This window comes from Teleopsis dalmanni, chromosome X (assembly GCF_002237135.1).
Source record: "Teleopsis dalmanni isolate 2A chromosome X, ASM223713v2, whole genome shotgun sequence".
NCBI lineage: Eukaryota > Metazoa > Arthropoda > Insecta > Diptera > Diopsidae > Teleopsis > Teleopsis dalmanni.
The window spans coordinates 77,309,593-77,381,681 of record NC_051848.1 but is presented as its reverse complement, the minus strand read 5'-3'; the positions used below and the strand labels follow the sequence as shown (position 1 = coordinate 77,381,681).

At 29.8% G+C, this 72,089-nt stretch overlaps 4 protein-coding genes and 1 long non-coding RNA gene across 7 annotated transcripts; 1 reads left to right on the top strand and 4 right to left on the bottom strand.

Annotated features, from left to right (window-relative positions):
• Positions 1–11,254: 11,254 nt before the first annotated feature.
• On the bottom strand, positions 11,255–12,179 carry LOC119690078. The gene is made up of 2 exons (XM_038105068.1): positions 12,105–12,179; positions 11,255–12,050 (listed from the first exon to the last, which is right to left on the bottom strand). Exons 1-2 carry the CDS (start codon positions 12,117–12,119, stop codon positions 11,598–11,600), a joined length of 468 nt encoding a protein of 155 aa, XP_037960996.1. The 5' UTR covers positions 12,120–12,179; the 3' UTR covers positions 11,255–11,597.
• Positions 12,180–12,979: 800 nt separating this feature from the next.
• Positions 12,980–61,078, bottom strand: LOC119687436. 3 transcript variants are annotated; one of them, XR_005253165.1, is made up of 4 exons: positions 60,962–61,078; positions 59,537–60,627; positions 43,257–43,286; positions 12,980–13,042 (listed from the first exon to the last, which is right to left on the bottom strand). It is a non-coding gene; the product is annotated as an uncharacterized LOC119687436 (long non-coding RNA). The 3 variants fall into 3 exon arrangements; XR_005253164.1 differs by lacking the exon at positions 60,962–61,078 and adding an exon at positions 60,781–60,871; XR_005253166.1 differs by lacking the exon at positions 60,962–61,078 and adding an exon at positions 60,781–60,823 and having other exon boundaries at positions 59,537–60,265.
• A 2,731-nt stretch (positions 61,079–63,809) lies between these two features.
• On the bottom strand, positions 63,810–64,923 carry LOC119687435. The gene is made up of 2 exons (XM_038101748.1): positions 64,244–64,923; positions 63,810–64,158 (listed from the first exon to the last, which is right to left on the bottom strand). Exons 1-2 carry the CDS (start codon positions 64,397–64,399, stop codon positions 63,844–63,846), a joined length of 471 nt encoding a protein of 156 aa, XP_037957676.1. The 5' UTR covers positions 64,400–64,923; the 3' UTR covers positions 63,810–63,843.
• Positions 64,924–65,494: 571 nt separating this feature from the next.
• On the top strand, positions 65,495–66,262 carry LOC119687434. Its single transcript, XM_038101747.1, has 2 exons — positions 65,495–65,825; positions 65,912–66,262. The coding sequence occupies exons 1-2, from the start codon at positions 65,670–65,672 to the stop codon at positions 66,224–66,226; spliced, it is 471 nt and encodes a 156-aa protein (XP_037957675.1). The 5' UTR covers positions 65,495–65,669; the 3' UTR covers positions 66,227–66,262.
• Positions 66,263–66,931: 669 nt separating this feature from the next.
• On the bottom strand, positions 66,932–67,874 carry LOC119687433. The gene is made up of 2 exons (XM_038101746.1): positions 67,804–67,874; positions 66,932–67,749 (listed from the first exon to the last, which is right to left on the bottom strand). The coding sequence occupies exons 1-2, from the start codon at positions 67,816–67,818 to the stop codon at positions 67,297–67,299; spliced, it is 468 nt and encodes a 155-aa protein (XP_037957674.1). The 5' UTR covers positions 67,819–67,874; the 3' UTR covers positions 66,932–67,296.
• Between the last annotated feature and the right edge of the window lie 4,215 nt (positions 67,875–72,089).

Here is a 72,089-nt window from a genome sequence, read left to right as displayed (position 1 = left end):
ATCTATTCTAAGGTCTCTTAACATGTCATTCGTGCAAATGTACCATGGCACATTGAAGAGTCTTCGGAGAGCCTGACTTTTATTGTAGAGTTGGCAGCTTCGCGGCACACCTGTAGATCAGCCTAAACAAAAAATTGCTGTAGGGAGAAAAGTAGCGAGGAAAAATCTTTATATCTTGTAGGAGGAATTGCCTTTAACCCTGTAATGCCAGATTTATTATTTGCAAAAATATTTATTTTACTCCAAATGCAGTGAATTTTCAACTCACACAATTATAAATATGGATAAGAGCAGAGTATTGCAATACTTTCAATGCTGCAAAGATATATGCCCCTTTATCTAGCTTTTGACATCAAAAAAATATTAAAACACAACCAAATAAGCGTTCGATAACCGTTAATACATATAAAGTCCGTCTTAAGGCGGGACTTGACATTAAAGGGTTAATACACTTCTTCTATAATTTCTCACTGTTAAAGTGGTCGATTATAACGATGTTAAAGCAAGCAGCTTGATTAAGCTTGAATTTGAATTGGGTTTGGACACTCTTAAATTGATTAAAAGTATATAAGCTTTTCGACGATGTTGATTTGATTAATGTTTCATCCACTTTTACAGAAAAAAGAATAACTGCCAATGCATAAATGCCATTTTTTAACATTTTTGGGCAGCTGAACATGTTCGAAGCTTCAAACATTTTGAATATTAGTAGCTCTCTTCTATACCTATTAACATATATATAAGTCATCTTTTGAAAAAGTTGTGGATTTTTATTATATAAAAAAGGAATTATACTGATATTGATAATAATATAACATATTGTTGTGAATATGTATACAATTTAAGTAAACTTTGATAATTTCATAGAATGTCAGTTTAGTTAGAAAATAAGTTTTTAATAGATATATGTTATATATGCTTATTAGAAAATATTGTGTTAACGGTTATACTAAGCTTAAGTCAACTATTTATATTACTTATATGAACCCAGTGATCGCGAACGACCGTGTAAATAGGGTGGAACGCAACAATATATTTCTCTATTTTAAGCATTAGTATTATGTCGTTACCCTGAAGATGACTATAAGCTATAGTCGAAATATTGGTGACAATTTACCACCTATAACGCGGTAAATTGGTTCAGTGTTAAAGGAAAACGCGTTATAGGGGTATTCCGGTATTGTACAAATCCCCGCGTTTTTAGGGAGGAATGCCCGTGTTATACGGGGGATTGAAATCATGTAATATGAGAACGCGTTTAAAGGGGGATTACTGTATTAATTTATTCAACTAATTGTATTATTTAAATAATTGACCAATTAGTCCGCTCAAAAAATTATAAAAATTATCCTTACAAAACCTATTTATTGCGCAATGGTCTCAGATATTTTGTAGATAAAAATTATACATTAATATTTTAAGAAAAAAAATTTTTATTTTACGCTTTTTATACAAATAAATTATAATTGTGTTTTTGAAAGGTATTACAAAAGACAAATTGTCATATAAGGCGGCACACTTCTTCATATTTTTTCTTCTTGGTCATAAAAAAATTACTTTTAAACCTTTTCAACAAATCTTAACACAAAACACAAAAAACAAAAAAGTATGTACATATGTATGTATGCGACTTGTGCTGAAGTCTTGAAAGCTTATGCCAGAGCTCATTATATTCTCAATGTCATTTGAAGTATTTTAACGCTCAACAAAAACAAAGAAAAACAAAAAACACAAAAACGTGTTGCATTAGTTGTCTTTGCTGCAGTTGTTTTGGTTTTTCTGGGTGCTTCTGCACAAGAGCATTACCAACAACAACTTTTCAGTTTTTGTTTTTATGAACCATTGATGACAATAACAATTGCGCGTAGTAAGGCATATTTGACCACAACATATTTTTGTTTGAATGCTTAGAGTACAACAATTATATTATGATTTTTTGTTCTTGCTTTGTTGTTGCTATAGCTGTTTAATTGTTTTGCTACAAACAACATAACAACATAAAAAAGCACAATGCACTGACTTCACAAAAACTCACCACCCAGCAAAAGCAAAAGCAAAGCAACAAATAACACCTTCCTTCGGTGGTAGCCACACTTCCACTTCTGCTGGTTTAACTAGTCATTGTAGCAACATTAATATTACATATGAAAAGAACAGAAAAAGTAATAATAACAACAACAACTGCAGCAGTTTTTTATGTGTTGTAACTTTATTTCTTGTTTTTGTTTCATTGTTTAAGCTCAGCCACAATGCAAGTATTTTATAAAAAGAATAAATATTTTCTTTTTTTAAAGAGTGCATAAAAGCATTTGCAAGTGTGTGTATGTGTGTGTTGAGTTTGAGCTGGTTGCATACGTATTATTAGCTCAACGCTAAGTTAGCAACAGCATCCACACATTGCAAAATGTTAGTAATTCATGTTAATTATATGCGCATACAAAATAATTACGATTCCTAACAATTATTATGTATAAATAATTGTTTTTTTCATTTGTTGTTTTTTTATTTCCACTTCTAGTTTATTTATAGAAATGAATTACATTTATATGTATATATGTATGTATATTTATGTATGCAGCAGACAATGGAGGTAATAGATTTTTTCTTTTGGTTTCAACACAAAAAAGTGGGCGTGTTGTACTATTCCAGATTTATGCAAGTCAACTAAGTGTCAGAAATGATCGTTAATTATTATTTAAAATAAAAAAGAAATAAAAATTAATATAATTTAGCAGTAAATAAATAACGTGAGATGGATTTATATGCAGCAGCTGGCAAAGGTTTGTGTAGCTGCTACTGTTGTCTTAACTGTTAGTTGGCAGGTTGTACGCTGTTGTTGACAGTTAGTCAGCAGTTATGTGCCAAGAAGCTGTTGCAAGGTTGATTTGAGATCAGATGAGAAAATGAGAAATACATCCATTTAACAACGATAGACAATAACATATTTATAACAATAATATTGTACAATATTTTGGAACAATATTTATAAGAGAAACGAACAGATTTGGATGCCCAGCGAGTCCTTTTATGAGGATCTTAGGAATAGGAATAAACGAGGTCCTAGCTCCCAACGCAGCGGAGCACTGCGACCATGATTGATCTTTTGTGTTTCTATAGATCCTAACCGAACAGAAGACATTCCGCCTTCCGAATAAAGGCTAGAATGTGACTCGAAGTCTCGTCTGTTTCTAAGCAAAGTCGATAATCTATCTCGTCGGACAGGATCTTAGTCAAATCCAGAATTTCTTTTTAAAGAGCTCTAAATTTCTTATATGGTAATAAAATATGCTAATTGGCGTAGAAGTATCATTAGGATCCGTTGACCGCCTGTCTTGCAATTGCCGAAAATATCTCTTTGACCTAAAACCCATAGTAAACATATGTTAAACTGCGCCGAAGAGATCTCAAATGAGGAGAGATGTGTAGCAATTAAAAATCGTCTTGCATGTAAATTGAACTGGATTCAAGAACTTTATAGCAGTTTGACTGTCTGATAGTCGTTTAATGATCGTGTCAAATTTTGTGCTGAAAATGAGTGGAATTAGGTATTAGGCACTCTTGAAGCCCGACAAATGATTAATTTCTATCATGTATTAATCGAAACACTACTGAATTTCGCCAGAAGGTTTGGCAAAATGCTACCTCATACAGCAAATCAAGTGAAAAACGCTTTGAAATCACTTAGATTGGACATTCTTCTGCGCCCGCCGAACTCTCCAGATCTGGCGCTAGCTGACTATCACCTCATCGCATAAATAGGCTTGACGAATGATAAATCGCAAAAAAATTTGTATAAACCGATGATCACTATTTTGAATGTTTTTGGAAAATATTTTTATCAAAGAAAACCGGAAAAAAATTATGCATACACATGGTAATATTGCTAATAAATATATTACCCACTGCCAGACGAACATAAGCTTTTCTAATAGCGATCACCTTTGCCCGAAAAAAATTTTGAGAGCCTATAATAAATAGATTTTTTCAATCTATTTGAGAAAACTCAACTGCTTAGACCACTAACTATTTCAGACCTCAGTAAACAAAACTTTAAAAAAACATTTTTGTTATTAGAAATCTTTAGACGGAAAGCTCTCAAAAACTCAAAAATATTCATTACATATTCAATACATAACTTAAATCAGATACCAATTTATAGTTTATTAAATATTCTAATAAATATAGTAAATATCAATACTTCAACTAAGGAATCATCATGAAAAACGAATATCGCACGACTAAAAAAGATGTCTGTCTGTGAGAGCATCAATTGAACAGAGAGCTTTTAATGTATAAAGATTATTTTCATTATCTATTTTCCATCAAAACATCAAAGCTTTTGGACTCTGATTTAAACTAGTGTAGACATATGGTACCGATAATTATGGGTTGAATTCTAATAGAAGTTATAAAAATTTTCTTTATCTCAGAGTACATTCAAGTATTAATTTGTTATCACAGATCTATGACATTGTTTTTCATTCCTACAAGGTTTTTTTATTGACAATTATTATCACTCTTTCCACTTTTTTAAAATACCAACCTATGGCTAAGACGAATTATATTGACTGAGCTAAGACGAGCTATATTTCGCATACTAAATGAGCAAATATAAGAAAGGAAATGTTATGATAAATAACCATTTTCCTGTATATCTGCACAAGTGTGTGAGGGTACCTGGTAAACAGATGTCTATCTATAAAGCTATAAAGTAGAAATGTAGACAGCGTAAGGAAGAATGTTAAATGTGTTTTGAAGATGTTAAATTAGTGTTACGGCTAGAATTTTAATCAGGCAATGCCAGACGAAGCTAGACAGTAGCGGGACTACCGCAGAAGACTAGAACTCAGTACACTGTAAAATTGTTTGTTGAATATATGAATATATAATGTTTCGTAGTTTTTAGGAGTATACATATTAGGAATTACTTTTAATATATGTCATGTGTGTTGAAATATCTTTAGCACTTAATATGCACAGCATAAAGTGGAGTGTATAAATATTATTGTATTTAATTTAATTGACAATAATCTTTAAATGTGCAAAAATGTAAAAATAATAATAAAACTAAACACTTCAGCATGCATTGATACTGAAAGGAAGAGTTTTTAATGATAAGTGTTTATTTTGTTGTTTTTTGACAGCACACATAATATATAAAAATGTTCAACTGATAGACATCCAATGGAATCGATTATAAGACAGATGTATGCTCATGCACAGACGACGGATAGCAAGATAGCTGGACATATATACAGATTAGCGGACAGACGACTTGGCATTTGCTGGTTATTAAAGTGTCTGTCAGGAAAGTAACGTCTTTGTTAGACACAAAAAAAAATTAAATTTATTCAGGAGAATAAAAGTTTTAATGTCTTTATTAAAAGTTTTGCTTTCTTTTTTAGAATGATTGAATAACACATTAAAATAGCGTATATAATAATATAGATTTGTCACACTAAAATTATGTCTGTACCAATACGTAATACGTATACCAATACATTAAAATGCTTAATGGGTTTTGAAAATCAATTGTTTTGTTATAATGCTAACACGTAAATCTTGTAATGATAGCACAGAACTCACATCCATAATATGTCCAAAAAGTAAAAACTTTCAAGCCAATTCAAATGCAACTCTGCGTTTGAAACTTATTTAAAATGTAAACCACTTTCATTTCGTTTATTATTAATGTATGTATGTTGATCCTTTTTTCGAGTCAGCGCAACTGGGCACTTTTACTCCTTGATAGCTGGGGGTACTACTGGGTCCCACCCATCTCATTGACTAATTTATGTATTCCTTATAAGCTTTATGATTATTCAGTGATTGATCTAAGATCTGCGTACCTCCCCGTAAGGAGAGTGATTACTCTAAGATTAGATAGTGCTAAGTAGGATAGTCAATAATTGACGTAAAATCGCCCAACAGCCGGTACTGCGGCCAGAAGAGTTCTATTGTACCAATTTCACTATTGATCACATAAAGCCCCGTAAAGCTTTGTGAACAAAGTCCAGAAGTAAATGTGGAGAAGAGCTCTTAATCTGTTCTGCTGACAAAAATTCCATATGAAATAAGTCTCTTCTGTGCATTGTTAAAGCTGAACAGTCTGCATATTCTGCATTAGCAGATAATCGTACTTTTACGAAGAGGGCCTTTAAAAGCAGATAATGATGCGTTCTGGCTAGCTTATCAACTTGTTCATTTCCCGAAATTACTTTGTGACCTGAAACCTAGTTAAGACTTAAGGTGAGTCTTCCTAGTTGCAATCATTTCGTTTATTAAAACCCATTAAAATTGGGTTTTATATGGAAACTCAAAAATTTGTTGATGTAAGACTTGTTAAGTTTTTTTGTTGGTAAAGTTTTGACCGCTATATATTTGAGGAAACCAAGACACCCCAACTTTGTCACTTTATAGAACTTCTTAGTAAAGTTAAATATATGTAAAAAAAATTTTATATAAGGTTCTGTTTCGTTGTACTTTAGAAATACTATGAATTATTGTATGTTCATCATATGTTTTAATACGAAAGCAGAATTACGTAGTAAAAATATACATATTCTTGTGGTCAACGTGCAAAAGTTCAAGGAGCCCATAAACATGCCAATAAACAACTTTTCTTATTAGAAAAAAATTAATTTTGAACGACTTTTGCATGAATTTAAATAAAAACGACATACATTACTGCAATGACTAATCAGTAATTGGTCCAAAGCCACACCTGAGAGCTCGTAAAACAAGAAACCACAATTTAATCAGATAACTGAATTGAAAGCTATCAAAAGACAAAGCCGACTGGACTACTAGAAATCAAAGTTTAAATATTGTATAAGATAAAAGATATATAAAATTTTCATACTATTTGAAAGTGTTTCATTTTAAAAAGAACTAAGTCCATTTACTGAGAGAAAAATCTTCTAGCACAATTCAATACACTCAGTGTTTCAATTGAATATTGCAGTTTTATATAAACATTTAATATGAATGCATTCATTCAACATGAAACCGATACATTATTACAACACACTGAGCGATTCTCTAGAAATGTAGTACTGTATTAAACCGTTGGTCCGCGGAGTTGGTTAAAAATGGTCCATTAATAAAATTTAACAGGTATATGGTAGCTTGTAGTTTGTCTACTGAGAATTAATTTATTAAAAACCGAGCATAAAAAATTTCTAAATAATTATATACCTATTTTTTTAGCCTATATAATATGCCTATACACTTATACTTACTATCCAATTCATTATACATTATACCAGAGATGCATAAAGCATGTTATAAATATTATTATACAGTTCATTATTCTTAAACTTTGTGGACCGTACGTATTAAAAACAAAAATATCATAGTGGTGCTTGGTCAAAATAAGATTGGGCACCACAGCTCTAGAATCTAGCTACTGTCTTAGTAATATTTAATATTTGTTTTGTTCACTGGTCATCTTTAAAACTAAGTTTGGAGAAATATGGAGACATAAGAATCGCTTTATGATTGAAAAATATGATTTTAAAAATATTAGATAGTTAAAAATTAAATTTAAAGTGAAATGAGAATCTGCGTCATTGTATGCAATAATATCAATGCAAGTGGTTAGCTTCCAAGGTGATCGTACCAGTTAATGAGAGCCATTCTGGATGGCCAAATACTGTCAAAATTTCCACCGTATAAAATGAAATATCTCTTCTTATTCTATTCGATTTTTTTTTGTTGTTGTTTGGATCAAGCAGTCATCTCTAAACTTTAAGGATGACGCTGTGTAGGATAAAATTAAGATTAAGTTGTTTTTGGGACATATTTTCTACCCCTAAAATTTTTTAGTTTTTTGGATCAAGCATCATCTCCGACATTTCTAGGTAAAAGCTATAACATCAAAGCCGTTAGGTTTATAATCTTTCTAGGGCAAAAATAATATATTATGAGTAAAATGTTATTGAGTAAAAAGATAAAGGCTTGTTTTATAGGAAATAGTTTCTTCGTTACAGTAAATATTGCTGCAACAGCAATAGATAATTATATTTATAATTATCATTTTTAAATTATGATTTGTAAATTATAATTATCTTTAAAAAATAATAACATATAATAAATTCAACTAACAAAAGACAAAATTTTATGTGAAGAATATAAAACTTAAGCAATAAATTACTCAACACACTCATACTCAGATACTCACATACTCACCACATTTTTATCAAAATCGCACTGATTTTTGCTCGTTTCATTTCAATTGCAGATGATAAATGTGTGTGAAATTAGTCTTGTACATTTTTATTGAAAAACAAATAGCAAAATAATCAATATTTGCCAATAAAAGCTATTCATACTCTGTGTGTGTGTGTGTATTTAAGAATAACAATCAAAGGTAATAACACAGTAGGTTACTTCCAACACCCACCAAAAAATACTTTCAAGTGTCACAGTGCTTAGCGCTGCAGCACTGCTGCCAACAAGGAATGGTAGTAGTAGGAACTTCGGTGCGAGCGAGGCATAAACAAACCCTGAAAAGTATGTAAAAGACGCATCCAGTATGAGCAGCAGCAGTGCCTGCTGGCAGAATCTGCAGATGCAGGCAATGCTGCTGCTCGTACATCAGCATTCGCAAGAATAGTGCTAAAAGTAACAACGAAACTAAAAGCGCCATTATTCATGGGCGCAGAACAATAATGTAACAAAAATAAATACATTGCATATGTATTTGCTTGAATGCATATTGTGAACTGATATTAAATGCTTATAATTGTGTGTTTGTGTGTGCGTATAATATGTGCTTACTGTGTGTACAAGACTTTTGCAGTGCAATGTACAATAGTTTTGTTGGTGCGTTGGTGCCTTGGTGTTGGTGTTGGCGTTTGCAATAATGCTGTTATTTATGGCAGCTATCGTTATTGTTGGAGCTAAAGCTAAAGCTGAAGCTGAATGTGAAGCTGCAGTTGTTGGTGCAATTCTAATAAATGTGCTGCTAAATTTGTGACTTCTCTTATTGTTATTGTTATTGTAGTTGTAGTTGCTATTGTTATCATTGTTGCTGATAAATGAATGCAAAATTGTGAATTGTGAGCTGTTTGCATATGAAACACTTACGTGCATTAAACGATTTTGTTAATTGGATTTTATGATTTTTAAGAGATATTTTTATTTTGTATTAAGTTGCTGTCTTTTTTGTTTTTGTTGTTTTGGACGGTCTTTGTTTTTTTTTTGAATTTTTATTACACTTGAAGATTTACGTCCATTATGTTCTTGGCTTTTTGTTTTTGTTGTATTAAATGCAGTTTATTTGCGTTTGTGCATATGAAAAAGTGTTTTGTGTTTTTGTATTTTTGTATTTTTTGAGTGTTTTTGTTTGTGGCATTTTGACATACATTTCAGTGTACTTAAGAGGGAAATGTGTGGAAAGTGAATGTGGATGTTATTTTATTCTATTTACTTTAGTTAAATGCACGTGCAGCTTTAATGGATTGTTAGGCTTGCAGCAGCATGTGTTTGTGTAAGTGTATGTATATGTATGTGTGTGTATGCACGTTGTATTTATTTTAAGCGAATTTTTTATTTTTATAAGCTTTTAAAAACGACTTTGGCAATCTAAATTTTAAAATCGTTATTTTGCACAAATGTTTTCATTGTTTTTCAAAAAAACATAAAAAGTACATAAAACTAAAAGGTTATATATATATGTATATATAATAGTACAAAAAATAAACTTTTATTATTGCAGTTTTTATTAGAAAAAAAAATTTTTTTAGCTAACATATTTGCGAATTACACATAATGCTTTAATGGGTCAGATTGTCGATTTAATTTCACAGTACTATTTTTTTCCAATCACCAGCAACGCATATAGAGAATATGAAGCGAACATATGTTGACGACTGATCCCGAAATGCTGGTCAGACCAACGCATAGAGTGGTAGAATCTAAATAAGACGATGATCGAATTTCGATATTTTCTGAACCCGTAGAGATATTTCAATGAAAGTTTACTTAAATATAGTTTTTAAATTGGGTTTCGTATCGGTTTAAATCCGATCGGTTTGCTGAAACCTATTCAAAATTGGTTCCAAACATGGTTAACTTTTTCATTTTCTTAATTTTCTCAAAAACTTTAATAAGTAGAAAAATTAAAATGACTGTACTGAATACTTATACCATATTACTTAAGTTCAACAAGGTTCTCGAGATTCCCCCTAATGCAATACTTACCACCCACATAAAATTTTTATAAAATAAATATTTATTTTTAAAAATTTTTTCTATTTCTTTTCAACTATATATATTTTATATATATATATATATATATATAAAACAAATTCATACAAAGAATTGAAGTAACCAGACCATTGATTTTTAAGTTATTTGCACTTTTATGAAATTTTAGCGAAATTGAATTCTCCTAAGAATTTGGTCAACTTTAAGCCCTTAAAATTTTCCCACTACTAATCAAAAAATGATTTTCTATATTTTTTAAGCCTTCAGATATACTTACTCATTGCGTGGAAGAACATTTTAAATTTCAATAAATAATAAAATTTATTAAGTGAAAATGTATAAAATATTAGCCATTTTTTATAGACCTTTTCAGTTTTATCTTTGATATCCCAAAAATAAAAAGCGGACACATTTTCCAAATGTTTTTCAAAAATTTCTTGATTTTAAAGTTGTGCTATATATTTGGTAGGTGGTACACATCTAGGTGTTTGGTAGGTGTTATCTATTCTGAGTTGCTTTTATCAAATCAAACCATCATTATCTGCACCGAACGCAATTAATGCGTTTGAACTAGAAGATGAGTTTTATCGAAACGGAATCATATACTAGTATAGAAATATGAATAAGTACTGGCTCTGATGGACAATACCTCGAACACAAACTTCTATATAATTTTTTCACAATAGGGATTTAAATTAAAAAAAAATTCAAGGTTTTCAATATATAAACATAATACTGATATATCTACATAACTATATTTAAATAAAGAACTTGTAGCATTTGTCGTAAAGACTATTGAAAAGATCGATAAACCACTTTAGAAGTTAAAAAGAATATGTTCCACGGTAAAAACAAATTGGAAATATCAACTTCATGTTATAAATTGTATTGCTATTTCTCACATTTAATTTTCTAGAAGGTTACAAGATACTTATTTAAAATCTTAAATAAACTAAAACTTCTCGAAATAAATATCGGCTGAAAATATTCCAACTTATATTTTTAAAAATTTCACTAAAAACATTCCTCTTAAAATATAATATGAAATCTTTTTAAATTGTAAATAAGAACTTTTAATTTTTAATAATAATTAAGAGTTTTGAGTACACCAACAGCGACAAAAGATTTCTAAAAGTTTCTAATTTCTAAAATAGCTTCACTCCTTTGCGTTTTTAGTGTACATCAATAAAAAAGAAACCTCAAATGCTTTAACTCCGGTAGGCGAAGATACTGTGATTGTTATCAAGTTTAATTTTATAAGACTTCTATTTTTTTTTATCCATATTTCGAAAATATGTTCCCACTTAAAAACGTTTTTCAATAGTTTTTTTGAAGTTTAAATGAAATAAGAATCTTCAAACTTCAGCTGTAGATCCTTAACTGAACTACTCCCATAAAATGTTACCAATTGTCGTCTCCTCGAAACACTCCGCAACTGACCCTTTTAAACACAGACCGGATGACCTCCTCTTTGTTTTTGGTAAACTCTTCTGTGCACATCCTCCCTGGTTCTTTCCTGCAACTGGTTGGACTTCTTGATCAGTGTGAAATAAAAGATCTAAATTCAAATCATCATCTAAAACGTCACGCGACTGTTGAGTTCCTTCCGCCGGTATCGAATTTGTTACTGATTTCGGCTTACCTACCGCCTTTGAGGCAGGTGGGCCATAGCAAAATGACCTTGAATCAAGCACAAAATCAGATTCATAATCTTTTAAATTCACAACGAATGCCGTATCAGGCAAGGTTTCATCCATTTCCGGTGATGAGTACTCAAGAACAGTTGATATGTCTCCCTTGGCTAGGGCTTCTATTATTTTTCTGAAATTCTTAGTTTTCTGAAATTTATATTTAGTTTTTATGTATTTTTTAAGAGAACTTTGAAAATTTACCTTAGGTGTGTCCATCTTACAATTCAAAAATTTTGGTATGTTTTCTGGACAAGATTTAAGAAATATATATTCTAAATTAATTTTTGTTTTTTAAATTTGATAATTTATGTTAGATGAAATTTAATTTGAAATATAATAAAAGTTATTTAAGCTACTAAGTTTTTTCCCAAGACTATTTGAATATTCATGCATAAACGATGGCTGTGTGATAAGTCGGTAATAATTATTAATGTATCTTATTTGCAAAATTCTTTCAATACTTAAGAGCTTCACTCCAGACTACTTCTCCGGTACAAGAGTTTTCTTTGATCGCAAAAATTGAGGAAAAAGAATTTCTATGACATACCTCATACGAGTACATATTACAAAAGAATATTACAATCAAATTCAATAGATGCAACGACTTATTAATAGGCATTTGTGAATTATTGAGGTATCTAAATTATACGAGTTTAAACTAAAAACGAAGGAAGAATAGCGAGTAATTCTATTTGACCCACTCTATTTATCGACATCAAAATTAGTGTTGAAGGCAGCATTTTATTTAAATCAAAGCTGATGATATGCGTACTTTCACATTATTTTTGCAGAAAGCTTCCAAAAAATCTACGTTCACAAAACTAAATGACTAAGATAACTGGATATATAATATTAGTCGGATGCGTAAATAATAGTTATGAATTATGAAAATAAAATTACAAAAAAAAGTTAAAGAGATTTGTGTCCGGATTATAAAGGTCCGAATTAAAGAGATTAAAAAGAAAATAACTGCGAGTTTGGACTATCGTCAGATCTGCATTATTGAATGACTGGATTATATGGAGTATACTAAATTTCCAAAACAATGTTTCGAGTATTAGAAGGACTTACCTTGGGAAAGTTGATAATTCAAATCGATACGTGTGCAAACTTACAATTGGCTAAATACAGTATTCAATCTGGAATATAAGAAAAAGTATATTAAGTTAATAGTTTATAACCATTAATAATTAATAATTAATAAATTGTATTAAAAATGTATAAGTTTTAAACTTTGTATATTTTATAAATTGTGGTTCGCAGTTATAAGTGGGCCAAAAGAAAGAAAGAACTCAAAACCAGAAGTAGGCATATGGGTGAGAAGATGCGGGTTTATATTTTTGAAAGTTACTTTTATTTGCTAAAATACTCTTGTGTTTCAGTTCTAGCTACTAATCTTCGTTATAAAATTTTATTAATGTGTTATTATATATTAACTTTATTCTACTGCTTTCTTTTCTTGAAACATTTTAAGCCCATTCGTATGCCTTTCTAGCACACACTCTATCTCTCGCCCTCCACTTCTGTTTTTCTCCGTCTATACCGTCTTTATCTTTTTTCTTCTCTCTCTCTCTCTCTCTCTTTCTCCCTCTGGAGGTTACCAATAAAAAAGTGGGTTTGTCACAATAATCCTTCAAGAATGCAGTGATATGGTGATATAGTTTCCAACCCTTTCTAAATTTAATATAATCTAGTATTTTCTCATATTTTCTTTTCGTTTTTTCTAATTGCCATCTATATTTTTTTTTTATTCTTTTTCTCAACTTATTTTTATACATTCATTATGCGTATTCTTGAGGATAAACTTGAGGGTAACAGCCTACAGGTACAGACTGAACATTCGACATCTCTTACAGTCTGCCTTGAAAATAATATCAGGTTTTAACTCGCATCATATCTGTTATCATATCCTGTTTTCCGTATATAAGAATATATGAAGTATTTTTTCTGACTATTTTTTTCAATACTCTCTTTTTAATTATTTGTCTACATTCTTTTATTCTTATTTTTATTTTCATTTTATTTTTTTAATTTCATCACAGCCTTTACTGTGTTTTGCTACAGATCTCAAGTTTCCATTTCTTTAAATTTTTCGTGGATCTTTTTAGGAACAAAAAGTTGTGTGAGTGAACTCTACAATACAGTTCAGAGACCTATACGCACAATTCATTTTGGATCAGATTTTGTTCCTTACTTATACAATACATACCTATGTATATCGATGACCTCTGAAGACACGCATGAATTATTCGAATATTAAAACTGAAGAAGAATAGCGATATTGAGTGTTATTCAAATCTATAAAGAACATCATTAGACCTGTTTAATTAGCGAAATGTATCTTTTATTGATTAATAAGTATTTTGATATGTTCTGTTTTGTTGATATTTTTGGAAATATTCAATATGATTAACAACTTAAGCCGTTTAACAAACAAAAAGCAGACATTAATCATGATATTTTATGTAATGTTGCTTAATTTCTATGTCGACAGCTTAATCAATCATTAGCACATGAAATGTTAAGACAAAAATACGATAACGATACGATAGATACATAGATAGATAGATAGATTTGTATATTTATATGAAATGTAAGCAGTTATTTAACTATAATTCATATACACATATCCATGGCCTCCGAAAGTAAGTAAACTATTTGCATGTATGTATCTCTGCTGTGTGAGTTCATAGGTGTAGAACTCGAATATCTATTAAATGTGTATATGGACAAATCAATGATACAAAAAAACTCAGCATTCATCGATAAATAGTGAAATCGACATGCAGATAAAAATGCTTTGAGGCCAGTAAAGTCAAAAATAAGATTTTGTAATAATAATTCTTTGGATAATGTAGGCATTAGTAATGAAAATTTGATTGATTTTAAATGTTAAACAAACATTACAAAATATTTACACTTAAGTTAGATACAAAAGAGGCATTTTTATAAAATTAATATATGTAAATGTTAAATAAGTGACTTTTTGATATTAGTAATATTCCGAGTAAAAGTGGGTCACTTCATTGCTGATTAGAAATAAATTTAGTAGAATTTAGATAAAGCTAAAGTGCACACAGTTGCATTTAAATAATTAGACTTATCATTCTAGCTGGTCGGGGTCTTATCAGTTAAGTCAGAACATATACACCATATGTGCATACAAAACTTAAATTTAGTACAAAGATAAGTTTGATTAATAATACTAAAGTAATTTTGATTTATTTTATAAAAATATGGAACAACTAGCAGAGCTACATAGCAGCAGCGTAGTTAATGGGGAACAGTCCGTCCAGCTATTGGGTAGATAAATTCCATAGTGGATTATATAAGAATAGGTACAATGAAACACAAATTATTACAAATCTGATCTGAACCACAGATTAAAACAAAATTGTCAATATGCGTTTAATCATTTGGAAGAAAAAAATTAAATATTCTCACACTTCAAATCTCAATCTTTGACTTTTTAATCTAAAATATTTATGACCCGATTATATATAATGGTAGTTTCATTTTAAACATGAATACCACAAGATTTTTTCTACCACAAAAAATTATAAACGAATTGAAATTGAAAGAGTGACTCACACGCCCACTTTGCCATTATCACTATCATTATAATAATAATAATATATATTATTTTCGTTGGAAAACACCGCAAGAGGCGCCAGGGTGGTGCCTATTGAATTATATGTGCCCAAGAAGTCAACAGCAATTTGTCAAGTTCTGCTAATCAGTTAATGACTGATTGACTGACTGGCTGACTGACTGATTGACTGAGTGAACGCACGACTGGAAAGGCGACAATATGGGTGAATGTGTTTCACTGATAAGGAATAACAAAAATTTCGTAATATTTTTAGTATTTGAAATTTTTTTTGTTGCTTAATATGTGATTATTAAACAAAAAAAATGTTTTGTTTGATTATTGCAAATCGCATTTCTTAAGACTGACTTTCTCAAGCAAACATGGGCAATTGTTTATTTAATTAAATGTATCATATATTTAAGTGATAAAAAAAAATTTCTATATATATACAGTGAAATATACAGTGAAATTTATCAACAAAGGGGAGTTCTACGTAGTTATAAAATAAGTCTAATTACGTCTGACTAAAAGAAAACAATGGAATGACCGGAAATTTGAGGTAATCATTAATGATAATTGTTTAATAAAAAAAAGAATTTTAAAAAATTCTTTATGAAACATCCAACTAAAGCCACAATTTTTTTCTTTCAGAGTAGCAAAATACATGCAACTTACGAAAGTAAACACGTGAAGCAACAACAATGCTCTTAAAATCTTCAGAGTTGGGTCTTAAGTTTCAGTGCAGTCAAATTCAAAACTCAATCTATTGTGAATATTCACTGAAAATATGTTCATTTCATTTACATTTATTTACTAATAAATTCAAGTACATAAATAAATAAATTAATTTAAATATATAAGGTGGAAATGCTGACCACTGCCCTTCTAATATTCATTTTGTTTTCTTTTATTTAAATTAATTAATTTTTTTGTTTACAATTTCTTCATACTGTACACAATACAACAAAAAACAAAAACAAGCATTTGAAATATTTTAAAAGTTGGCAACCAGACTTAATGCTGTTTTTTAACAACTCTGAAAGAAAAAAATACAGCCTAAGTAGAACCAAAGAGTATACACAAAAAGGTATACTCTGTAATAAAATCTAAGAAATACATTAATAAATACGGTAAGTATCAACATCAACCGTGTGAAATCTTATTCCCTTAAACCATTTCTTCAGACTGAACAACACGGTTTCCAGTCATTACAACACCTGTCATGAGAAGCCCAGATCAGTAATATCATCTTTTTTGACAATACAAAAGATCTTTTTTTCTCAGTTTGTTTGTGTCAATTGTATTCATTTCATATTCTACACAGTTCACAACATTTGATAAGTTGAACAGCAAAAAAATCAAACATCACTCATTTATTATTCAATCATTCGATTTCTATTCACAAATATTTACATGCAGCAAATGTAAAAGAAGCTAAACCTGAATAAGAAGAGTTATGTCTAAAACATTGCTTGCTTTTAGATCGACAAGAATATTGTATACCCCGATCGCAGCTGGATTGACTCTATAAATTAAGATATACTATAGCGCTCTTTAAACATTTAAAATATCTGAAATGAACGCAGCCGTCAAAGAGCACTTCAAGCCCACAGAATAAAATAGGTTATAGTATTGAAAACAAAAGGTTTGGAGTAACTGAACTTAGTCCATAAGCTTTAACCACATACTAGTTAAATTGACCTGATAATTTCGTTGGAAAAATATCGGCTCATGAGATATAGAAGATATGAAAACCCCCAAGTAGTATGGTTGAACCCACATGATGCGTTGAGTAAGAATATTTTAATCTGAGATTTAGTTAAAAACTGGTTAAATCAAAAAAATTATTTTTTTGGTATGTATGAATATTATCATATAATATTATGATATATTATGACGTTGATTCCTGCTTTCATGAAAACCTCTGCATTTAAATCAATATATATTATTAGTTAATTATTATCGTTTAGATTAGTTACATGATTGTATTAGGTCAAGTACAGGATGTTTTTTTTTTAAATTCAAGCGCCTCACAGTTGGGATCGCCTATAATTTATGTGTTGAAGTACAACATTTGGGTGATAGTTATATGGTATATGATACAAGCATACGATACAGTAGTATGTTTAGTTCTTTGTTAATATTTATGTTTTTAATATACCACATTGCCTGGGTTACCATTTTCAGTATCTTTACATATGTAATATACATATATATATGCAATTTTCTTTTATAAAGACTTCAACTCACCGGTGAAAGATGTCCACCGTTTTGGTGTTTCATCAAAAAGTGGACCATAACACGAAGCTCAACTCTCTATTTTAACGTTATTTAGTTAATTTACTACATTTTGTCACCTCTGTGTTTCTTTTGTTAGCATTGGACCTATAACTGCTGTGTTATATTATGTGAGATATGTTGTAAGGATCAAGTACCCTCCGTAATTGTAAATTGAGTACTTGTTTTTTTTTTCAAATATTCTCCTAGGCAACGCAATTGTGATAACGCTTTGCCCTTCTCTTTTAAGATTTGAAGCCTTCACAAAACTTGAGCTTCGAACGTTCTTTTGCATTCCAGTTAACACTACTTAAACACATTTCTTTCGTGACGATGTTTCTATTCTCACTCTGTTATAGGAATGTTATAACGTTACATGAGTTGTTTGCATTCTTATCTTGTTTTCCACTGGGCGTCTTCAAGTCATAGCCAACTTATCGGGGTACTTGAAACGGGGAAGAGCTTTTGTTGATTAAATCGTGTGGTCTTAAATTGTCATTTCTTAACAACACCTGACCTTTTCAACTTCTAACTAAACTGTTGAGCAGCATCTCAACCCATAAGTGTGTATTTTTTATAAATAATAATTATTAATTATGCACTTCATAAGGGTGCATAGGTTTGTTGTTTTTTATATATACTATATTGTTGATTCCATATTTTTACAAATATAGGGCATATAGATAATTTTTAAAATTGCTTAAAAATCCATAAGTTTATTTCTTTATTTAATAAATTTATTTGAAAACCTTTTTAATTCATTTTTGAGTACAAAACAAATTAGCCCACGTGTGCAAAATTATTGCAAATATATATAAATAAATGCAAAAAAAATGAAATGAATTATAAAAAATAATAATAAAAAGAAGTGGTAAACACTTTATGTACTTTCTTTCTGGATGTAAAGCAATGAAGTTCATTTTTTCCCTGCGTAACTTTATTAACGTTGTTTTGTTGGAGTGACTTAGCCAATTTCTTGCCGCCTTTTCAATTGGCCATAAATTCACCGCCAAACTGCGGTATCAGTTCAATATGAAGAAGTGCTATTTTCGATACAATTGCAAAATATAATAAAAATCACAACAATAATGCCAAGAAGTACTTTTGTAGCCTCACAAGCAGATACAAATTTTAAATCCCACACAAAAGTCAATAAAAATCGCGAATAAAGAAAATATTAAGGTGTCGAGAAAATAATAAATAATAAAAACATCAGAGAGAAGTGAGTTGAAGTGAAAGCGTTCGATATGAACAAATAACATATAAAAATTATTATATTTTTTTGTTATTATTGCCAAATCATAATAAAAGTCGAAAATGAGAAAAATATGATGTGTCTATGATTTATAACCAACGCAAAGATGCCAGATCGAGCTTTGCACTTGAGTCATAGCTTAAGCAGAAGTTATTACAAAATTAGTTAGATTTTGGTTCAAACTAAACGATATTCAATATATAGATTCCATATGGTAAGAGATAAAGTTTCTGCTCTATAAACTCTTACTAGCTAATACCGAATGTATAAAAGATTTCAAAAAACACTAACGAAGCTATTGGTCAGAAATGAAAGACGAGAATTTCTTAACACTCACTTCACAGCACTAGCTAGAAAGTAATTATATGAACTCCAGACTTGAATTTTTTTTATCAATTTCAATGACACTCCCACTGTAGATAATAAAAACCTACTTATTTAAACAAACGATGGAATAGTGTCCTAGAATATTTTACCAAAAAAATGACTTCAGTCATCTGGTGTAGATTAAAACTTCCACTGCGATATCACAATGAGCCTACTTTTTAGAGTCTGAGTCGACTAAGTTTGCTATCAGATGATAAGTCGAACACTAACCTTATAGATAATTTTCTACATATGAAAAGCATTTTAAGTATACACACTATTGCAGAAAACCCTTTTTGGAGTCTGAGTCGACTAAGTTTGCTATCAGATGATAAGTCGAACACTAACCTTGTAGATAATTTTCTATATATGAAAAGCATTTTAAGTATACACACTATTGCAGAAAACCCTTTTTGGAGTCTGAGTCGACTAAGTTTGCTATCAGATGATAAGTCGAACACTAACCTTGTAGATAATTTTCTACATATGAAAAGCATTTTAAGTATACACACTATTGCAGAAAACCCCTTTTTGGAGTCTGAGTCGACTAAGTTTGCTATCAGATGATAAGTCGAACACTAACCTTGTAGATAATTTTCTATACATGAAAAGCATTTTAAGTATACACACTATTGTAGAAAACCCTTTTTGGAGTCTAATTGAACTACGTGTGCTATCAGATGATAAGTCGAACACTAACCTTATAGATAATTTTCTACATATGAAAAGTATTTCAAGTATATCGGTCATTCTTTTACAACTCGGACACCTTTTTGACCTCATGATCTCCGATTTGGCCGTATCTCGGGAAAAAATTTTGTGATTTTTTTCCTAGGAGATATGGACCCATGGGGTTTTGAGAATTGGCATAGTAGACACATTTTCAAATGGCTATATCCCAAGTTCTATAAAAGGTAGAAACTTGAAGTTTACAGCGTTTTAAAGATAATTGATTGAGCTTTTATAAAATTGTTCAAACAATTAAAATTTTTAATATTTACTAATATTAACCGTTAAATTTCAAAAAAAAAATTTTCTCAAAAGTAGTTTTTAAATTTTCATTTTTTATATTTTATTTAAATTCAGTTTTAAATTTTACTACGAAATAAAATTTTTCACGAAACCGTTATTTTTTTAAATATTTTAATATTTTTTTTTCTCCCGCAAAAGTTTCTACCCTTTATAGAACTTGACATATAGCCATTTGAAAATGTGTCTACTATGCCAATTCTCAAAACCCCATGGGTCCATATCTCCTAGGAAAAAAATCACAAAATTTTTTCCCGAGATACGGGTCTTCTTATTTTATGAAAGGAACTCATAAAAAAAATTTCAGCCAAATCGGAGATCATGAGGTCATTTTTTGCCAAAATCCGTCCGGTTTGTTAAAGAATGACCCATACACACTATTACGGAGAACCCCGAAAAAAAATTGGAACCAATATTTTTAATTATAACAGAAATGGGTGAAAAGAAATAAGTTGTAGTTTTTGAAATACTTTTTTACAGACAGTATTTTAAGATACTTAACCAACTAAGTATAATAGATATACAAACTGAAACTAGTATATCCGAAGACAATTTTCATACGAACTCTTTTTTAGGCACATACGATTTTACACCCAGATAATTTATTTTCTTAATTGCAGTTGCATATTTTGACAGTTGTTGCATTATAGTTAAAGTTACAAGATACACTAAGTATCTGAATGTTGAGTATTGACAAGTATTCGTAGGTTTATTACAGGAAAACCTAAACGAAATGAAAATCAATTTATGTAGAGTCTACAACTTTATTTAGTTTTATATTTTATTTTCCAATTTGTTGCAAACGTAAAGATGTGGGATAATCCTATAAATCAATACCACCTGCATCCTGTTGTTAACTAAACTTTAAGGCAAAATCATTTTAAATGCTTGGAAATGCTACAATGGAGCAGAAAATTGAAAACTGCTGTATATGTTAACTATTTTTCAACTAAATGATGAGAATATTTATCCATGGGGTACTGGCTTTCAACGTAATTGAACATTAAACCCATTGGAGACAAAGCAACCTTCAGAACTTTAACAGAAGAGTTTCAGCAATCCATATAAAAGTCAAAGTGTCTTTTAAAGTCTAAGAATTTAAACATTTTTGCTATCAGATGACAGCTGAACACTGTCTCTGAAAATTAATATGAATAATCTTCTCCTATGCCAAGTACAGCCAATATTTTGTCATCTCAGCAGAATCAGTTTTTTTGAGGTAGTGAACTGTTAGATCATCTGTTAAAAGAGACAGTTTGTTTTATTAAGAAGAAATAATTGAGTAATATCAAGGTTACGCAGAAAGCAAAAAATATATCGGTTCGGTTTCGGTTTTCGTTTCTGCAAAAATATCAGTTTATCGAAGCCCTAATCGAAACGGAATTTTTACCGTTCCGATTTTCATTGCGATTCAGAAGAAAAAAAGAAAAAAATATTTCGGTTCGGTTTTAGTTTTCGTGCTTGCAAAAATATCGGTTTTTGATTCGGTTCCGTTTCGAAGCCCTGAGTACTATTGTCTTAAGTATCCAAATGTGACTAACTCTATATTACGATATAAAGTAACATATGCTACTTAATAACATAAAGTTTATTAAAACATTAAAAATATATTTAAAACTGAAACAGTGCTGAGTAATCCTTGCAGTGTACAAAACCAACGTTTTATTGATTTAGATAAGTCAATCAGAAAGTGTTTTGATATATCTTACAATAATATATTATATATAACATACTTTTGATGTGTCTCGGCATTTAATATAGATTCATCATCAATAATAAAGATACCTGATAATAAATATTTTACACCATATCAGTAATAAATATTATGTATTCATATGTAGTTTAAAAATATTTCAGTGACATTTCTTTATTTTTCATGTGTACAGTGCCGTTCTTTTTAACGACTTGATAAAGAATTCATTTCTCAAATTCAAAGTAAGTTGTAGACTTTGCATGTACCTAATCAGTAGAAGTCAACAAAATTTTTATTACGCCACCAAAAGTTGCCATACACGAGTACAGGTTAGTCAGAAAATGTATTCATAGGTCAACTACCTGCCTTTTATTTATTTGAACTTTCCTCACCTGCACGGTAAACATACGTAATGCATTTGGTTACTTTAACATTTAATGGCAATTATGTTGATTACTGAGTCCATGGATTATACACATTTAAATTATTTCTATAATTATATGCCAAAAATAATAGATAAAAATTTATTATATATGCAAGACTGTGAAAAATTTGCAATGTTAAATTTCAAAACTTAATTTTAATTAAAAAATAAAATCAACAAACATTTCAAACACCAAAACAGGAAAAGATTAGAACAGTTTTATTTTGTCTAAAACCCTAATTTTATATATAATATGTATTAAAAAGACATAACTAAGTGGACTTACTTTCTTCTTGACACATCCTTTGCACAAATAAAGATGCAAAGAACTAACTATTTCTAATTAAAAAAGAACTAAACAATATTCATTAATTAATTTTCAACAGTTGACTTATTATTTCACACGCTCCACTTATGAAGAAATGCCTATAGCACAAAAGACAACATCGTTGTTGTTGCAAAATAGTTTGTTTTTGTTGCATAAATTTCATATTTGTATGGAACAACTTATTGGTACTTCTGTACGGATAATGCAGTTATATATCAATACAAAACAAAAAGACGAAAATAAGAAATCCGATAAAGGCGAATAAAAGTGCCGAAGCTCTTAGAAAACTAGCGTACTCTGTACAAGCATTTCTAATGTGAAAATAACTAGTTACTTTTAATGATTAATTCTTGTTAAACGTAGTTTAATAGTTGGCAGGACTAGTTGCTTTTTGTGTGACATCTATTTTAAAAATATATCTGATATTTGAAGAACTTAGCGAAACTGATACCAAGCATTGCAGAAAAATTGTAAACTTTGCAGAAATCAGTCATAAAATTTTGGCGCATAGAAAACCGAAATCCGATACAAAAAAATTAGTTTTTACGTACCTTACTATGAACTTACGAGTACTAAAATCTTCTTGACAAGTTTAGTGATAAAAATTAAAGTTTTTCGTCGAAATAGAAAGTAATATTTTTTCAAACTCTTATCTCTTTAAGTATTCTGAGTAGTTAATTACATGAAAATATTCAAAACATCCATTTATGGTGTATGTCATTTCTTCATCTGGCGTAAACTATCCTGGAAGCTAAAATTATATTTTTAAAACAAAAAGAAAATTAAAACCCCAGTACGGTGGATCTGATGGATAGTGAGGAAGATCAGTAAGTTTGAAAGATAATTTATGAGTTTTACCTATGCTGACTGCTGTAGTAATACTTGCAATATTATTCATCTGGCGATCCTGTGATGCTTTCACAAATTATAATCGATAATAATCGATAACAGTTTAGAAGAAATATGCGCTTTAAGAAAAATATAAATTCATAACAATAAAGAATTGTTAAAGAACGATTCGCATTAGGAATCTTCAAAATCCTGCCTAATAGCTTAAAGAGCATTGAGACCAAAATCAGTTTCTTCAGCATTAAACTAATCCAGTTCAGCAGCAAATGAAAATTAACTCCTTTCTTGTGAACAGGCTTAAAAACAAAATATGAAAACGTTCTTTAATTAATTTTTCTTTTGTATTCTAAGTTTACAGTTAGACAGAGTGGTGAAAAATGAATAGTCCTTATAAGCAAAATTCGGTACAAAGCAATAAAGAAAAAAATTCTTGAAGAATAAGATCGAAAACCATTGAAGTCAGACAGTGATGAAGTCTTTAGCCTCTCTGGTCTAATAAAGAAATATTAAAAAACAAAATTAAACTGAAGTGATTAAGAATATGACAATGGAGCCGTTTTGGGACGTATCAAAAAAATTGACTTGGTGAATATTAAGAGAAAAAATATGGGAATAACAAAAAGAAAATAAAACGTATGACAAAAAGCATAAATGTTCAATTTCGGGCTCGTTCCCTTAATAAAGCAGATATGGGTATAACAATAACAGCTGTTCTTATCCGAAACTGGTTCGCATTTAATTGATTTTTTGTTATTTTTTTCTTTCTTACTCCTCTTTATTTCTCATTCACAGTCTTCAAAATATTTTGTGCCTCCACAAACTCTAAGACTTTGATTTCCTTTGTGGTACACACACACTCAGAAGTGTGGTTTTGATAATTCTTTAGCCTCGTCTACAGGAGTTTGATGTATATATACTTTATAGCAAATAAGCAAGAAAAGACCATAGAAGGAAAGATAAAGATAAAATAAAAGCAAAATAACAAGTACGCAAATCCAAACAATATTCCAGTCATTCAAACCCAAAGCACATCAAATAGACGAGTCTAGAGTCGGAAAGACGACCAACTTAGGTTAACTTGTTGCCTTCAGCGTAAACACTTTTTTATTGTCTCCGTTTTCCTTTTAGTTGCCTACACTGTCCGTTGTCTGCATAGCCTTCTTGCCTTTTTCTGTTTTTGCTTTGTTTCAGTTTCTGAATCTGTATCTGAATCTGGTTTAGATTTTCAGCCTTACAACCTTGTGCTACGTACCATTTTTTTGTTGTGGCTTGGAACACTGGCACTTGTGCAGATTCGGCCTGCTTCCAGACTGCTGAACTGCCAGCCTGGTAGGCTGCAACACGTTTTAACATTTAAATTTAGCCAGACTAACTGCCAGCCTGTTTCTTGTTTATTATTGTTGCAAACTTAATAATAATACTATTCGTTTGTAGTTTTAGACAACAGCACGTAACATAAAATAGTTTACTGGCATTATTTCCCCCTGTTAGCTGGTTCTATCCAAACCGGCTCACAGTGGAGATACAAAAAAAAAGAAAAATAAAATGATGACTCTTAACAGCATTTGTTCTTCAGACTTTGAATACTTCTTACGTCCATGCAAAACTCATTGTTCTCTAAAGAACAACTTCGGGATGGTGCAAGTAGCAGCACTACCGCAACCACTACCAACTACAAGCGTTGACGAAAACAACCGTATCTACGGCTGCTGTTGCAGTTGGCGATACACGTAATCTTATATGCAAAGTCATTGCCCAAAGTTGTAGGTACTTTTGTCATGACTCGTAAGTTAAATTTCTTACTCCCAAAGTTTTTGTAATTCTTTGCACTTTGTCTGAAAGAAAATTCGTTACTTGCAGAGGATGATGTACATTTTTGCCAACCTATAGAAGTACACAGTTCGCTTGTCTTGCAAAAGTTGTTTTAAGTCGCGAAAAAATCATAAAAAAAAACAAACTGGTTCAAAAAACAGTTTTTAAGTTATTGCTATCTCACACTACTTTCTGAGCGCAGTCATTCAGTTCTTGACTACATACGTTCATATATACCATACACATGCATATTTTATTACATAAATTTCTTAATACTCATTTTCATGAATTTAGAAAGACTTTCTGGTACCGTTATGAGAAACGGGTCTGGGACGTTTAGGTAGATAAAGAGATCTCCACAAAAATCACTTCTATGAATAATCGAAAAAAAAACAAGCGCACCACTTCTATGAATAATCAACGTCAAAAGTAGTATATGGTAGGCAAGTAAGCGAAATCTTCCTGACTCTGGCGACAGTTCAGCAAGGATGCGTCCTAAATCAGTGGCACATTTTGCCTTTGTATTTTGCTCTAGGATAAAAAAAGGCTAAACTATATTTTATAATACTGCAACAGAAAGTATTGGATTATATATATTGGATCATATGGAGAAGAAAAAGCTTAAGTAATCAATACTTATACTTTAAAAAGGTTCATTACAAGCATGGGCGCTACAATAAACGAAATCCGATGTTTCCAGTAAGTCATACAGTAGAGTATTAGTAGGTTTCCATCATGAAGAAAGATGTATACAATATATAGATGTATATATAGAACTGAACGCTGGCTTTTTTAAAAACCACAAAATTTTACTGAAAGATATTTGCGAATTAGGTGGATAAAATGAATAAGCAATGAAAATTAATTCCGAGTAATTTAGAAAAAAGGAAGCGTAAGTGGGTTCCGGATACACAAGTCTAAATAAGTGATATGCCGCGCAATTTTCGAATAGAACTTGCAAGGGAATATAATAAAAATCTGGAAAAATGTGGATTTATTTAGATTATTATTTATTTTTATTTATTATTATTTATTTTTATTTATTATTATTTATTTAGATTCTCATAAGAGAGAGACTAAGGGACGTTTTGTTAACACCTCTGAAGTAAATTTAAAAAGTTTATATCTTACTCTTTCATCTTTTCATTCCATTCTTTCTCTAGAGTGGACAGCTTATGTGGGACCAAAATCTATTGTTCAACAACATTTCATTTTCTCCTGTATTTAGTTTTGATTTGTTAATTCCAGTATTGTAAGCAATAAATATAATTCATCCTCTGAATATCCATTGATTCAACTTCTGGTCTTATGCATTTTCGTTAAGTTGGGTGAGCAATTTCTGTTCTACGGCAATAAGGGGTTCTTTTTCAAATTCCATAAAAATGAAATAAAGTGGAAACTAACTTATCATGTTTAAAGAAGTTGTCTCTCTAAGCGTATTCCGATCATAAAATCTGATCGTATTTATTAATTATATGTATATATTGCATAAATTGCAATCCATTCGCTCAAAGTTCTCAGTCCTTTTTTTTTTAGCAAATTTTTAAAAATTATGTAGCGCTATTTTTTGTGCCACCTCAGTTGCACCAAATCTACTGAATATTTGTAAAATAAATATAATGTTTAGTAGATTTCTATTCCTTTTGTAGTAACTCTTCTGTGTAACTACTTACACCTACTCACTCCCCAATACAGTCTGTTTATAGCAATGCTTATGGGCCTATAATGCTGTATATACTAATATATGTTAAAAAATTTTATTATAAAAGTCACAGTCGTGCATTTAAGACACTCAAGCATAAATTGCCTTATATCTGAAATTTTTTATGGTGTATGACTTTAGAATTACAGTACACAGAAGAAGTCATTAAGGACGGCTCGTTTTCTCCGCTTGAAATATAAGAAATTGCCAAGGAAATGGTTAAAGCTTCTTAGAAATATAGTAAAATTTAAGTAGATGTTATGGTTAGAATATAATACTCAAAGAAGGAAAATAATAATGGATTTTTAGTTAAAGATTGTTTTTATGAAAGAGTACGTCTAAATGGATTTATATCTAACTACATCAAAATTCAATTGAAAAATTTTAAATGTATAAAATTTTTCTTAGTTATTCGAATAAATACAAATTGTGAGAAAGTGGATCTTAGTCTTTGTATGACCAAAAGTTGTATATTGATAAGGGAAGAAGAAGATTTGGATAGTTACATTAAGGAAACAAAACGGGGATTTATAAATATGGTAGTTCATATGTAAACAGAAAGGTATATATTGAACAAAGTCTCATCAGGCTTAAAAAGTTCCATAAGAATAGTAAATGGAAATTAAATAGATGAAAGTATATGAATGCAATATGGAAATTATTTTAGCAAGTATGGGACTATCGTGTACAGTTATTTATGCTTCAAATCACAATAGAATGCTTAAATCTGAAGGACATAAATATATTATGTCGGTTTTCTACCTATCATTTTATCTTATCTTCATATATAATACAAATATATTTAGTACTTTATCGTCTTTACTTTATCTGGTAACGATCGATAGCTTTTACAATCCGAAACATCTACCATAAATAAAATAGTGTTTTATAGTGTTTTTAAGTGTTTTTAAATAGTGTTTTTAAGTTTTAACCATAAAATTGTATTCCTCATTTATTAATTGAATTTTTGTTTGACTATATAGCTGTTTCGAGTAATGCCAAACACCAAATAAATAATACCAAATACAAAATAAATAATGCCAAACCAAGGGTTGAACTCGTGCTCTGTCAAATTTGTACCCCGTCAAAGTCAGTGACTCAAACTGACTCAAACCCGCACTTTACTTGTACGTTCGCATATTTTTCTGAAGTTTTGTTTTTGAAGTTTTGCTTTGAAGCTTCATTAACATATTCACTTCTTCTTCTTAATTCCTTTAGCTCCTTGTGGAGATATCTCCGTCATCTCGTCCGATTGTTTGCGATAGGTTTGATTTCATTCCACGATTTTCTCGTTGCTAAAATCTCGGTGTGCAATGTTCTTCTCCATAATGTTTTGGGTCGTTCTCTTTTTCGTGTCCCTTGCGGGTTCCAGACGAGTGCTTTACGGCAAATGCACTAGCTGTGTTAATATATTAGAAAGAATAATTTGTGACGCACAACAGTGATAGAAAAGTATTATTGTAAATTGTTAGTAATAATAAAAGTTAATCCAAATGAACATCAAAAATTGTGTTTTAATTCCCTTAGTGAATTATCTCCATAAATTGAATTAATTAATTATATTTATTTTTGATTATTTAGAGAATTTTCGAATAGCAAAGAAAGAAAGAAAGGACAAACAAAAAAATTTTATTTTTAATTTTATTGAAATTTGACTGACCATACAACGCTGTTTCGAGTATTGCCAAGTACTCTTCATTAGTGGTCTTAGGAAATAATCGAATTTTATTCAATTAGTTTATAGTCCGTATATAATTTGTTTGGACTGCAAGTGCCTTGTTTATTTTCAATTATTAAATAATTATTATTATTATTCTTTTGTAGAGGCATTATTTATTGCATTCTTTCTTATTCATATATTCTTATTTATAGAATTAAAGTCATGCTAATGTTACTCCATGATTTCAAAACTTCAAGATCGATCATACGGGTTAAGTACGGCTTTAGATCAGTTGGCTTATGAACACTGATACTGTGTTCATGAGTTTCAAATTTGGCAGAGTAGAAGTTTAACCCTTGGTACTTGCAGTCTAAAGCCCTCTTTTTAGCCCTTGGAATTTTTCTTTTTAGAAACCGCGTTCTCACATTTTTTTTGTTCTAAAATCCTAATACACTTATAGAAATGAGTTTATAAAATAGTATGACCTTCCTGTTATCGCAATCATTTTTCTTTGTATTCCTGTATGATTTAATCAGCTATCAGATACAGTATCGAAAAAAATATAGAAAGTCGTATAAATTCAAGTAGCGTCTGTGTTAGGTGAAGCTCAGCACTTTATGGTAATTAAAATCTTTACCTTTTTTGGCACCATAAAATTAACAATAATTTCCATAATTTGAAATTAAATTTATGTTATGCGGTTTGTTTAGTTCGCATACAAATATTTTTGATTTAAAACGTGACATTTGAATTTCAACAGAAAAAAACATAAAAAACTCAAGAAACACAAAAGTTTCTTGAAAAAAATGCACCGAAAAGCGGTGCATTTCACCAAAATTTTTGTTAATTTGTGTTATTTATTTTTTTTTCTTTTTGGCTTTTTTGTGTATTATGTTACACAGATTATTTTTATAACTTATTTTTTATATAACTTACTTAATTTATTATGAGTTTTTTTTTCGTTTGGTATAAAATTATAATTCAGCTTACATAAGCGCGATTAAATGCAAAAGCGTGAAAGTTGCATTGAAACCCAAAGAGGCACAGCGACCAGCGACCAACAAAGAGATTCAAACAAACTGGCTGATAGACAGATAGACAGACAAACAGACAGACGTTTATTTTAAATAAATGTGACAAAGCAAAAGATACAAGATAAAGGCAATGAAATAACCTGCAGCAAGTTGCATGCTACAAACACTCCAAGAAAAAGTAAGTTCGTTAATCAGTTTTGCTTTGTTAACTAAAAGTGAAAATTAAGTTAAAAGTTTTTAAAGGCCGCCACGGGTACATGGAACAGTTTATCTGTATCTGTATCTGTATCTCCATGTGTCTGTCTGTTTCTCTGTTTGTCTGTTTGTCTGCTCGTCTGCTCGTCGGAACAGATAGTTCACTTGTTAACTCAGAACTGTGCCCAGTATTATCTTCAGTTTCATACTCGTATGCACATCTGTGGCTCAAAATGTTTGTAATTTTTTTTTAATATTTAAAAATTTAATTCAAATTCAAAGTCATTTGAAGTGTGGGAATTTTTTCTGCTGCTTCATTTCTTCTTCAGCCAATCAACCAATCAGCCAGTACTGGCTGCTCACACTGCAGTCTGCAGCTCATAAACCAAATATGCATAAGTGAGCCCGACAAGGCCAGTCCACATGTATCGTACACACACTGCTCAAGTAATTAATTCTATGAAATTGTAAATTAAATAATTTTTATGTCTTCAGACGTCGACTTGTCTTCATTTAGTTCTTGCACATAGTTAATTCCCTTATACATGATATGTTATCATATGAAATGATATGATAATGAATAAATGATGAGATATGTATACATATGTACATATTTTGTTATGATTTACTACTCTTCAAATCAACTGAAGTTGATTACTTCATTGTTTTTTGGGTCAGCGTAGACTGAAATCTGCCAGAACCAAAACCGCCTGAACCAAGCCGCCGTTGAGACAAGTAGTGTATCTTTAAATGCGGTTCTTCACTCGCTTCACATAAACTTTGCGGTTGTGGTAGCTCTTTGTCTGCTATAGCCCTTTTTTTTTATTGTGTTCGATTTACATCGTTACAACAGCAGCCCACATTGGTTAACATAAGTGACTGAAATTTGTAATTAATAAAGTCATTCATAATTTCTTATATACTCGCAACATTTACAATTAAGACAAAACTGCCTAATTGACAACCCACAATTGACGCAATTAAGAAATCTCAAAAGTCTAGAAAAATTGATTGCTTGTAGAGAAAGATGAGCAAGTTCAATGATTTTTAAGGCAATAAAAAATTAGGGTTAATCAAATAGAATGAAGTGAACACTTAGTAGGGCTTCTCATATTATTTGGGATGTTCGAAACGGGCTGCATGAAAGTTTTCGAACATATTATTAGGCCTCTTAGCGTCTTTTATTCAGTATGCTAAACTTTAATAATGTTTAAGAGGTCTGTCATGCTGCCCTACAAAGAAATCCTCAAGGCAGTAAAAGACCCAGCAGGCCTCGTACCACCTGGAGAAAAACAATCCAGCAAGAAACTAATAAATCATTTAACGAATTAAGATATTTAGTATTAAACAGAAATACCTGACGATTCTATGTAAATAGTCTATGTTCTTGATGGAATTGGGCTTTATAATAATACTTAAGTGTAAAATTGTTCAATAGAGATAATTAATGAAATATAAAACATTCTTCAGAACGGTTTTTTGAGTAATTCGAATTTTTTCGAACAGCTCGAATTTGTTCGCACATTTAAAGCGTTTGATCTAAGTATTAAAATCGAAATATATATTCAAATTGTTCGAGATCCATAATCTTAGATAAAGTGAAGAAGTGAATATACGACAACTAATAAAGGAATTATAATCACGATTTCGTACCGGAATCGTACCGAAAACCGAAAAAAACCGATATTTTTATCAGAGCAAAAACCGGAACCGAACCAATATATTTTTTTTTTTTGTTTTGAACAGGAACGGAAAATATTCCTTTTCGAAGCCCTGATTTTAATACTAAAAAAAATTACGGGAGCATCCAAGAGAATAACAGAAAAATGTACTACTGAAAACTTCAAAAGATGAATCACATGATAATAATTCTGTATGTATTTTATGCAGACTTCTTAAAACCTCACTTATATTCATACATTCCTCACTAAAGTCTCACTAAAGAAGGCTGCTTTTAGAGTACCTACATGAAAACTTTTAAGCTTTCTTAAATGGAATTGATTTATCAATTCACTGCAGAAAGGCAATTTGTTTGTAGTGTTATAGAAATTGATCAGTAATTATATTAATGGATACCTTCCTTAATTGCCCATCCATTTCTTTTTCAAATAAATTTTTTTTGTTATTTGAAACAATTTAGTCCCTTTTGGCCGGACAACTCTCTTAACTCTCTTGACTAGAAAAAGCATTGGTTAACGATGAGTTTTCAGTGTATTATTTTACAGGGTATGTAAATATTATTTTTTATATTATATTCAAGATCTTATATCAAAAAAAAAAAAATCAAGAACTAGTACCAGAATTTTCAGCACGAATAGCATACTCGTATGTTTAGTAACTAAATTAGGAGTATAAATAAATGGAATGGTAGACAAAATATTTGTGTGGACAGTATTCCGCATAGGACTAAAAGTAAAGCAATCCTTAAGATTTGTAAATATTAAGTTATTTCTAATACGGTAGTGATAGGAAACCTAATAGTAGATCACAACTTTTGGTATTACTGTTAAAACTTTGTTTGTCCCATATGTCATCATATATATATTTTTAACCCTTTAACTCCTAGGAGGAGCATAGCGCCGAAACAAATAACTTCCACTTGGTACGATTGGTCGCCAATAGCTACAACTCTCTCCAGCCTTTCCGCATATATGACATATCCGTATCGGTGTGTCTTCTCCAGGTATGAGCAGGGGTGCCCCTGCTTCTGCTACCCATCGGGATCCACTCAATCGCCATTTTTGTGGTGTCACCAGTCGGTCTACGCAAAGTTCGACCGATCCATTTCCATTTGCGCTTTTTATTTTCGTTTCTCATAAGTGTTTGGTGAGTTAGAGACCATAGACGATCGTTTGAAATTATATTTGGCCAAAATATGGTACTTTAACTATCGTATAACAACTTGAAATTGTTGAGATATAAGTATTTAGATATCAAGCCATTTCTTTCCATATAAAATTTTTTATAAGTACCTTTCGTTAAAGACTTAATGAAAAAAAAAAAAATTAATTTTGTCTAATAAATAATATTTAATAAAAACAAAAAATAAATCTGTAAAAGATATCGAAACAAGTTATAAATTATAAAACGATCCACCCACTTGAACAAAAATTAACTGATTGTTTTGCTATTTTATATTCAAACGCCCCAATTAATATACGATTGTGAATCTGATAGAATTAATTAAGATTTTCAAAAAAATTGTTAGTGAATTATCTTAATTAAAAATATTAAAATTATAACGATTATGTTATTTAATAGTTTATTCAAATGCTTAAATGACTTACAAGTGCGGATACAAATCGTGAATATTCTGCGTAGGTAAAAACAATTTCATAAAATCTGCATACAGTTCGGTGCCGCGACTTTGGGCGTTTGCGATAGTGCGAGAACCTGAACGATTGGTTTGAAGATTTGTGTATGTGGCGTACCGGATTATAGAATAAAAATTATTAATAGTAAAGTGACTGCAGTTAAACTAAATATGATCTTTTTATAAATACCGTATTAGAATATGAGTATATTTTGTAAATGTAAAAATATATATATTATATATATATATAAAAAACTAACAGATTTTGGAAGAAAATTGAAACCTCCATCGACTACCTCATCAGATTGCACAATCTTCAAATTACTTAGCGTTTATAATATAAGTTTTAGTTCTGCGAGAGTTGGGCGAAGTAAAGCGGTAGAGACAATAATGAACGTGGAAAAAAGAGAAGTAAAAATATAACAAATAGAAAGTGAAATTCTATGACAAAGAAGTGATATATGTATAGTAAAGGGCGGAATTAAAGTTAATACAAAAATGCTTAAAAAATCATTTAAATGGAATACAGATTTAAATTCTTAAATGAGTTGAGAACTACAATTTTAATAGATTTTTCGTACTGTCAAGAGCTCAAATCACATAGAACATATTCTGCTTGTTTAATGAACGGCAGAATATTTTAATGAGGACTTCCTAATTATGAATACGATTAAGTTTACAAGTCAACTGAAATATATAACCGTCTAAGTTAAGAGCAGTAGGTGAATGTCTAATACTCATTAGTTTTATAAGAGAAAAATAAATTTATTTGTAATAGATTAGTGGATGAGTGTCTAATATCTTTTATTTCTGAAAGAACGAACTAAATATATAAGTATTAGATTAGTTAATGAGTAGTTAACCTCGATTAAACGAACCAAACGAACACATATGTACTAGATCAGTAGATGAATGTCTAAACTCTAACAGCTTTGAAGGTATCAAAGAAAAATAATATTAGACAAGTAGATGAGTGCCAAACCTCGATTGAGGTACTAAACGAACATATATAGATTAGATTAGTAGATTAGTAGATGAGTGTCTCGCCTCTATTATTTCTAAAGGGTCTAATATGAATGTCTAACCCTTATTTTTTCTGAAAAAATCAAATAAACATACATGTCGATCAATTCTAAAAGAATCAAAAGAACATATATGTACCAGATTAGTAGATGAATGTCTATAAACTTCATGAATTCTGAATGCACCAAACATAAATATAGTATTAGATTAGCAGATGAGTACCTAACCTAAATTAGAGGATTAGATTGCTATATTAGCAGATGAGTGTCTTACCTCTATTATTTCTGAAGAAACCAATAGATGGGTGTCTAACCTCTATTAGTTCTAAAGGAACCAAATAGACGTATAAATACTCAATTAGTAGATGAGTGCCTAACCTTGCTATTGATATACGCAAACAGTTGAGATTACATATATAATTTTAGTTTTCTAAGAGCCAAACTAACGTATCAGATTAGTCAGTTTAACTTCGGTTGGTACTAAAAGAATCTAATGAACTTATAGTATTACTTTATTGGTAATTATAAGGTAATTATAGAGCATCTGATGTGTAATTGCCCGGCTCTCTCGAGAACTCGACAAAAATACTTGGGAGCTTTCAGTTTTGCAGGACTGGAGTACATACCTGAGGTTTCTGTTGGAATCTTAATAAATTTTGCTAATGAAACGAGCATTCTAAGTGATGCTTACAATCGCTAAAACAAGACTCTGATCTGGTATCGCAATGGACCTTAGTGGTCTACGCGTGGCCTTTTTGGCCTGCCAGCATAATCTAATCTAAATAAGGTATTAGAGGAATAGATAAATGCTTAAACTTTATTGATTTTAATATAGCATAATGAACATATCACTCTGGTAACTACTGTTACCAAACCCAGAATTCTACTTTTGATTTAGATACTTAAAGCTAAAGCTTGTTCCGTACAATGCATAAACCAAGGTTTCCTATAACATTTAATTAAATGTTATATATACAGATATCACATTTCATCTGTATGGATTTTCCCAGACTCAAAACTGTAAGTAGCTGAGAGTAAAATATACAATATTACAATAATAACCAGCGAAACTATTTAACGCCTACACATTTCCTCACAAGATCAACATAAGCAATCTTAATGAACTGCAAAGCTTTTGTAAGCGCAGATAAAGCAAAAGTAGAGAAAAGATATTAAGATATCGGCTGCGCTCTGACAATGATAACTGCCAACAAAAACAACAAAAACAACAAGAACAACAAAAACAACAGCCACAGTAACAGCAACAGCAACAACTTTTAAATGTTTCCATGTTTCCACATGATTAGCTTGACAATAATTGCTTCTAATTATCATTTAACTTTTATCTTTTATCATTGCGGGAAAAGCAAACCTTAAGATATTTGTATATCGTTGAGTGAAATGAGATGTAGTGAAGTGAAGTGAAACGTGCGTTGAATTTATGAATGAACGCGTAACTAAAGATACATTTGTATGTACTCGTACTCGTACTCGTGTGAGATATATGCAATAATGTGAACGAAATATAGTATAGGTGTTTCAGTGACGATGATGCTGGGGAGGAGTATGACGTATCATGTTTGACATCTGTCATTATTTGAAAAGTTTTCATTGACAAAATTTCTTGCTTGGAATTTTCCACAACACCCACACGAGACCCTGACACTGATTCTGCCTGTGCTCTATATACACTTTTTTGCATATTTCTTTTAGACAAACTGCTATTGAGATGTTTATATGTACACATTCGTATAAGATATTGTACTCATATTGATAATTGTTCGATTTTTGCGCATAATTATTAGTCATAGCCAAATTACAGTTGTGCTTTCTCATACTTAATGGCTTTGGAAAACAGCTGATGGCCAAACTGGCAAACGAGCAGCAAAAATAAGCACTTTCAATTACTTTTGGCCATTTAAGGTTGCCAAAAAGTGAAATTTATATTTCAACATAGATTTTTATTATTGTTTTATATTATTTAATTTTTTTATGGTTTTTTGTCGAAGACCTTCAATGCTTTTTTGCTTTAAAATTTTTTTTTGTTTGTCGTCATTGCCGTTCAAAAAATGTGGAAGATAAAACCAGATTGTGGGTGATAAAAGGCAGTTACCGCATATTCTTGAAGTGTACTTGCTCAGCCACCCACAAAAGCTGCATGGACAAGAGATTCAAACACACTTCTTTTTTGGTGATATTTCATATAACTTTTGTTATTAATAATTTTTTTTAAAAACACGACAAAAAATTTTTTGTTTGGGTTGAAAACTTTGTTATTTCTGTTAACTCAGCAAAGTGGAAGCTCCATAGCTTCATAGGTTTTTTGTTATTACTTTTTTACTAGTAAAAGATATGGCAGTTTTTATCATCGATTTGATAAAAACTACTATTTTTTATATACATATTTTTGTAACAGTATACTCTGTACCAGGGACCGAAAATAACAGTTATTTTAAAATTTTTTATGAAAAAAAGCAGCAACAAAAAGTTGTCTAAACTCTTATTTAAGTAAATAGTTATCATTCTAATAACTTTTTTCCTTAATATTATGCATGCTTTTTATATATGAGCTTTTTAAAATAAAACTCAAAAAATAATAATTAAATTTGATTTTTATTATATTCATCAAAAATAATAATTATTATATGCCTTTTATTTTTTTCGCGCAGAAATAACTCTTAAAATTTGCTTCTTATTTTAAAACGCACAAATAACTGGTATACTTGCGTTATATAATTATAAAAAGCAAGAGTATCGCGCAAATTCTGCGCGATATTTTTAAAATGAAAATATGAAATGCAATTTTCATACAAGGTAGTTGTTTTTGCAATTCCATAGAAAATGTTTGTAAAAGGTTGGTGCAGGTAAAGATTTAGTTTAGTTTTTTGTTTTTGTATTTTACATTACAAATTTGTTCTCCTACAAAATACAAATATAAATACAAAATATGAATCCAAAATACAAAAACAAAAAACTGAACTAAATCTTTACCTGCACCAACCTTTTCAAACATTTTCTATGGAATTGCAAAAACAACTACCTTGTATGAAAATTGCATTTTATATTTTCATTTTAAAAATATCGCGCAGAATTTGCGCGATACTCTTGCTTTTTATATTATATAACGCAAGTATACCAGTTATTTGTGCGTTTTAAAATAAGAAGCAAATTTTAAGAGTTATTTCTGCGCGAAAAAAATAAAAGGCATATAATAATTATTATTTTTGATAAATATAATAAAAATCAAATTTAATTATTATTTTTTGAGTTTTATTTTAAAATGCATATGATAACAGTTATAAGATGATTTTTATTTTTTTTATGATAACTGTTACGGTCCCTGCTCTGTACTCAAAAAGCATTGTAAGTAAATACTACTATTTTTAAGTTTAAGATTACAGTGAAAACTCCCCAAACAGAGGGCACCATATCGCTGTCCAATTTTTGTTCATTCAAAAAGGGATACCAATAAAAAAGGGTTGAGTAATTCCAAATGATAAAAATGAGAACAAGATGGACATCATTGGCAGCGTAATTTGAATGCGAGATAGTTCCATGCAGGTACGTAGTCAGAGAGGAGCTGAAGTCACACTTTTCCTACCCGAACTTAAAACCCAGGCGAAGAACTATATTTTTATATAAGCATAAATATTTTTTGAAATCACTCTAAGTGCTTCTTAACTTTACTAATATTAATTCTTCCCCTTTCGTAAGTTCCCACTCTTATTCTCATCTTATCTCCGTTTGTTAGCACCATTTCTATTTATATAATTTTTAAATTTTGAATTATCTGTTATCTGTTACTCTGACCTTTTCCCATTTTTTTGTCTTGTCTATTTTATCCAGCTACTTTAGCCTGCTATTGTTGTTAAATCGCGTGTTAGGCATTAATCTGACTCGCTATATTTATTTCTAGTAACTGACTTTTTTCTCTATTTCTCTATCTTTCTATCTCTTTTACCTGTTCCTATCATTGATCAGCATGCTAATTTAAATGCAGGGTTGTCACATGTGGTACTTTAGTATCAAAATTGGTACTTTTTTCCCGTATGCTACTCTGATACTCTTTTTTAGAAAATCGTACTTTTTTGAAGTGTGAACTATAGTATAGTTATTTATTTATTTATTATATTATCCTCATTAGAAATTAATATAATTTTATGTGTTGATTTAGTAAAAATATTGCGGCTGCAAAAGGTAAACGAAAATGTTGATCGGAATGGATTTTAAGACTTTAAATAAAAGAAATCTTTGATTGGAATGGATTTTAAGACCTTAAATAATATTATGTTATACAAAGATCAGCAGAAAAAAGTACGATTATTTAAATAATAAAACTGTTATGGATAAAAAGACTTACATTGTACTATATCTTCTGTATATTTTAGGTATATATTGTATTTTCTTATTAAAAGACAATACAATACTAACTTTATTTTAAATTTGATTAAAATCAGTTATGACTATTAGTTATACCTATTAGTTAGTTATGACTATTGTGTCTCTTTTACTTAACAGAAATTAGTATATTTATTAGAGAGGTTTCTGCTAATAATGAATCGCAACAACAAAAAATTTATTTATTTTCAACTAATTGAATATTTGGCTAATCAGACAGCGAGAAACTAGCTTCATAAATGTTCAGTTTTCGATATTTTTGCAGTTACGGATGATGAGATATGATGAATTATGCAACACATACTTAGCTCGTTAGAATTCGATATACTTTATAACTTAAGTAGAATATATCGCATACCAATAACTCTTAAAAGAAAGTACTAATATTAATAGCTAGGATTCAATCATTTTCTTTGAACATTAACTTAACATAATCATTCAGTTACCAAAAACTTTGTTCAAGCAAACAATCTATAAATCCTCTTTATTGAAAATATCAGTTTTCTGTCTAGTGTAACTTAAGTAAACGAAAAGAAGAAGAATATTTTGGGTTATCAATCATCAATCTTTGCGCTTTTAATGTGAACTCATAATGATGAGCTCATATTATACATATAATTTTCATTTGTGGCAATGTCAACAATTACTTACTCTGCATAATGTCATTCTCAAGTACAAAAGTGCTTATTGCCGTAATCAAACCTCTCAACATACCCTCGTACAGTTTTGGCAGTTTGTCATGAAAATCAGCATATGCTGTGCTTCGCCCCTTTTTTCAAAGCTGCCCTTGTGAAATAAGCAAAATAGCAGATACGCATATCAATTTAATATAATTGATGGATGCTGGCAAGTGAGTATATACCATCACCGTAATTATCATCAAATGATTGCGGGATAACAACAGGCAACCCTTAGGCAAATTTAATCTTATTAACATATACATATAGACCACACAAAAACATAGTATCTGCACAAAGAAAACCATAGATACAAATATGTATTTATGTACGCAGTCTGGTGAAGTGAATATTCAATGCATGATATGTACATTACGTATATATTCATCATATATGTTATCGATTAAGTGTTGGTATGCACAACTTTATGACCTTTTTATTCTTATCACAAACTCAGAAACCCAGAAACTCAGAAGAATGTTATTTTCTTCCTTGTTTAAACTGTTTATTTTGATTTCACACATTTTTGTTGAACTCCAATGAACTTTATCATCGCAGCTAATCAAATTCAGTTATAGTCGTACTTTCGAAAGTAAAATTTTCATTTCAATTAAAATTATATCAAATCCCAATTTTTACTACTTGATTTGTGTTCGTCTATATGTTTGTATATGTGTGTGTGTCTAAAATTAATTAAATTTATTTTGTTCCTCATTAGAAGTTGTGTTCATGACGTAAATTACAAATTTCTTATCACCAGTTTTAATGAACTCATTTGGAAACCCACACTGTAGTCTCATTTAATTGTCGATTTACAGCTACATTTCATTCCACAGATTGTAGCTGTGAAACGATCCATTAAGCAAACTAACATATTACATGTCATAAACCATTATACTATTATGCTACATATACACTATCACTATCGCTAGGAATAATTGCTAGGAAATCATTTTAATTGAAACTTGTGTAAATTACTAAGTAATCTGTTCTTATATATTTCGGAAATCACATAGTTTATAACTGTTTTGTTTATGGATTCGAACTTATTTTACCAGAGGAGTTGTTAATAATATTTAATATAGTATAAAAGTATAGGTACATATTAAACATAACAAAGACTTGTTGTTTAATCTTTCAATATCGACTCTACTGTAACAGAATTCTCATAGGTACTTCTACATAGTAGACATGAGGTCCCCTTTTTGCTTTCCTTGTATTTATATTAGACTTGGTTAATCTGAAGGAACGCATAATAATAGAAATATTTGCACTTTCAATCGGAAATTTGAATAGCCCATTGTAATGCTATCACAGTTGCTAGAAGAAGACGCACTACACTAACCATTGTTAGTGATATTCGAGTGATATCAGTATAGACGGGATATAAAGTAATAGAAACATTATTTCACAGTTGCTAGAAGATGATGCACTTAACTAACCATTGTTAGTGACATCCAAGTGATATCAGTATATCCGAGATACAAAGTGATGGAATCATTATTGTTGAAATATGTCCTCGTTGTTACTAAAGCTGTGTAATAAATAGGGCTTCGAAGCGGAATTTTTTCCTTTCCGGTTGTAAAGAAAAAAAAATATATCGGTTCGATTTTCGGTTTGAAGCTCTGGTATTAAGTCTGACTTTGTAATAACTCAAAATGTATATTTTGCAATAAATACAGTTGGTTCATAAACTCATTTTAATTTTATAGAGTAAAAACAAAAGAAGTAAATAATTTAATTTTAATTTTATATGAAATTATTATATTATATTACATATTACATTTATTAAAAATATAATTTTTATAATGTTAATTTTTTCTTGCTGAGAGTGACGAAAAGAAACTATTTAAAAGTTAAAAGGATTCGAATAGCAACGGAAAGATAAGAACAAAAATTTAGTTAATATATTAAAATTTGGCTGACCATAGAACGCTGCTTAGAGTATTGTCAAGTACTCATCATCAATGGGCTCAGAAAAATTTCGAATTTCTTTTTAATTAATTTATAATTCATATATACTGATTTCAAATAATTTAATATTAATATTTTATATAGTTTTTTTAATTATAATATAGATTAAAATAATTTCTTCATATTCCGCAAAATAAATAATTGTTAATAGCACTGGTAAGGTCTTCTGTCCACCGGAACGTATGAGATCCATTGTCCGGTAAGCGGAAAAATGCTTTTATTCTAAATTAATGCATTAATAAATATTGAACTTCTTTTCTACTTTTATTTACTATTTACGTGCTTATCTATATTAATCTAACTAAAAGCTAATATACCAAAAAACTCAAAGAATAACTTAACATCAGTTCCACCTCGTTTAAGGCAATCAAAGCCATGTTTGTACTTGCAAAGATCATGGAACAGTAACTTGAACCGATGTAGAGTACACAAAACAAAGATGGAAAAAATCATGTGCAACAGACCATCTCAAGTTTTTGACCATCGTATGATTTGAATTTGATTACTGCTAGATTAAATTGAAATCCACGCCAATATCCATCTATGTACATGCATTTCGGCATTGGCGAAAAAAAATACTGTAATTAACTGAAGGAAAACTTCATTGCATAACTGTACTCACACACTTGACCCACTAATTTTTTATGTTTTTAGAACTTTTTGAAAAATATTAAAATTTTTAATTGAAAAAATCAACAAAAAATTCGTTTATTACTCATAAACGCCCTCATGCGTGCACACCTTCGGTAGTACAAAGTTCAAAGCAAAGTACAACCACTGACGACCGAGACCCATTTTTGCTGCCCGTAAACAGCGAAAATATTAAATGTCAAGTATTTATAGCACAAGACATAATTCGGAAATAAATATTTACTGCTCACACATTATAAATCAAACAAGGTCTCTCTTGACTTTCGATAGTCGTGTTTCTGTGAAGTGCGAGTATATTTCTGTACTTGATTAATAAATTTGTTTAAATTTGTTTAAACTCGCAAAATAAAATGGGAGCAAATGTGTCAAATGGTGATTAATTGTTTTCAATACACTGAGTAAAAATTTATACTTCAAACATTAATATATATCCAGTGTGTGCTGCATCTAAAATTTCAACAGAAGGAAATGAATGATGAGCATATTAAGTTAATAGGACTGACATTATAATTTAGTAATATTTACCACCACCTGTGTGTCCACTAACATCGAAATCTATAAACATAACTCTATGACAATCTGGAAAAATAAGTCTATTATTATTCTGTGTACATAATTCATTTCGAACTGACTTACTAAGGAAAATGAATTTCCTAATGCTAACAAAAGAAAACAAGATCTCTCTACTACCGCTTGAATCCAACTCTAGAAATATATCTCTAACACATCTTAAAACTAATCTTCGTTGTTATTTAGGACGTGTGCGAGTTAGGCACACGTCCTAACTCTGCTAAACCAAATTGGAGATTTTTTGGAATTTTTTGCACTGCACACACAACTTAGAATTTCCCTCATTCCCTCATTTCCCTCCCTCAGTTACTTCTATTATTACCTCGGCTACAACAATCACATCTTATAAACTGAAGAAATATGAATCTTTTAATATACTAACCTTTAGCTTTCCGTTTGCTGACATTTGTGTGAACGCGCTATAGAGAGGATTGAAGTTTTTCAAAAGGCTAAAATATCTAGAACTATCTAACTAGAATATACTTTAGTTACAATTAAAGTATAATTATTATTATACTTAGTTGTCACTTACCATATAGCAATAGCAACTGAATTTGTATGTCTGAAATTCGAAAAAAAAATTTAATTATTTATATATTCATTTAATTATATATTTGTTTATTTAGTATATATTTATTCAAGTAATTGCTTATTTATATATTTATTAATTTATTATGTTCAAATATTTAAATATTTAGATATATATAAGGGAGCATGTTATATCAGGTGAAAAAACAAAACTTGACAAAACGAATACGAATTTATCCAAGCACTTAATTGCTAGAAATTGCTAGAATTTATGAATGGGGGGCACTGTAGATCTTAAGATTGCAGAGCATGTCTTATTAAATAGTCATATCCGTAATAATATTAAATACTAAATATGTTACTAAAGTTCCGAGGCCAATAAATTTGATAACTCTAACATATATTGCTGACGTTACATGAAAAGATATGATTAGATTAATTCCTGATATTGTTTCAGTTTTTTTTTATATTCACATACATATGTACGAAATTAGACCTTAATTTTTTAATATTGGAAATATTTTAATAAAGTTCTTTTCAATATTTTCTTTGCAGTTGATCTTGCCACTGCCTTGGCTGTTATTGTTTTATTCGTTTTTTAATGTATGTATGCGTATATGCGCAGCTATGAACGTAAGCAAATATCAAGTTTGCTGAAATGTATATTTTTAAGCTTTAATTTAATTGTAATAATTTTTAAAAGTTAAGAGTTTAATATACTCTTTTATATATGTATATTGCCTTTTATACCTTCCGGTACAAGCATATCGGTAAAGTTGATTTTGATGTCACAGCTTTATATTCAACTGATCATTTGTTTGTACAGGCAGGTAGGTCGCTCAGATTCAGGCTGTGCGGTTTAGAAACTTCTGTAGATGGTTAATTATAATTACCCATATCTTTCTGAGAGTATTACACAAAAAATATTCAGAGGAGCTTATGATACAATAATGCTTTAAGAAAAAGATCAAATCAGAGGAGGAAGTAGAAACAAGTAAGAGAACCACTGAGAGAGATCTCGAGATATATTAATTATAAATGTTACATGAGAAAAACTTATATTGGGACGGACAGACAGTCGAAGGTATAAACTCGATTTTTTTATATATCAAAAAACATAATTTTTTTTATCTCAATATATGTTTGCGAAGTGTGATAAACTAAACGTTAGAACTCGATTTGTAGATTATGAATAAAATAAAAATTACTTGCGCTTTTAAGGTAATTAAACTGATGATTATAGCAAATATCATTTTAATCTTAAAAACATTTGTATGTGTAATATTAAATATTTTTGTATAGTTGGTTTTAGTTAATAAAACATATTTTAAAACAATTAAATTAATATCAAATAATTTGTTGCAGTTATATTACCACTATTACTACTACTATATTGAGGTATATAAATAGTATGGATATGTTATATTATTTTGCAGTTTGAACACCAAAAGACCTGTCTACATAAACCAATTAAGCAGAAATAGATAATTGATGACTATCTTGATCATGTGAATAAAATTTCAAACCAATCATAGAAAATGTATATACGAATATTTCATTAGTTAACCCGTTAATATCATCTACCACTTCTTTGTTTTGATATATGTTAAAGATTGTTGTATGATGTTAAGTACTATAGACTTTATAGTATCTCCAATTATTTTACACAAGTGTACTTTCTCTTTGCATTTAAACTGTATGTGTTCACAGTATTCGCCGTCTACATTTTGCCCAGCCCAATGTACTCCCCAATAAATCTGTTAAAAAATTCTAATGTTTCTTCCTGCAATAATATTTGTCATTTTTCTATATAACTCATTAAATCTGTTTGAACTGATGTTAATAAATATGTTCTAAATTATAATACCTAGTCTTTCTATCTAACTCATAATGTCAAAGCAAATAAATGACCGTTTGTAGCGTACACTTCTGTACATCAAAATTGTTTCTATTTTGTTATCAAAATGTGAATTTTGTTCTATTGTAGAAAATTTGATAATATTTAGCTAATAAATTATATTTCACCTATAAAATTTTGCAAATAATTTGTTTTGCTAATTTCTTGCAAATTTGATAAGAAAAAAATAGAAAAAAAAAGACGAGTTTTTAAAAGTGCGTAAAAACAAGTCTACATAGTGTTAAATTAATAGATATATTAGTAAATAAAAAAATATATAAAACGTATAAAAAAAATTACTAAAAACTTGTTATCAGTTTCTTATCAATGAAAACGACGACGTCATTAACACACAATAAAACTGAATAGCAAAAAATTTATTAAAAAAATTTTAATATTTTTTATCAGTAAAAAAAAAATTATTAAAAAAAAATTATTAAAAAAAATATGAAAAAACATTAAAAAATACATAATGAAATTCATCTGCTGTTTAGCTACACAAGACTGTAAACATTTTTTTGACGCCAGTATTAATTAAATTAATATGATTGAATGATAATGACGTTACGAATGTTGATGACGAATTTTTAATTCAAAAGAATTCGCATATGAATCTTTTAACTAAATTTACCGGCAATAGAAATGCAAAGCAGATTTAATCAATTTGCTTTCTACGCAAATCAAGCAAATAACTTGACTAACAGCGGCGGTACCTGTGAAATGATTTTAAAATCTATTAAACAGACGGTTAGTAAAGTTTTAAATGTAAAGAAAGATATTGTTGTGATAAGAAAACGCAACCCCAAGTTTCTAAAAAAAATCTTAAAAAAATCACTTCTCACCGACATTGAACAAATTCTTATTAATTGCTTCACATTATCTCAACCCATGTCTGGATGACATTAATCAATTTTCTTTTAAATTCTTCTTATTCTTTTTATAATTTAGAACTTAGAAATAATCACCTGCCTGCATATTCTAAGATAAACATCATATTCATATTCTATATTACATTCTATTTAAGTGTCCAAGTCTTCATATATACTCGCTGTCGTGGTTTCTCAATATTTGATACTATGTCCCATTTCTTTAATATATCACTAACTTACTATTAATAAGCTTAGTTAGATACCTTCGAATGCAAGATTATATGTCACAAACTTGGTTCAATTAAAGAAGAAGACGGCACCTATCGGCTGAGATTTAATGACGAATGTCAAAAAGAGCAAGAGAGAACAGCCAGCAATAAGCAAGAGAGTAAGACTTAAGCAACTACAATGGGCTGGATATATTTAAAGAGTGAGTGAGTACGTGCTACCCCAACAAAACGAATATTTCAACATGCACCAGTAGAAGAAAGGAAAAAAGTGCGTCTGAGTTTACGCAGAATAGATAATGCGGATCAAACAGCGCAACAGCTTGGAAGTAGAAACTGGAGAATGATAGCAAACGACAGAGATACGTGAAGGAGTTTTCAGAGTGAGGTCAAGATTCGCTGCAGCACTAATGATGTTGATGAATTTACTGTAGTCCTCTTCTCCTTGTGAAACATAGAGGCTATATATACTCTGCTTATATTTCCATTAGGAACTCCCTTCCCTTTATTACACTCAGAATAATAATTTGGTTGATTTAACCAGATTCTAATTACATCTCATGTTAATATAATCTTATTTGACATATCATGTTGATTCAACCATATCATATGTTGGTTTTCATATCTTCTTTACCACATGAGGTAAAATTTTTCTAACAAAAAGATCAGATCAATTTAACTTATATGTGGTTAGAACATATTTTTCTGAGTGTACTGAGTCATTTATATAATGTTCAATACCGCTAAAAGGGTCTCCAATGATAGTGATTAGCATATCTCTATAATTTCCAATTTTGTTACAATTATCTAGGAGATTTAACACTTTCAGTTGATAAAAACTCTTCTTGGTTTAACTACGCAAAAATAGTTTTACTGAAATTAATATCACTTATTCACCTATCTTTTATTTATTTTTAATATTATTAGAATTTCATTTTCCACACATATTATTACTTTCTATCCATGCTCTCTGGTCTCTCCATTTTGTGCTTGATTTTAGGAATGGCATGTTATCTGATACGTTACCACAATTCTTTTCTGAAAATCTTAAGTAGTTCTAGTGGATGAAAGTCTCACATGGAAGTTTGTGATGCTTTTCACCTAATCAAAAAAAAAACCAACTAACACATGGACGTCCGATCTGGACTTTTTAGATGTATGCTTCTATATACTTATGTCATATTATCATATTATCTTATATTCGTATTATATATAACACGTATCTTTACTTTATAGAAAACTTTTCGAGAATTGCGCTTATACAATTGCCTGCTATAAATCATAAATAGCACTAAGAAAATATTTTTAACCTGTTGTCATCCATGACTTATTTAATGGCCACTTAATACCGGTAGCAAGGGTTTCCCTCAACTATTTTTAATAGAAAGAAACAGCTGATACTGCGTATTGTGTTTCAAAAACGCTTTATAATTTATAAAGCAATTAGATTGATTGCTTACATAGTTGTATTTGTTAAAAGTTTATGACTGCATTTATAAGTAAATATTTAATGAATTTAAAAAAAACACTAACAACAACAACAATATTAGAAGTGCCGTGTAATATCATAGAGAAAAATTCATAATACGAAAGTCAAATATTTGCTCTACTAAGTCCACAAAATATTTGCAATGGGTTAAAGCGGTGTAGATATGTTAGCGGGTGTATCTATTTATTTGCTTAGGTCTGTAACGCTGTGGTTGTTGTTTTTTTTAAAGTAGGCTCGGTGGCGTTTTGGAGGGTGCTCTTGAAAGCACTAATTCAATGATTTTTTATTGAATATTTTTACTTTATTTGCACATATTTGTTTTTGCTATTTTAGGACACGAAAAAAACTAAAGAAAATTAGATAAAAATAAGTTAAAAATAGTGCCGAGGCTTAAAACAGTTGTTGCGTTTTTTTGGTTTCTAGAAATGTGTACATGTGGTTTCGGTGAGAAAGATTCCTACAACTGAATGTGTTTAATTGAAAAAGAAATACAAAATAGCCGATAATATTACAAACCACCTGAGTAATGGGAAATTAAGTGATTAATATTGGATTGGACGAAATGTATATGACGTATTTATACTCGCTAAACTACAAAGCGCAACAACTTCCAAATGGTAAGCAATTTTTTGAGCATTGAAAATCTTTATAGGAAGGTTCTTTTCAGAAATTTTCAATCCTAACGGCTTTTATACGCCAATTATTGTATTGTCATGGCTTTCATTTGTCTGCTTGTTAGACTGAGTCAGTGCTCAGTCTAAATTGAATATAAGTTTGGCGAGAAAGTCTGAACTGACTTTATAGTCTTAAGACAGTCCAAACAGCTTATACAAGTCCTTAAAAAAATTGACAGATTTCTCTGTCTAAATAAATCTGCACTCAGATAAGTCACTGATTTCTTAACTGAGCTATTACTTGATTGCTACTGTTATCTACCACGTTTTAAAGATTGGACTAAAGAACTACGACACCTGTAAATTCAGTATAATTTTGAGTTAAGCACTTCCCATCTGCTCGTGTTCTGCGATTTTAAGAAACAAGTTTAGTAGCTGCATTTTATATTTATTAAATCGCTAGAGGTCAGAGAATTAAAACTAAGAAAAAATCATTATGTTTGTCAATGGCCATAATTTCTACAGGGTAACTTAAGAAATTCTCTCCAGACATAGCATAATATACCTTACAGGTCGAAGTATACCATTATTCCTTATAATACTCGTAAGAGGTGTTTCAGTTGAGAAGAACAGTGCTTATGAAAACACAGAAACTATATTTTTAAATATGACAGTTCCAAATATTATACAAAAGTAATCATTGCAAATTATAAGCTAGTGAAGGTACGGAAAAACTTCACTCACTGTTGTTATTAAAATTATAATACAAAAAATACGACATTACCTAGCTAACGTATTACTAGAATAGTTAATGAAAGAAGATTTATTATTATTATTATTCAATAATAGGCTATGAACGCACTCCGACCTTAAAGATCTATTGTGCGCCTAAAGGCCTAATTAAAACAATTCTAGACTATTTATAAATATCGTAATTGCTGTGGAGTTAATTTTACCTATTTGATTTGGGACTAAGATCCCACTTCCAAAGTAGTCAAGCATAAGTCTCGCCGGCGATATGTAGTTGCATAGAATATTTTTTGATGTTTCCTTCTCCTCATGTCAAAGTCGGCAGGAATCGCTTACTATCGTACGTACATTCTTCATGTAGTAATTGAGTTTACAGTGTTCTGTAAGAAGTTCAGTGTAGATTTTAATACCGTTTTTACTAAGGTTAAGAATAGCATCAACTCTGACGTGTTTAGGATAAATGAAGGTTTAAGAAAATTGGCAAACAAGACTAACCGGTCAAGGTATTAAAGATTAATCACAAAACTGTTTTAAACTATTTTTATAATATTGGTTATTATAATAAATTTAATATTTGGGTACATGGTCTGCCCTAAACTAAGTAAATTCAGGTAGAGTATGTATAGGTAGTTAGGTTAGGTATATTGACAGCATAAGGGTTGTGTAGAAGAGTTATATGTTTAGTAAGTGCAAGTGGATAATGATAGATGCAAACAGTATAGACACAAACGATAGTTGAATAGTACCTATTGTAAGGAATATGGATAATGTAATATAAATAGTATAAACAGAGTAGCATATACTATAAATCTAGCGTAGCATATAGTATAAATCTAGTGTAGCATATAGTATAAATTGATAGTATCTATATAGTTCAGAAAGATTGTATAAAAAAGTTAATGCCAAAAAGGAAACATATGTACCATATGCACTACGAATCTGAATCTATTAGTAGCACTAACTAGTATCAAAAATTGAATTCGTTTAACAATTCAAAGTGATAAGTAGAAGACAATCTATACACGTGTATTTTTACTTTTCTATTTAAAATTTAAAAAAAGTTATATTATATTTACTTATATTTACAAGTTAATGTAGTTGTTGTCTTATCATTCTTACATTTATATCAAAATATTTAATTATAATATTTTAGGCCAGCTAAAGGCTTTTGCACCCAAAGCAATACATTCGACCTTACTATGTGATTGATCGCTATTGGTAGTTTTACAATAAATAAATAAAATATTTTAGAATTACTATCTGTATTGTTTATTTTATTTAATTTTATTTTATTTTTGTTATTCCAACAACGTTATAAGTGTGTAGTCGCAATATTCAGCTCGCATACACCTTTCCCCTACCTCATTGTGAAGATATAACTGATGCTCCAAAAGTTTTTCGCGATTTGATTGTTTCCTAAATCCATGGCATTAGGTCAGCACTTTGGAGCAATCACAGTTTTTATTGTTAGCATTTTCTTTGCGGTAATATACGTTCACGAATTAATCAGTAACAATTTTAAATACTTTCATATGTAAATGATATTCATCATTAGTATTCACCAATAAAAGATTTCAGCTATTAGGTGAAATTCAATATAAAAACTTCAAACTGACATTGACCTAAAAATCTCCATATTTGACTAACTTACGAGCAAAAAGATATAAATACCGAAAGAGAACTAACTTTCCTCAGATAAAAATTTATTGGAATAATTAATTTTTTTTTTTTATTAAAAAAGATTTACTAAAGTGATTGATTAAAGCTATATGCATAAATAACGTGAAAAAACCAAAGTCAAAATTAATCCAAATAACATATTTTTATAGAAAGAAATTCAATAAAATAAAAATTAATTAAAATCACTTAATTAACGAACGCACAAACCTAAAGTTCTTTTACTTAGATCAAATTTAAATATAATCTCCTCTTCATACATATATATATTTCTAGAGAAATACTATTCATAGTAATCAAAATAAAATGTTAATATCTTATGTTAATATGTACACGTAATACCAAAGTCTTGGATCCACTAAATTTACTCAGTGAAATCTTACTTATACTAACTACTTTCATATGATTGCTGAAAGGCTATATCTCCACACATTTACACATTTTTGATCTAAAAAATTAGGGTCAGATATTGTTCTTATGTGATATGAAGCTCACATAAATATATAAAAGACAATGAACTGCGGTCCTATGCTCCTTCTAGCACCTCTGCTCCTTGCTTCCGTCTTGCCATAGAATTTTCCTTCTCTATTGTATACATTAATCCCAGTTTTCGTATTTTGAACACACCGAGAACTGTCACAACTAAAAAAAAAAGTTCAAAACCTTGATATACTGACAATTAGTTTCCTAGGCGACAAAAGGAATACCATAATTTTTTTTTTTTGAATATCCCAAATAAATGAGGTTATCTTACCATGGGCTTAAAACAAAATTTTTAAACATAACTATATAACTACATAATATACATACATACAAAGCGCGTAATCTCTTTTCTACTTTCTTCATAAAAATCCATTTTTCAAATCGTGTTTCTTTTTCATGAAGAAAGCTTATTCGATTTTAACTTAATTAGGGTTCGAAATGGCTTATTGTAAATTTTACAAAGTGGCATTAATTTCGTCCCGGTTTTCATTGACGAGATATATTTGGACGCCTCGAAAGACAGTAGTTTGTAGTTGCAGACCCGATTGTTATCCGTAATATCGTTTTAACAAAATAAACGAAATAAAAATAAAATATTCTTTTCTTTTAAAATTGTAAATATATGTTAATAATAATATTGTTTATAGTAAATAATATTGTTTAAATACTTTTATTTTTCGAAATTAACAAAATTTCTTAAAAATGCATATACACTCTCAATAACGAAAAAATGCAAACAAGCTATAAATTTGTAGAGTTAGGAAAATATTAATAAAATAATTAATTAGTTATTTAAAAATTTATTACTAATTTACGTTGAATTCTACACAAATATCTATTAACATATTTTTAATGACAATAGCACGTTGAGTGACTACCTTGATAATGTTCGATCGTGACGTCTACAGACAGGTTGGTGAGTTATCTAAAGAATCTTGTAGTACATAAGATCTACATTGTAGTTGTAAATATTTCCGGTATATTGTTTGTCAATATTTTTAATAAGATACTTTTTTTTTGCAATAAGATTTTTTCTACACTTTTTTGAATTATTTCAACGGATGTAAAATGTTTAGTCATGTCGTGTAAATGCATTATAAGTGGAATTTCAATTATTTAATTTTAATTATGCTATACACACTTTTAATTATTGTAATAATTTATTTGCAATTGCAAATTGCAATTAAGGTTTTCTGGATAATATAATTAAAGCGAAACACTTAATGATCTAGCACATTCGGGATATAGTAAAATCGAGTTTCAAAAATTAGTAACACTTTATGTTGGACAATTATAATGCTATAATAGTTACATTATAAACACTCTATGATCAATAGCATCCTAAGTAGCGAAATAAATTGTGATTCCATTAAAAGATACTACAAAAAATATTTATACTTAATTACTACGAGTAGCATAACACAAATGAGATACTAGGATTGGGTGTGAAAAATCCAAACTACCATTGTCAAATACCTAAGACTTTCACTATGGATTGAGACATTTTACTATAGGAATCTATAGAGTAATGATCCTGACAGACAACCCAAAAATAGATCTTACAAAAATATTTACCTTTAACAGATAGATTTTGAAATTAAGAATTTAATATCTGAGAGTGCAAGAAAGTACCAATCAATCATCCTAAATAGTGCCTATAAAACACAACTTCACATGAAAATTTTTATAGATATATTGTAATATATGTTAATGTAACTATGAAACGGACAATGAAACGCTGCTGCAAGTCACAAACCAAGAAAACCCTACGAAGAGGTCTGTCATGCTGTCCTATATTGGAACCCGGACCGCCATGGCATTTCTCGGACCACCATCCTTAATGAAATGAACAAATGATTTAATAAATTAAGATATCTAGCAGTAAACAGAAATACCTGGCGATTCTATGTTCGTGGTGGAATACTGAGATGCTGAGAATAAATATACCATAATATTTATGTATATATTACTTTTTTCTTTAAGAAATTTTATCGGTTCTTAGACCTTAATGTTTTTTTTATTATTTTAGAACTGAAATTATAGTAATAATAGTATGAAGAAGTGAAGAGTATCACAAAAGAGAAAACTTTTTTGGTCTGTTTTAATAATAATATAATAAAGTAAATTGAGTCCTTAGAAATGATCATGTCTATTGTAAAATTATTGTATCAAAGAGAGTCTTATGCCTAAATGTGTACAGTTAGTTTTGGTACCGCTATAATCATGGTCGGAGGAATTATATATCAAATCTGTTGTGAAATTATTGAAACAGTTATAGTGGATCTTAGGCATATGGTTACAAAAATTATTATATAACTGCTTTTCTTATAATAATATTACGAGGAGGTAAATAATTTCAAAGAAGTCGTTTATTTTATTCTAAAGTTTTTACATTACATGGGGTCTTAGGTAGCATATAAGTGTGTGCATTTTATTTGGGAACTACCGTTCCCATAAAATAAATAAAGAGGAAACTATGATATGTATACATATATTTTACGTATAGGCATATTTAGCAGATTTAGTGAATAATCAAAATGTATTCCCTGCAATAGATATGCTAAAGTTGGAAATTCCTTTCAATTTTCAAACCATACCATTGTTCTTCTGTCTGTCCGTCCAAAATGAATGCCATAAAACTCTTTCTTATTTCAAATACAAAAAGCAAAAAAAAAAAACTATAATTACATTTTATTTAATAAAAAAGGCATAAAATTTTATGAGAACTTTCAAATTAAATCTACAAAATTCTTTTTATTGTTACGGGTATTTGTTTGAGGGTTGCCTAAAATATTCCGTATCGAAACCAAAAAAAAACGAAAAGAAATTAGTATAAAATTTAAAATAAAATAAAAATAAAAAACTTTTATTTAAAAACATTGCGAAGCATTTTAAAAATGTTTGCGAAATTTTTCTTCCAATTGTGCAATTCTACATCTTCGATGGCAAACAGAAGATTGGCCTGTGGCAAGACACCTTTTATTCTAATTTTCGGTACTCCTTTCCTTTGATTACTCTTAACTTTACTTCATAGAGGTTCTTTATGAACTATAAAACTTAAAACTATACAAAAATAAATAAAATAATAAAAATAGCTTAAGTGTACTCGTACTACTGACTGTTTACCACTGGAGTTGCGCTGAGAAAAACTCTTGAAGATAAACTGGTAAGCTATAGAAATGCTAAGAACGACCGAAAGAACGACCGACAACGGCAGCAACCAACCGATTTTTGTAACCGCATTGAGTACATTAAATATTTAGGTTACACTCTGTACCACTTTATGACTTAACCCCTGCGGGTTATAAAACTAAAGTTACGAGCTTGATGAAGTTATTCACATTTCTCAGAACAAAATTATTTTCAAATTGAGTATGCACGAGTACACGTATCAGATACTCGTACCTACAAATGCATATAGGAATAAGCAGTACGAGTTAATAGGTTTATGTCTCATTACTGTTATGTATATTCCAAATATTCAAGAGATGCTATGTGAGTGTGGGTATAAGTAGAAGAACTTATCGAATCGTACTTCGCTTTACGGGGTTGAGATGCTGTGAAACTTCTAATTAGATGTTCTATTAAATTGCATTAATTTTGCAAATATGCAGAGGGAGTGAAATTATATAGAAGATGATGTAGCTAACAGGCTTCTAGTAAAATTTAATATTAATATTTTCAAGCAATAATAATATAAACAGAAAAGTGATGCATTAATTTTTTTTATTTCAATTAATTTTTATAATACTGCGGATGTAGGTTTGTGATATGGGCTAAATGCATTGCGGCCAAGAAATTTCAGTAACTCTGACAAGCTAGACTACGAAGAGAGAGAGTATTTATAATACAATTACATCGATTCTAATTAAAATGCAATTGATTTAAAATCAAAACTAATTAAATTAATTAAAATTAATTAAAATGGTGTAGATTACAATAATTTTAAGTGTTCAATTCAATTTGAACACATTTTCAATAGATATAAAACAGCCTAAAAATGAAAATAATATTGATTTAGAGAGAAATCAATTCGGTTTAAAGGGACATTGAATTGAATCAGAAAAAAATCGAATCGAAAATCGAAACGAAACAAATCAAATCGATTTAGAGAGAAACGTAATTGACTGAGAAACAAATCGAATCGATTTGGAAAAAAAACTAATCGATTCAGAAATAGATCGAATCGCTTCAAAAATAAATCATTTTGATGTAGCAGGAATTCGAAACGATTCAGAAAAATATATTTAAAGAAATCACATCGATTAAAAAATCAAACGAATCGTTAAAAAAATTAATAGAATCGAACATTAGTATCGCTTCAGAAAAAATTTATTTTGATTCAGAAAGAAATTGAATCGATACAGAAAGGGACCAATTCGATTTAGAAGGAAATCCGATCGGTATAAAAAGAAGTTGAAAGATTTAATAATCGAAGTGATTTTAAATGATATTAAATTGATTTAGAAAGAAATAAAATCGATTGTGAAGCAAATTCAATTAATTAAGAAAGAAAGTAAAATGATTTAGAAAGAAATCAAATTGACTCAGAAATAAATCGAATCGATTTAAAAAAAAACAATAAGTTTTTAATAATACGGTAACACAATGAACCTATAGGCCTAAGCGGATTCCTAGAGATCGGCATAACCTAACCTAAGCTAAAAAATCGATTTAGAGAGAAATCCAACGGATTAAGAGAGAAATCGAATTGAAAAAATTAAATAGATATTGAAAAAAAATTAAAATAGAAATCGATTTCTGTCACTGGAAAGAAATCAAATCAATTTAAAAAGAAATTATATTTAAGTTGAAGGAATGGCAAATATGATCCAGTTGTTTTTTTCGAATCAAAGAAATATGATCAGAAATTTAACTTAAATTACAGAAAAGGTATATAAGGATAAAAATTTTATATATTTTATATAATATGTTTGATAATTTAATTGCAGTTGTGAATATCATGAAGCTTCGCCTACGGTTCTAAGATTCTGCTTAGATCTAGTATAGGCTTATCTAAATTTTTACTATTCTATATACTATCATCTTAATACAATATGATTTCTTAATTGACAGTAGACAGATATAATAAAATAAATCGAGTCCTTAGAAATGATCATGTCTATTGTAAAATTATTGTATCAAAGAGAGTCTTATGCCTAAATGTGTACAGTTAGTTTTGGTACCGCTATAATCATGGTCGGAGGAATTATATATCAAATCTATTGTAAAATTATTGAAACAGTTATAGTGGATTTTAGGCATTTTAGGCATTTTATAAGAACTGTCTATAATGATATCAGTTTACGTAAATGCACAGGACTTTGACTCTTAAAAAATAAGCAGTTATCTCTGTAGCAATTTGAACTATTTTTAGACGACAGACGTAGTGAAATATACATCTATTTAAAACCTCTTAGGAACTAGCGATTAGATTGTTCTCTTAAGGTACAGGTTTTCGCTTCTGAACGAACTTTTTGCTTTTTTTCGTAGGGTGAATTCTAGAAATAATGCTTTTACAATTTTATCAATGGACTCATCATAATTGAAAAACTCCAAAAATTATATTTTTTGAGATTTATCTATAAGAACTAATAATAAAATCAGGCAACAAGTTTTTAGCTTTTAGTCCACAGAGTAGTGGCATAGTACGTACCTGCAAGATACGAAAAATTTAACGTTTCAATTCTGTCAGTTTTTTTTTACCAAAGTTTTTCAAAATTTTTAACAATCCATATTTATGCATATTTTGCATAAAAAACTATTTTAATTATTAACATATAATTTTTACAGAAAGTTGTGATGAGTACAATGGTATTATTAGTACATATGGTTTTAAGTCACAAACAAATTCTTTTTAAATTTTTCAAAATCTCTTCATTTGTAGATATACGGAATTTACTTTATTGGAGACACATAAACTTTGGGACCGAATACGCACGACAACGTCTTGAATTGCAATGAGTGCAACCTTGGACATGTTCAGTCGAGGTTTTCGTAAAACATTTATGTTGTATTACTGGATAGTTATGCACTATTCACTATTCACAGAGCTTTAAATTTAGTTTGTGCGTAGGGCTTGATACCTGTCGTATGAAATCAGGGATAATGTAAGGCATGCAAATAAAAATTGTCTTGAAAATAGTATTTTTAAGTGAAAGATATCTTTCACTTAAATATGTAAATGAATAATATAATTTATGATATATTTTATATTATATACAAACATAAAGTATAAGTATGATATATGGCACAATGCTCTCTTAGAGAAATTTTTGAACACACATCATTTAATATAGCCAATAGCCACATAGGCCTAAAGTCAAGCACGTCGGTCTACAATTTGACTATATGAAGGCAATTTACTTTCTCAACAAAGGCAAGTTTCTAATAATTAAAAGTTTCAGATATACATAGGCATGTCAGTTTCTTAGTCTGTGTTTTTGGCGATTTATTACTTAGTTGTTATTGACATTTTTAAACAAAGATGAACATGAGCTTAGGAACTATTTTGAAACTATTGAAAGACTTATCTTATCATCCATGGCAAACTGTTTGCTCTTTATGATTAATATTATAAGTTTTACTAAATTTATAAGTTCATTATGATCAGTTCTGCAAATATCTCAAAAAATAAATCTTTAATTGTGACATATTAAATATGCTATAGCTTATTCTCTGCTATGAACACTGTATCTTGTATGTTAATCTATTAAACAATGATCAGTAATATTGGTAGTAAGCAGATTGTAATTACTTCATGTTTAAATAAGAAAAATATTTTTTCACTTAACCACCTTTACTTTTCTTAATAGATTATCATTACATTAACAAATTTCTATTTATAATCCTCACATATGTATGACAAAACACAGATCACTTCTATTATCACTTTTAAGAAATTTGAACAAATGGCTAGAGTGTCCTTTAATAAAAAAAAAAAGAATAAATAAAATCTATTCTAACTTAGAAAAAAAAGCAAATTTTTAGAAAAGCCTATATAGTCTTTTTTTTTATCAAAAAATATATGACTGAATATATGGTATTAAATTAGTTTTCACTTTTCAGGAACCTTCTTTTTTGAATAAATATGTAAAGTCTTCCTTTATAAAAAGTGAAAAAAAATATATTTTCATTTTTAAATAAAGGTTTTTTTTGGATAAATATATAGTTTTCTGTTATCAAAAACAAAATCAAATAAAAAATAAAATCCATACTTCATTTTCAGCAAAACCCTTTTTTAGAAAAACCCTTTTTTAGACAAATATATAGTCTTCCCAATGAAAAGGGAAAAATAATCTCAGTTTTCATTTTCTGGGAAATTTCTTTTTTGAACAAATATGTAGACTCTATAAAAAATGAAAATGAAAGAGAAATATGTATTTTCACTTTTTAAAAAAGTTTTTTTTGGTAAAATATGTAGAGTCTAACTTTATAAAAAATGAAAATGAAAATCTATATATATTCTCACTTTTTAGGAAAGCTTTGTTTTGGACTAAAATGTTACTAATATGTTATTATGGCTTTAGCAAAGAAAAAATAAAATAACAAAAAAAAAAAAAATTAAATATAAAAAATGATATTTATAATTACTTTTTATGAAAAGTTATATTTTGGACAAATACATATACGTTTGTAGTTCTCTTCCCTAATAATAAAACAAAAAGAAGAAACCAAGTCTATCATCATCACTTTTTTGGGAAAGTTCTTTTGGACATATTAAAATTCAGGGAATTTAATTTCTTCCTTAGTTTTTAATACATTTTATTAACCACGGAGCAAAAGTCAACAAGTTGTGAAAGTCCCAGTCCCTCACATTGCATGACCATGTGCGGTAGCAAGACTTTCTGAGGAGTTCAGTCTAATCACTTAACTAACACTAAATTGATTAATAAAAAAATTAAATGAAAAATGAAAAAATTATAATTATAATTACTTTTTATGAAAAGTTATATTTTGGACAAATATTTATGTAGGTAGTAGTTCTCTTTCCTAATAATAAAAAAAAAAGAAGAAACCAAGTCTATCATCATCACTTTTTTGGGAAAGTTCTTTTGGACATATTAAAATTCAGGGAATTTAATTAGTTCCTTAGTTTTTAATACATTTTATTAACCACGGAGCAAAAGTCAACAAGTCGTGAAAGTTCCAGTCCCTCACATTGCATGACCATGTGCGGTAGCAAGACTTTCTGAGGAGTTCAGTCTAATCACTTAACTAACACTAAATTGATTGATAAAAAAATATTGCAAAATACATTTTTAAAAAATTTACTCACATTTATTATGGCCAATTTATTGTCGTCGATTTTTATATAATTTTTGTGTTTTTTGTTTTTTTTTGTTTAAATTTATCAACTTGAAACTTTGTTGCTGCGGGCTCAATAAATTTTTTATATGCAAAAAAAACTTTTTTCATGTATATTTACACCTTTGCTATGTGTAATTATCAAAAATTTGTTGTATTTATTATTGACAAAAAATTTTTTTACAAACACTGCACACTTTTTCTTCAACTTGTGTTAACAACAAAACTATGAAAATGAATAATTTTCTGTTTAATATTTAAACTTTTACTTTCTTTTATTTATTTTTTTTTTTTTGATTATTTATTAACTTTTTTCCGCGTGACAACTGCACCGCTTTTGTTGTTGCTTTTAACACTTGTGGTGGTCAGTCGTAACAAGAATCAAAATCAAAATCAAAATTATTGCCACTGTCACTGCCACTGTTATTGTCACAGTCACTGCTACTATTACTGTTGTTGTTGTTGTTGTTGTTGCAATTAATACTGATGCTGCCAATGCCGTTACTGCAGTTATAGTTACAAATTGTCAAGCTGACGTCGATGTCGATGTCGATGCCAATGCCGATTTCGACTCCGATGTTAACGTTGTTGTTGTTGTTTGTTTTAACTGTTTTCACTGTACTGCTTTAAAATGAACGAACGCAAAGCAGCAAGTAGAAATGCAATAATGGCAAGAAGATTTGGTAGACTTGCAGGATTTCTGCTTCAAACAAACAAACAAACAAAAAAATATTTTTATTTTTCACTTCTTTTTTATGTTATGCTGGTTTTATGCTGTTTTTACTGTTCACTGCATACGAGTGGTAGGTAAAGTCTCGATTGCCAAAACATTCGAAAAAACAAAAAAATGAAGCAAAAAACAATGTGAAGCAGTTTCAAAAAGTAAAAAGCAAACACCGCTTATGTTTTTTTTTTATTTTTTTGCCAAGCAATGAAGCAGGCAGGCAACCAAGCAAGCAAGCAAGCAAGGATGCCAAAAGGATGTGAAAGCAGCAGACGTTGGCTTGCTTTGTTATGATTTTCCTTTTATTTGCTTATGGCGGCTGCAATGACTGCAATTCGCTGCTTATAAAAATTAAATTTTTTTTAATAAGAACACAAGTAGAAAAAAAAAAATATTTTTAATTTTTGAAAAAATACTTAATAGTATTTCAGTCTTTTTTTTGTTTTGTTTGAATTTAATTTGATATTTTATTGGGACTATATTGCACTTACTTTAAATTTTCTACACCACGAAAAATTTTTAATTTTCTTAAAACAAAAATTTGTTTAATTAAATATTGACACGAATAAACTTCAAAATTCTTTTAACCGTTTTGTTAATATTTTGCATTTACAAACAAAACAAAACAAAACACCAGTACCAATTGCTATTTGAATTTGAATAAAAACTGACTTTATTTATCTTTATGACACCGAAAATGAAACACTTCCTCTTATTGAATTCTCCGTACTTTACAACCGCACAGCAGCGATTTACGTCCGGAACTGAATGAAGTTTTCTTGTCCATCAATTTCTTTGCTGCTGTTGGCTTTGCTGTTGCAGGTTTTGTTATTGCTGTTAGTAAACAGCGCGCACACACATTTTATGCATGAAAAACAAAAACAAAGAAGAAATTTAAAATAGAAGAAAACAAAACAATACAAACTCATTGCTACTCTCTGGTTATGTTAAAAATGTGTGGTGAGTTTCGCTACTACAGCAAGTGCGTGCGCTGTAATGTCTACTGGAAAGACGCAAGCATGAACACTGTTAATAACAGTGTTACAACTACATTAATTTAATTGATTAGACTAGTAAAGGCATTACAATCGATTTAACCCAGGTATTCGTCGAATATCTATTCCAAACAGGAGCGTAAGCATAAGAGGTGCTGAGGGATGGAAGCAAAATAAATATATATTTTGAATCAATCATTTGTTTCTATTTTGCAGTTAAATTTTTAGTAGCATTATATTAACGTAGATGTTATTACTGAAAACTGTATCGCTTCATCATACTCGAGAATGGTGTAACTATATTTCTTGCAAGTTGATACCTTATTCGATGTCGTTCCATTTCTTCCTGAAATTCTTCTTGTTGCAGTACTACTTTTTTTACCTGCATCATAGTATAGGCACAAGCCCTCTCAGTTAATCCCGCCCAAGCAATTCTCTGTCTATGGATCTGATTCAGAAAATGTGCAAATGGTTGTAATAATACATTCTTTGAGCAGTCGACTTGGTCAAATTAATTACAAAATATAAACTATAATATTTTATTTATATTTAAAGAAGTTATATGTTATTAATATATAATTCCGATATTTCAGCTATCTCTCTATGGCCATCTTCAGGGAAACTAGCAAAATAAATATTTTAATACATTTATTATACATTATTATTACAATTATAAAGATTTTTTAAGTTAATTAGTTTTGCAGAAAGAGCCACGCTTTCTGATAATCACAAAGAAGATTATTTTTTAAAATTTATAGGGTTTCGAATAGCAAAGAAACGACAAGCACAAAAATTTAATTAATTTTGAAATTTGGCTGACCATATAACACTGTTTCGAGCATTGTCAAGTACTCATCATCAGTGGTCTTAAGAAATATTTGAATTTCTTTTTAATTAGTTTATAGTCCACATATAATTTGTTTTGACTGCAAGTGTCAGGTTTAGAACTAGTGACTGTCAAATTAGAAGCGATGACTAATCGTGTTTTACCACAAGTAGCAAAGGCTGCACAATCTTTCAATGCTCAAGTACCAGGTTTTTTGCCACTTTTTATTTTAATTAGTTACACTAACCAAAGCATTTAAATAAGAACGAGCTTATATGTTAAACTGCAGGTTTATTTTGAAACACAAGTCCAACGAATTAAAATAGAGATACATTGATTTCTCTAGTACAAGCTTCAGAGCTCTTTCTCACTCATTTTAACAAAAAGTGGAAGGCGTAAAAAGCGACTACGTGGGATTTTAATCCCTTAAAATGACAGCGAGGGAATGGACTTCAAAAGAGATAACCGTCGCCGACATAAAAAGGACAACATATTTTCAGTTCAGCGCTTAATATTTGTCTGAAGTTAAGTAGTTCTAAGCCGGAAAGCATGTCGAATAAGTAAACCAATTAAGTAGGTTTTAGCTAATGAAGGGGGTAGAGTAGTTGCGGAAATAGTGTTTGGAGTAGATTGAAGTATTTCTATTTTTTATGACCAGTGTAGCAATGTTGTTACAGAGAGAAATCAGAGATAGAATGATTTTGGCATTATTAAGGTTGTAAGCAAAGAACTGAGAGGATATGTGTCCCCATATTGTGAAGAGGACTAAAAGGTAGCGGTTAAATGTGAATAATTTTAAGAGCAGATCTTGGCATAGAATATAATACTGAATGTTTTTGATATCACTAAGTAGAAGGCAATAGATTAGGAGAGCTTGTGTCTCACATTTTCAAATTAGTTTGTACGAAGTGATTCAACATAAAGAATGCCGAAAGGGAATCTTGGCAATGAAACTAAGGTGGAATGATTTTGGCATCGATTATATACAGGACAAATACTTATACTTTCAATAATTGAGCGGGCTTGTGCCTATACTATGATGCAATAAATAAGTAGTATTGCAATATGAAGAATGATAGGAAGGAAAGGAATGACATCGAGTAAAGTATCTTCTTGCAAGAAATATATAGTTACACCATTCTCGAGTATAACGATATAGTTTTCAGTAATAATAACTACGATAATATAATGCTACTGGCTGCATTATTATAGGTTTTGAAAGAAGTTCAAGTATTTGAAATTTTTTTGGATGCAAAACTTTTATAAATTGACTAAACTTTGGCAAATTATAAGACTGTTGATTCGATCAAAATCGTTGTAAAATATACATGGCAATTGCCTATTACAGTATATCTGTAAGTTAAATATCGAAGACACCACACATTTCATTTTCAAGTTTGTGGGAAAAATGTTCCCTATGGCGCACCTTTCCTTTCTACTTAAATGCGCCGGACAGCTTTTCTATAACTATACATTTTGCACATTGTCCGCGTTGCCAATGCGTTACCCCCAGTGCTGCATACATAGGTAACTTATATATTCTTTAATGCTCATAAGTTCTAAAATTGCAGATATGATGCCTCCGTTATCTTTATTTTTCTCTCTCTCTCTCTCTCTCTCTCGCTCTCTCTTTCTTTTTTTGAGTTTATTACAGAAACAAAACAAAAACAATTGAATATTGTTTTTTTGTTTTTGTATTTTTTCTTAAGTTTTTAAAAATTGCTAATCTTATTTCAATCACACAAGTAATAAAATTGCAAGCTCCGGCCCATCTTCCAAATTAAGTCATCATATTCATCATCGGAGTCTTCATCTTCCTCTTCCTCTTCCACTTCGACTTGGACTTGGGCTTCATCTTCATGTCCTTCAATAACTAAGAATATTTCATCAAGTTGATGCATACCCGCCTCTTCTTCTCTCAATGCACCGGGATGTTGTTGAATATATTGTGCTATTAGATACACAAGTAATTGCTCTAATCTAACCAAATCAGCTTCTGCATTCAGATCTCGTAACCCAATCCAATCCCAAACACCTGTTTCAAACAACTAAAGAAAAAAGTTTTCTTATTAAACACTATAATTAATGTCGATTTGTCCGTTAATATATACTTTCGTATATATACGCACTTACCCATTTCAAAAGCCATTGAAAGAACTTTTTTGTATATACAAACAGTATCTCAGCGCCAAAATAAAAAATAACTGCAATGCATAACTCCATACATAAATAGTGGGTACCAAAACTCTCCTCGGACATCATATCCGGCATATAGATTGTTGATGACATCTTTAAAGTTTGTTGCTTAAATACTTCGGTATTTTAATATCTTACGTTTATGCAGAACTGTCAGTACTTCAATTAATTATTTATTGACTATGATCAGTTTTTTCAATTGTCAAATTATCAAGGTCTACTTTTCTGCATTTAACTGAATGTGACACTATTTGGATGGGTGACATAATTCAAAATTTGTCTACGTTTAACATAGCAATGTGAAACTTCATTTCATGAATAATTTCAATTTTTTTATTCATTGTCATTAGCTTTCGAGAATATCTGTTTAAAATAAATAATTGCATATTTGGGACATGTGAAAAAACTATCCAATATCTGTAACTTCAATTTGACACAGACACAGGACACACGTTATGCCTGTGGATAAATCGGAACAAAATGGAAACATTTTTTTGACCGTACGATATTTATATTTAATTTAAAATCACCTCATCAGCTTCGATTTGGGTTATGAGGTCCTCTCATAAAATAAGGAGACCTATATCTCGGGAAAAAGTTTTGAAATTTTTTCCTAGGAGATATGGACCTATGAGGTTTTGAGAATTGATATTGTAGACACATTTTTAAAAAATAATGTCGTCCTGAAAATATTTATTTCTCGGTAAAATTTAAAACTGAATCTGTAAATTATAAAAAATAAAAATTTTCGCTACATATTTGGAAAAAGTTTTTGTTGTTTAAATTTAACGGTTAATATAAATACTTAAATATAAAAAATGTTTTTCACATTTTTTGAAAGTTTGATCAATTATCTTTAAAACGCAAAAATCTTAAGTCTCTATCATTTACAGAGCCTGAGATGTGGCCGTTTATCACAATCCATTAAATTGTTACATAAATATCGTACGGTCAAAAAAATGTTTCCATTTTGTTCCGATTTATCCACAGGGATAACGTGTGTCCTGTGTCTGTGTCAAATTGAAGTTACAGATATTGGATAGTTTTTTCACATGTCCCAAATATGCAATTATTTATTTTAAACAGATATTCTCGAAAGCTAATGACAAAGAATAATAAAATTGAAATTGTTCATGAAATGAAGTTTTACATTGCTATGTTAAACGTAGACGTAGACAAATTTTGAATTATCTTACCCATCCAAATAGTGTCACATTCAGTTAAATGCAGAAAAGTAGACCTTGATAATTTGACAATTGAAAAAAACTGATCATAGTCAATAAATAATTAATTGAAGTACTGACAGTTCTGCATAAACGTAAGATATTAAAATACCGAAGTATTTAAGCAACCAACTTTAAAGATGTCATCAACAATCTATATGCCGGATATGATGTCCGAGGAGAGTTTTGGTACCCACTATTTATGTATGGAGTTATGCATTGCAGTTATTTTTTATTTTGGCGCTGAGATACTGTTTGTATATACAAAAAAGTTCTTTCAATGGCTTTTGAAATGGGTAAGTGCGTATATATACGAAAGTATATATTAACGGAACAAATCGACATTAATTATAGTGTTTAATAAGAAAACTTTTTTCTTTAGTTGTTTGAAACAGGTGTTTGGGATTGGATTGGGTTACGAGATCTGAATGCAGAAGCTGATTTGGTTAGATTAGAGCAATTACTTGTGTATCTCATAGCACAATATATTCAACAACATCCCGGTGCATTGAGAGAAGAAGAGCCGGATATGCATCAACTTGATGAAATATTCTTAGTTATTGAAGGATATGAAGATGAAGCCCAAGTCCAAGCCGAAGTGGAAGAGGAAGAGGAAGATGAAGACTCCGATGATGAATATGATGACTTAATTTGGAAGATGGGCCGGAGCTTGCAATTTTATTACTTGTGTGATTGAAATAAGATTAGCAATTTTTAAAAACTTAAGAAAAAATACAAAAACAAAAAAACAATATTCAATTGTTTTTGTTTTGTTTCTGTAATAAACTCAAAAAGAGAAAGATAGAGCGAGAGAGAGAGAAAAATAAAGATAAAGGAGGCATCGTATCTGCAATTTTAGAACTTATGAGCAGTAAAGAATATATAAGTAACCTATGTATGCAGCACTGGGGGTAACGCATTGGCAACGCGGACAAGGTGCAAAATGTATAGTTATAGAAAAGCTCTCTGGCGCATTTAAGTAGAAAGGAAAGGTGCGCCATAGGAAACGTTTTCCCTACAAACTTGAAAATGAAATGTGTGGTGTCTTCGATATTTAACTTACAGATATACTGTAATAGGCAATTGCCATGTATATTTTACAACGATTTTGATCCAATCAACAGTATTATAATTTGCAAAAAACTTTCAAATTTTGAACTTCTTTCAAAGCCTATAATAACGCAGCCAGTAGCATTATATTATCGTAGTTATTTTTACTAAAAACTATATCGTTTCATCATACTCGAGAATGATGTAACTACCATATATATTTCTTGCAGAAAGATACTTTACTAGATGTTATTCCTTTCCTTCCTGTCATTCTTCATATTGCAGTACTACGTTTTTAATTGCATAATAGCGTACTAAATAAAAAGATGAAACCACTTCTAAATTTCACTTAGAAACGTCCGTTTTAAAATGTAATACAAAATATATTTCAATTTCAAACAAAAACTTTTAATTTTTAATAGGGAAATAATAGTTCTAGTGCAAAAACCGCCTTTTCTGAAGTTTCTGATAGTGAAATATATGGTATCACCTTCACTTCTTTGCGTTGTTAGTGTAGATTAATACAAAAAACCCAAATCATTCGACTTTATGTTCCAATTCTTATAGGTGAAGACATTGTGATTGTTTTTAAATTTTTCTATTTTTTGTGTCCATATTTCGAAAAGATGTCCCCACTAAAACACGTTTTTTAATAGTTTTTTTAAAGTTCAAAGTAAATAAGAATTTTCAAACTTCAGCTGTATATCCGTAGTTGAACTACTCCCACAAAATGTCGCCAAGTGTGGCCTCCTCGTAACACTCCGCAACTGACCGTTTTAAATATAGACCGGTTGATCTTCCTTTTGTTTTTAGTGAACTCTTCTGTGTACTTCCTCCTGGGTTCTTTTCTGCAAGTGCTTGGACTTCTGAATCAGTGTGAAACAAGAGATCTAAATTTAAATCATCATCTAAAACTTCACGCGACTGTTGAGTTCCTTCCACCGGTATCGAATTTGTAACTGGTTTGGGCTGACCTGCCGCCCTTGAGGCAGGTGGGCCATAGCAAAATGACCTTGAATCAAGAACGAAATCAGATTCATAATCTTTTAAATTCACAACGAATGCCGTATCGGGCAAGGCTTCATCCATTTCCGGTGATGAGTACTCAAGAATAGTTGATATGTCTCCCTTGGCTAGGGCTTCTATTATTTTTCTGAAATTCCTAGTTTTCTGAAATTTATATTTAGTTTTGATGTATTTTTTAAAAGAACTTTAAGAATTTACCTTAGGCGTATCCATCTTGAAATACAGAAATTTTAATATGTTTTGTGGAAATTTGATAACTATTTTTTTTGAAAATTTAATAATTATATTTTATGAAATATAAATTGAAATTTAATAAAATTAACTTCAGTTACTAAGTTTCTCTGAAAAATATTTGAATACTTGTACATATACGATGGGTGTGTAACCAGTCGGTAATAATTATTAATGTATTTTATTTGCCTAATTCTCTCAATTTTTAGTAGCTTCAGTCCAGATTATTTCTCTGATATGAAAGCTTTTTTTATTTTGACGATTACTGAACACACAAAAGTGTTGGTGAATTGGCAAAAATTGACTAAAATGAATTCCAGATATGGATTCGACACAATTTTCTGAAGAAATGAATCATTTCTGAAATTAAAAGAAATTTTGACAAGCAATGCCACTTTACAAAAACATATTGATTATTTGGAAACGAAGTTAATCTGTCGTTGTATTAGGACCAAAGATATTGAGTGGATGGCATTCCGAATATGTGAAGGAGTATTGTGAACAAAATCCACTTTCTAATAATGGAAGATCGTTGAATAGAAGTGAGCAATATGTCAGATAAAGTAAAACTCTCAAGTAATTATATTTATAATATTTAGCAAAAGCATTTCATATAAAACAGTTTCCCGCAATATGAGTCAAAATGGATTAAAAACCCACATAATTGCTACTAAACTGTCCTTTTAAATATTTAGACGTTGTCGTAAGGTCTAATCCATCAAAAAGCTTTTATTGATGTTAATCTATGTTAGAGAATGTCGTTTTCGGAATTTATATTGGTATATAGTCAGCCAATTATTTAAAATTTATAACTTGACTCTTTCCCACTTATAAAAACTTACCTTAAAAACGGAGAAAAAATGTAAGTTTTAATAGAATGTCCTAACATCTATGGTACTGCATTGAGAGAAATATTTTTATCATGGTTTGAACACAAATTCAAACTGATATAAGTCGTGCAATATACTTTAGGTCAAATTTCCAAATTTATGTACTAAGTGTAGGTATCTAATAGGTACAAGAATGAGTATGGAATAACTGGGTGCATTGAAATTAAAAGTTGCTTCATTAAGTGTTTTAAAACACGAGTTGTCATATAGTTCGGAAATATTTTCAGCAGAAATTTATTTTGAAAATTCTTGATTTGGTTTGCAATCTAGGAAACTAAATATGAGAAATATATATATGTTAAGTCGCTTTCATTTAAATATATTGATTTTCTCTCCATTTCTCCAGCCACTGACAACACATGCTATAAAGTAAAGTATACCATTCGTTTGCCTGCGCTTTCTATATGATCGCGTTTCGAATCGCCATAATGCATCCACTTTTATTGGCCCCTCCTGGTTCGAATTTCGAGCTGTTGCCCACAAACGATCGTCTTTTAACATCTATTTCTACTTGTGTAATGTCCATTTTCCTCGCTTCTAGATCATTTCCATTAACCTAGTCACTTGGAAAATACTACTAAATCCGCTATCACTAATTGTGGAAGCTCAATAACATACACATGGACCAGATCAGCCATTCCATTCAGTGGATTAGATTCTTAATGCAAAATTCACATTAGATTAGAGTGAAATATTACAAGTCCTTGTGTAATTAATCTTATAATTATATAATCTAATATTATATTATAAGATATAACATGTATAATAAGGAAATAGAAAAAAGATCTTCGAAGGAGTTTCCATTTCTATAGGAGTTACTATAAACGTCTTCTATAGTAACAGCTAATCAGCTAATCTTGTCCTATGTGTACCAACTAAGAAACATAGTTATATGACAGCAAATGTCAAATATTTTTTGTGAACAAATTATGGAAGATTATAGTTTGACACCGCTGCGCAGTTATGGCACCTATTTTTAAAAACAGTGCCCTAGCTAGGTTCACAGCCCTATTTTTTGCCCATGCAGGTATACGTTCTAATGTGATATATGACACTATGTCAATTTTTAATTGGAGTTTTAGCAATAAGTAAGAGAGAGAAATAAGATTAGTTCTAGTTAGTAGCTAACGATATTAGTATTGTGTTAGGACATTAACAACTGTGCTGACGTAAATTAATCGTGGTAATAACTGAGACTTTGGTTTATTCGTAATTTCAATTCTCTTAAGTTTTTATTGTCTAGTAAAGGAAACTCAAAAAATATAATTCCTTCCTTGGGGATATCACTGAAAGTTTACTTAATAAGATCTAAATAAAATTCGTCTCAAATTGATCAGACATTGATCGATATCCAGCATGCATTCTTATAGTACTTATGTGGTTTGGTTACTAAAGAAAACAGTTTTTATGAAGCAACTCCACATCAGTTTCACATAAGTATTTAGAAAATTAATTTAAAGCCTTCAATAAAGGCTTGTAGTACGAGTAATCTAATAACGTCCAGAAATACTTAAAATGTTCATTATTTCTGAAATCTTATTGTATGTTAACATATTGACTATTCAAATACCCCAATTTTCGTTTGTGATTGCAAAGACCTATTTAACACTTCTGGATTCAACCAAATAAAATTTATGTTTTTGTATGCACACAATTAATGAAAAATGAACTAAGCTTAATAATAATTACAGTACCAAATATTTTTATTTACAAAACATATTTTTTTGTTGCTTAAGACTAATTTAATTATAATATAAAATTGATTATAAAATTCAATAACATTGAGTGTTAAGGTCCTTTCTAAACTAAAGTACTTGCAAGATTTTAAAGAAATTTAAAAGCCAGTAACTCATTTTTAAATATTTGAAGAACGTTGACGATACTGGGCTTACCACTTTCGTCACTTTTCCGGTTTTCATACATTTTGTAAGTTTCTCTTTAATGGCTTTTGTTGGACTATGGCGCCAGTGCCATATAGCAAATATCAAGCCAAACAAAGATAGTGTAATATTCAGTTCCATATTACATTTGTGTGACGAAAAATTCATCTTGTAAATACTAAGACGTTGAATTTTTTACTGGCACCGTCGAATTTTACAAACTTTTAAAAGAAAAGTTCTTTGTAATAAATTTCTGGACTTCTGCCTAACAACTTTGTCTTACCATTATACGCAAGTCAAACATTTCTAGTAGATTTCTAAGAACAGCAGCATTCCCAACTTTAACCTTAAAGTAGAAGTAAATGTTCTGACATTACAGATCCCCAAATATATTTGAATATATTATATGGTCTTTAAAATAGACATGATGACCTGATAATCTCCAGAACTATCTATCTTACAGATTAGGTTGTTTAAATATACCTTATTTCTTCTTTAACTTCAGAAATTTGTTGCATTTTACGTTGGAAAAAGAGGATTGTTTTGATTTCAATCTTTTGAAGTCTGCAACAGTTTACACTCCACTAAAGGATTGGAAGAAATACATTAAACCTGTTGAAGACATCTTTTGTCTACATTTCTTCATTTAATTTTCTGAAGTATCTTCCACTTACCTGTCTTCATGTTCTACTACCAGTTCTCGAGCAGTCAGTAATATTGTAGTCATTAATACTCTGCGAACCTCATCGAAAAATATTTTATTTTTTAGAACATGTTACGCCACTTTGGATTAATAACATCGGTTAATCTCTATAATAATCGAAATCTTTGATATTAAAACATAGTTCCTCACAATTTTTTTAGTCCAAATTTTATCTAAGTTTTGACAGGGTGTGGAAATACTTTGTATTGTTTAAAAAAAATCATAATTTCCGTTGTTACTCTATCAGATCATATTTGAATAACTGAAACTTCTATATCCAAAAGTTGCCTTACTTAACTTGCTTAAATACATTGAATGCATCCAACTTTTATGCAATAAATGATGGTGTATCGCAGAGAAATGTACTGGGGTATATTCTTTATGCACTCTTGACAGCAGATATATCTGATATGGTTATGATGTAGATGTCATTACCGAACACCACCAGGAGACGTTCAATCTGTTAAAAAATAACTGCTAAATAAATAAAATAAAATAAAACTGCAATAATTTAGGAAATATTAAACATTTGTATATAGAAGAGTCAGTATTCTCGAAAACTGAAAAAATAAGCCTGGCTACTTACACGAAACTCGATACACTGTTTGGCTATAGGATACACCCAGCAAATCGAACAACGAAATCTTGCAAAGGGTGCAATGCTCCTTGATAAGGATCCCCTACACGGAGCTTACATTAAGATTTTTTAGTACAGAGACGAAATAAAATTTTTACAACCCAAATTTACTAACCGAAATTTACGTTTTTAATTAATTTTTT

What these genes read in the sequence shown, in the direction of transcription:
- LOC119687434 (XM_038101747.1), top strand. Translation starts at nt 65,670, where the DNA reads ATGTCATCAACAATCTATATGCCGGATATGATGTCCGAGGAGAGTTTT. An exon ending in TTCAATGGCTTTTGAAATGG is followed by an intron (nt 65,826 to 65,911) that starts GTAAGTGCGTAT and finishes TTTTTTCTTTAG; the next exon opens with TTGTTTGAAACAGGTGTTTG.
- LOC119687435 (XM_038101748.1), bottom strand. Translation starts at nt 64,399, where the DNA reads ATGTCATCAACAATCTATATGCCGGATATGATGTCCGAGGAGAGTTTT. An exon ending in TTCAATGGCTTTTGAAATGG is followed by an intron (nt 64,159 to 64,243) that starts GTAAGTGCGTAT and finishes TTTTTTCTTTAG; the next exon opens with TTGTTTGAAACAGGTGTTTG.